Source organism: Acomys russatus, chromosome 5 (assembly GCF_903995435.1).
Source record: "Acomys russatus chromosome 5, mAcoRus1.1, whole genome shotgun sequence".
Classification (NCBI taxonomy): Eukaryota; Metazoa; Chordata; class Mammalia; order Rodentia; family Muridae; genus Acomys; species Acomys russatus.
Window position 1 is genome coordinate 32,238,359 of NC_067141.1, and position 72,089 is coordinate 32,310,447.

At 40.5% G+C, this 72,089-nt stretch overlaps 2 protein-coding genes and 1 pseudogene across 2 annotated transcripts; all 3 read right to left on the bottom strand.

Moving 5' to 3' along the window:
• Window positions 1–4,355: 4,355 nt before the first annotated feature.
• On the bottom strand, window positions 4,356–20,084 carry LOC127190022 (membrane-spanning 4-domains subfamily A member 13-like). The gene is made up of 5 exons (XM_051147071.1): window positions 20,032–20,084; window positions 16,697–16,847; window positions 12,308–12,364; window positions 8,148–8,264; window positions 4,356–4,467 (listed from the first exon to the last, which is right to left on the bottom strand). The coding sequence occupies exons 1-5, from the start codon at window positions 20,082–20,084 to the stop codon at window positions 4,357–4,359; spliced, it is 489 nt and encodes a 162-aa protein (XP_051003028.1). The 3' UTR covers window position 4,356.
• A 7,594-nt stretch (window positions 20,085–27,678) lies between these two features.
• On the bottom strand, window positions 27,679–53,350 carry Ms4a13 (membrane spanning 4-domains A13). Its single transcript, XM_051146908.1, has 6 exons — window positions 53,324–53,350; window positions 51,086–51,226; window positions 45,808–45,864; window positions 41,239–41,358; window positions 33,257–33,352; window positions 27,679–27,753 (listed from the first exon to the last, which is right to left on the bottom strand). The coding sequence occupies exons 2-6, from the start codon at window positions 51,212–51,214 to the stop codon at window positions 27,679–27,681; spliced, it is 477 nt and encodes a 158-aa protein (XP_051002865.1). The 5' UTR covers window positions 51,215–51,226; window positions 53,324–53,350.
• A 16,443-nt stretch (window positions 53,351–69,793) lies between these two features.
• Window positions 69,794–72,089, bottom strand: part of LOC127189809 (membrane-spanning 4-domains subfamily A member 12-like) — an 8,006-nt pseudogene continuing 5,710 nt past the window's right edge.

The following is a 72,089-nucleotide window of genomic DNA, read 5'->3' on the forward strand; positions in this document are numbered from 1 at the left end:
GAGCTTGGAACCCATAGACTTTGTTAGTAAATTGTGCAGATACTTTGGAATCAGTAGACGTGGAATAGTAGACGTTCTTTCATGGGTTGCCTATGTTTTTCTTGTATCATGTGATTATTCTCTTTGACATATATCCATATAAAATTTAAAACTAACTCCATAAAAACATGTCCATAAATAGTTATAGACACATTATTCACAACGGCTCATTTTAGTTCCTTTTTGTTTTCTATGGTAAAACACCCAGACAAAAAGTAACTTGCGGGGGAGGGGGAGGGTTTATTTTGGCTTACAATTCCAGAGGGATGGAATCCACTGTGGTGGGGAAGGCATGGCAGCAGGAGTTTGAGACTGGTCTGGAAGAGGCACAGAGAGAATAAAAAAATGTGGCCAGGTTGTAAAGCCTCTACATTCACCCCCAGTAATGTGCTCACCCTAGCAAGGCACAGGCTCCCAAAAAGTGCCACACTGGCAACCCTGCATTCAAACATGAGCCTATGGAGGACATTTCATATTCAAACCACAGCACAACTTCAGACGAAGACAACTGGATAAATAGCAGTTAGGTTCTGGGGATGCTCTTTTCTCTGTCTCCTCACAGGAGAGCTGGAGTGACAGATGCGTGTGCTTCCATTTCTAGCTTTATGTGGGTTCTGGGAGTTAAAACATGCTCACCCTTGTATGGCAAGGACTTTACCTACTGAGCCATATTCTCAGCTCACATCTCCCTATTTTTTAGATGGTTTTCCTTTTGTTCGAAAGACGACTCAAAGGCCTTCACATTCTTCTATCACCTCTCCCCAGGGTAGGTTCATTCATCATTTACTACTTTCTTGCTTGCTATGAATTAAGTGTTCTGTTGGCAAATGTCTGCATTTCTACATTATGAACTTCCGTTCCTTCCATGGGTTATGGCCTTTATTTCACCTATTATTACTTTATCCTCCATGTGTTCAAGCATTGTTCCTCACTCGGTATGTAGTTCTTGCTACATTTGTTTATTCACTTCGCCCCTCTCAGAGCTGTGGTTTCCAGTTCATGAGGAGCACAGAACAGATGCTAGTCATTGTTGTGTGAACTCCAGTTCTAAGAAATAAAAAAAGAAAAGAAACTCTTGCCACATAGGAAGATCAGAAGCAACACTCCTGGGTATCAGAATCTGAGAGTACTTAAGAGATCAAGAGAATACAGAGTACATTGTAGAAAAAAAAGCATGCAGCATCAAGTAGCCTGCAACAGAGCTATGGTGTTTTCCTTAAACAAATGCTCCCTCCCTCCCCCCCCCCTCTCTCTCTCTCTCTCTCTGTGCTTGCACATATGTGTGTATGTTATGTACACATATATATCAGATACCCTGCTGAAGAACGGATGTCCCAAAGAAATTATTCAAGGGGAGAAAACAAGGAAACCTACACGTCTGTTCTTGGAAGAAGGGATATACAGATATGCTGACATAGATGCCACAGACTATCCAGCCACATTTAAAATCGACTGATATATGATTAGCAACATAAGTGTATCTTAAGAGTGTACTACTGGGGAGAGAAAGGTATGTGCATATATGTTCTGCTCAAATTACATGCATGGCTGTAGTAAAATGCCACAGACCTTTTCTGAGGATATATATATATATATATATATATATATATATATATGTATATATATATATATATATATATATATATATATATATATATATATATGTATGTATGTATGTATGTATGTATGTATATCCTTTGCACCATGGATCAGTTGTTTATGAAGACAGGGAAATGGGAGCAAGATGTGGGGTTCAGAGAATGTAAGTGGAGGGAAGGGGTTTTGGCTTAGGTTTTAAGTGTCCTCCAATGATCCATATGCTAATTAACCTGTGGTGATTGTGAGGCAGGGACATCCTGGTTGTTGTCTTTTCCTCTCCCTTTCTCTTCTTCCTTCCTTCTTCCTGCTTTCCTCTATCTTTCTTCCTCCCTCCCCTATTTCTCCACTCCACTCCCTTTCCTCCTTCCTTGGCTTCTGTGAGCAAGCAGTCTTGCTCTGTGACGTTTTCCTCAGCATGGTGCTCTGTTTCACCACAAGCCCAAAAGGAATAGATGTATCCAAATGTGGACTGCAGTCTCTGAAACTGGGAGCCCAGACAAACTTTTCCTTTCTAGAAGCTGTTTATCTCAGGCATTTTGTCACATAAATGGAAAGATGACCAACACAAAAGGTCTTTACAGATGCAACATAATGCTGCTAGAAAGAAAATTTATCTTAAGTTTATAAAATTCAAGGCATAAATGAGTAAAAGAGAAAAACCGTGGGAAAAAAGACAAAACATTGCAGAAGATGGACTTTCTAGTAGAGGAGTTCTGTGGACATTCATTTATGTAGTCTCAGTCGCACAAAGCTATATCTAATGGCACTATACACTCCACACTATAGATAAATTACGGATCCTTTAACAATGGTTAGAAAGACGTTTAATGTTTACAGCTAGTCAGTTTCACTGATGAGGGGTGGATTATTTTCCTTTTCACCATGAAGTCGCTTAGAGTCAGCATTATCTCACCTTATCAACATTAGGTGCAGGGCCCCTGCTAGGAAATTGGTGTCCTTTCATGGAATTCTTGGGCATAGAAGAATTCTTTAACTCAGGATGGCCAGATTCAGCCCCAGACTAGTTTATGACAATGAAATAAATTTATGCTGAATTTCCCACATGGAAAAATAAACATATTCATTGCTATCAATTTTTAATAATGAAATGGAGGACAGTTAATACTAAGACAGACTTAATACAATTTCATTTTCCAAGATGTCTCTTCAGCAAAATGAAGTTCTTCACTCATCACCGAACTTTTCTCCTTGACTGAGGCCATGATACTTCTTTTAACATGTAGGAAATGAGTTGCTTTCTGCTGTGAACCTGAGGTAAGTTAGATGGTAGGAAATTGCTTATTAATGTGATTGACGATAAAGAACTGTACAGTTTTAGTAGCATTTTGAAAGAAATCTAAACAGAATAGTCTTTTTTTAATTGAGAGTCTTAAATAAATAAAATTAGAATTTTTTTCTTTTCCTTATTTGTGTTTCTCCTGGAACCCACTGTTATACATGCCAGCAAGGGCTTCATCTGAGATACAATTCCTAGACAAAACTATGGTTTAAAATAAAATATTTAAAAAATTTTCTCCTTTCCTTCTGCTATTTATTTCTTTTTAATTTGCCTGTCCTCTCTTTTCCTTTCCTATATATTCTGCTCCTCTCTATTTAGATTTTATTTGGTATGAGTAGAAAACCATTTCAATTTATGTTCTTTTTCTTGTCCCTTTGTTCAGAGAATTATGAATGCGTTTTGTGTTTAAGTAGAGCCATATGTACTTTAAAAAAGATTTACATATGTGCTTGAGTGTTTTGCTTGCATGTATATCTATGCACCATGCATATTCCAGGTGCCTGCAGAAGACAGAGGAGAGTTGTTGGCTTCCCTGGCACTTGAGTTATGGATGGTTTTGAGCCACTGTGTGCATCCTGGGAATCAAACCTGGGTCCTCTGCAAGAGCAACAGGTGCTCCTAACCACTAAGCCAGTCTTCAGGTCCAGACATATGTTTTTAAAGTTTATAGGTGTTAGGATTCTAGATGAATTTCAACTCCACATTTCAATACTTTAAGGAAAATATATCAAAAGGCAAGTAGTGATCCAGATGTAAGTACTCTCATTTCTCTGGAGTGACACACGCCACCCACATGTTAAAAGGAAACGACTTTTGCTGTACAATTGCAGAGGTGGCCTCTGAGGTGACCGAAAGTGGAAAAGCTGAGGAAAATTTTTATCTGATAATGTCTTCTATGTTCTTAATTTTTATAACATTCATTCCAGACAGAGATTACTTACGGAGTTCCATCTACAGATTAAGATGGTAAACTGAACAAGGTGTATTAATGGAGTAAAAGGCAAGTGATGAAGTGGAGGTGGTTTGTGCAGGTGGATGGTGGGAACTGGGGCCAATTAAGTAATGATGAATATGAAACCCAGGGTCTCTGTCACTGCACTTTATCCCACGCAACTTCTTTTTATATGCTTCCTATGGTTACCAAACTGAGAGACACACTGATGCTACCTAAGTCCTCCACTGCTGAGCCACATCCTCAGCCCTGCTCATTCCATCTAGGGAGATTTATTTAGCGTCAATTATACAGAGAACTGTTTAGTACAGAACAGTATTGCAAAAACTGTTTCTACCTACCTTTAGTCACAGTTTAGAAACGACACTACCGATGCCTAATGCTTTCAAAGTTATCTGAACAGGGTACACATCACAGAAGTCAGTAGCTTCTGATCACTGAAGGAGAAATGACAGACTCACTGTTTTTATTCTTCTGTGTGTCTTGCTCTATAGGTCCACTCAGTTACTATGGAGGCCACAAAAAGCTCCACGATAACAAACAGAAACAGATATTCCGTGAGCATTCTGCCACTTCTCTATATCCAAAAAGAAAACATACTCTTTACTTAATATTTTCCTTATCTTTGAAGGTTTCTAGGACCCTCTGGATCCTTCTATTTCCCCATTCTCCGTATATGCGCACAATGAAATATTATAATATATACTCCCGTTTCTCCCTCCAGCTTCTCTCGTCATCTCCGAATTTTCCCTCTCAACAGCATTCACGGCGTTCCTCCCCATCCTCCAGCTCTTACATTCTTTATAATTCTTCTGCAGGGTTTCTTGAACCTCAGTGGTGGTGAGGTTTGTACACATGTCAAATGGAGATAACATCTACAGAACAGGCTGTTCAAACACTGAACAATAGACATTCGTTTCTTAAAGCAGCCCATAGACTCTTCTCCAAAGTCTATCACGTATTAAGACAGAAAACAACTTTAAACAAATATAAGAAAATTGAAATATAATCCTGTATTCTATTTGACTACAACAGAATAAAGCTAGATATCAATAGAGATAAAAAAAATACAGGAAGGCTGGGTGGTTGTGGCTCTCGCTTTTAGTCCCACCCAGTGCTTGGGAGGCAGAGGCAGGTGGACATCTGTGAATTCAAGGCCAGCCTGGTTTACAGAGCAAGTTCCAGGGCAACCAGGACTTGTTACACAGAGAAACACTGCCTCATAAAACCCCAACCCCACCAAATCCAAACCAGACCAAAATCAAAACCAAAAATTATAGGAAGTGTATCAACTCATGGAGATTAAACCACATCCTGTTGAATACTTGGGTCTTTGAAGAAAAAAACTATGCCTATTGAATGAATTGAATGAAAATAAAAACAATACACCAAAATTGATGGAGCATGATAAAGGCACTCTGAGGAGGAAAGTTTACAGCACTTGGTACCTACATCAAAAACATTATCTCAAATTAACTATTCAATAGTGTACCTTAGAACCTTGCAAGAAATGAGAACAAAGAAAATTCTAAAACAGGAGATAGGAAGAAATAACCAAAACCAGGACTGAAATTAGGAAAATAAAACCAAACAAACACCAACACAAAGAATCAATAGAATTAACAGTTGGTTCTTAAAAACAAAATAAAAAAGATTGACAAACCCTTAGGCAAATTAAGCAAAGGAAAGGTGGAGAAGACCTAAGTTAATAGAATAGAAATGAAAAGAGGGACATTACAACAGTTTTCAACAAAACTCAGAAACCACAAAGACATGCCTTAAGAACCTGTTCTCCACAAGATTGGAAGACCTTAAGGAAATGGAGGAATGCCTAGATGCATTCAACATATCAAAATTAAACCAAAGAAATAGTGGAAACATCTCCACAACCAGAAACAAGATGGAAGAGGTAATAAAATGTGTCCTAGAAACTACCCATGGATTGACCTCAAATTCTATCAGAACTTCAAAGAAGAATTAGCACCAATACTACTCAAATTAGTTCTTTGGAATAACAAAGGAAGGAAGGTTTCTGCTTTTGTCAGCTTTTATTGTCAACTTGACACAACCTAGAGAGGCTTCCTAAGGGGAACCTTCAACTGAAGAATCACCTCAGTCAAACTGGCCTGTGGCCATGTCTATGAGGAACTGTTTTGATTAATGATTGATGCCACAGGGTCCAAACCACTGTGGATGCCATTCTCAGCAGGCAGGTGAGTGTAGGTTGTATAAGAAAGCTAGCATGGAGCAAGACAGAGAGCCTGAGAGGGAGCAAGCAAGCAAGCAGGATTCCCCAACAGCCTCTGTATCAGTTCCTGCCTGAGTTCCTTCCGGACCTTCTCTCAGTGATGGACTGTGACCTAGAAGTGTAAGTTGAAATAAGCCTTTCCCCCTCATAAACTGATTTTGTTAGAGTTTTATTACAGCAACAAAAAACAGACTATAACATTTTCTAAATCCTTTACATTTTAGCACTAAAAACTGGAGGATTTACCTTGTAGGAAAAAAAAAATAAAAAATATAAGCTGTTTATTATATCTCATACCCTCAACAGATGAACATTCATATGTATATTTGATCATATTACAATTAATAGTTACTGAGGATGGTGAATACATTTCTGCCAAAGTATGATGGGAGTCATTGTATTTTCTTCTTTGTTGTGGGTAGAACCAGCATATTTTCTTAGGAATGATGAGCCTCTGGAGATGAGAGAGTTGAGGCACATTTTCTTTTGAGGTGCAATTTAATAATCCTATTTAATGGGAAAGTATTTACAATGACAATTTCTCCTGCTATCTACTAAATATAGATACTAAAAGGGAACCCAGCATTTCCTATGTCAATATAATGGTCTCCTCATGTGTCACTGAATTGATTTTTGTTAAGGCTCTATTTAGTGTAGTGAGGAGACTCGGAATTTAGCCTTGATCAGCATAATTGCTCTTCAGACCCATGAGCTTGAGCAAGTAGCTAAACATTTTGAAGCTTACTTCTTTATTGAGTCAGAGATACACAGATATGTATCTATATCCATATTTGTTTATTGTAAAGTTTCTCTCAAAGAAACATAGAAATAAGAAAAATGTAACAATGAAATACAAACCAATATATACTTTGGAAGGAGTTGATTAACCATAACTCTTGCCAGGCGTGGTGGCACATGCCTTTAATACCAGCACACAGGAGGCAGAGGCAGATGGATTGCTGTGAGTTCGAGGCCAGCCTAGTCTACAAAATGAGTCTAGGAAAGCCAAGGCTATACAGAGAAACCCTGTCTTGAAAAACAAAGCAAAAATTAAAACAAAACAAACAAACAAACAAAAAACCATAACTCTTATGTGTTGAAGTAAGAAGACCTTTCTGAATTAGGTTTTCAAGTTAGAAACAGGCAACATCTAATGGTGTCAATTTAAAAAATGTGGTTTCTAGGTCTTGGTTAAAAGTACAGCTGTTTTGGCTTCTGGTCAAAGCCCTGATCAAAGAATGGAGGGACAGTATAGTACACAGATGAGGCTTCAATATCATGGCTCAAATTCCCACATAACTTGCTCAGCATCTCTTCCTTTTCTTTGTCCTCATCCTTTCTTTTCATACCAACAAACCTAAGTGGCTAAGTGTGCCTATGCTCATAGTCCCACCTGCATAGGACAAAAGATACACAAACGTAAACAGCCGAGAGCAACTCTGCATGGTCCCTCTAAAAGGCAGATGCAGAAATAAAAAAATGTCCACATGGCTTGTGCATGTGGAACTGAGTATATGAGCCTTCCAAATTATAGCACTTGCAATAACCAAGAGTCTATGGCCAAGAGTCCACATAAATGCCATTTCATTTGTGGAAGAGTAAAGTCTTACTCTAGCAAATTTGATCTATAAATAAATAGATAGATAGATAGATAGATAGATAGATAGATAGATATCCTGGGAAAACTGGTCTTAGAGATGTGGGTACCTAGGGAGAAACAAACTGTCAATCATGAATGTATTATAGCAACCAGGAGGAACCAGGATTAACTATAATGCTTCACCGATAAAATATCTGCATTAATATTTGTAAGACTTTAGATCACCCGAGGCTTTGGAATATAGCGTGTAGCTTGCATCACACTGATAGTAGGTACATATGCCTGAGAGTAAACTGATTAGAGGAATCTTGGCTGTTTGACTGATATTCGAATACTTTGATCCTCACTAAGGAACTGAAGGCATATTTCAAAAACCATGATGAAATTCTCTCAGAAATCTGGTACTTACATGTTGCCACAAGGAAGACTCTAACCCTGAAGTCAACATCAGCTCCAGTGTTATTAAAAACACACCAATTATCGTTGTAACGATGCTTAAAATGTTCAGTGTCATAGTCCAGATCAGCTGGAACAGATTAAAAAGTGTTGTCCAGTAATTGGAAACTATTTCATAGCCATTTCTGCTAAGTGTGTTCTTATAGAAGAACTATGGAAATTCTAATCTTTCTGGAATAGTGAGATCCCTAATGAGTTGTCAGAACTGCAGATTAGTAAGGCTCCTGGTAAGACCAAACAGTTTGGGGGGGGGAATAATAAAACTTTTGATATGACACGCATGTGTCTCTTTCTCTACTGGTAACTGAATGAATGAATGCCTAGTCTGTGCTGTGTTGGTAGATAGAGGGACAGAAAACAGGTGGTCTCTGCATTAGATATTTTTCAGCCTACTGAAGAAAGTGGAGTGCATAACAAATGTAAACGGGACATTAAAAATATAGCCATGATATGGACAAACTCACCGTGCCACACAGCTTTATATCACCAGAGAGCTAATATTCTAGGAGGCTGCTGTGGTTCTTGGACATCAGGAAGGCAAGATTTAGTTGTTTTTTTTTTTTTTTTTGGTGAATACAGGTGTTACCTAGTAAGATTTCCTGATGATGTAGGAAACCACACCCTATTGGAGGTCATTCTTCAGGCCACAGGCTTTTTTGGCTACACACTCCAGATAATGCATGCTAGGTAACATTGCTGAATAATTGTGCTTTATACACATGCCGGAGAGGTTATATATCATTTAATATTACTATCAAGAAGAATCTTTTTTTTTTTTTTTTACTTATTTCCTTGTCCATAATTCACAATAACTTCATTCTAGTTAATAAGGCCAGAAAACAGGTACGGCAGTTTAAATCACTGGATTCTGAAACCCATCTCAAAGAACAAAGCATCCTAATGGAAACTGTTATATGGTGTTCACTGATGTCAGTTCATTTACTATTTGGCAAAAAGTCTCCCTTACAGAAAGACAACCAATTAAAGATATGAAGAATTCTATCTCAAGTTGCCCAGGAAACTGTCTCCCTACAGGCTAGCTTTCCTAGTGCTGGATGGTGTCATTCTGTGTGCATTAATAGAGAGCAAAGATGTCAATAATCTTACCCAGCACTGGATTTTACATGGCATAATACCAACCTTTCGGGAAAATTATGCTCAGTGGTGCAACAGGAGTGTGACTGTTACAGGGGTGGCTGACTGTTTTCTGACTGGTTCTGAGACCTGTTCCATAGGATGGATTCCATGTCTGGTTTTGTAAACTTCATCAAAAGCTCATGGATGGGGACATTATAGGCCATAGAGGGGAATCTACTGCCTTTTTCCTTTTATTATATAGTCATGTTGTCAAGATGATTTCTAAACATTTATGTTTTATATTCCCCAAGTTGTGTTGATCTCAACCTTGGTCAGAGCAGCTTTTTGTAGTGAGTAATGGTTAATTCAGAGACTCATAAATGGTAAAAGTGCTGAGAATAAATGGGTTACTTCTACCAACCTGTTCCCAGTTAGGGCACATAGGAGATATGTTGGAAAAGAGGGAAGAAAAACTATAAGAGCTAGAGGATATGGGGGAAGAGGGAGGAGCGGTGTGACTGGGAGGACAGGAGGGAGGGGGATACAGCCTAGGTGTAAAGCAAATAAATAAATACATTAATAAAAAAACTTGTACCAAAACAAATCCCCTGCAGCGCTTAAAAAAAAAAAAAGTTAGAGGATAAGGAGAGAAGAGAAGCACTGTTTTCTGTATTTAGCATGTATAGTACATTTATGACCTTATGGCAGCTGGAGTTGCCTACATAGGACCTGGCACAAGATCAAGCCAGGCAGAATTCCAAAACTAAGGAAGACATCCAAAGGCTTTGCCTTAGCTGAGGAGCTGTTGGCAGTTGGTAGGTGCTGAGGGAGTGAGACTCACTTTTCTTTGGGGATGTGGCTTCTGGCAAGTTGCTCACACCCCTGTGGATGACTCCACACCCATGTACACCATTGGACTAATTGAAGTCAGAGTGGTCGTGGTGGTAATAATAATAATAATAATAATAATAATAATAATAATAATAATAATAACAACAACAACAACAACAACAACAACAACAACAACGACGACATGAAGGTGAAGGGAGATGGATTGAGAGAAGTGTCATAGGAGGAGTCAGAGGGAGGTAGTTGGGGGGAGTAGATATGATTAAAATAAGTTATATACATGTATGAAAATTTCAAAGTATAAATAAAAATATCACTACAAAAGGAAAGACAACAAAATTAAAACAATTCTTAGTTTATTTTTATACCCTAAAGGTCCAATATTCTTGTTTGGTTATTTGTAACTTAATGTATTTCAGTCCTTAAAGTTGAAACACTTGCTGAAACTTTAGTTATCTGGAAAAGCGATGGTTCAGGGATCATCATTTTTAGTCAAAAAAGAGTTTTTATAAGGAACTGTATTGTAAGGTCACTTGGAGAAGATGTTTTTTAAACATCAAGTTTTACTGGGAAAAGTTATCGGATTATGACAAACAAGAACCCTTGTTTGGCTTCTAGTCTGGTGGGGGGTAGTACAGAAATGCAATAGGCAAAGGTTTGGTAGTTTCTTTTAAAAAAAAGGATAAGCACTTATATACAAGAGGAACAAGAAACATATCTGTATCAAGTCCTATGAGTAAGTGTTCAGAGTAGCTTTATTTGAAAGGGCTCAGTACTGGTAACAATGTGAATTCCTGTAACACCTGAGTATACCAACAAACTACACAGACACCCAATTGATTTTTCTCCCATAGGCAATGTATGTTCTGGAACACTGATAAATTAGATTCCTAATTTATTCTACATCTTTTGTAGGCATTTTTTGGATACTGTAAAATGTCTTAGCATGTTTCTGACGTCTGTGGATGAAGCGCATATTCTGACTCTCCAGTCTTGCCGCTCCTTATATCTTTCCCCCCTTGAGTACTATATTACACAACACATCTGGTGTTATGTTAAATAAATTTGCTGGCATAGCACACAGGTATGCTGTTACTGACTGTTCTAGTTTGCTTTCTGTTGCTGTGATAAACACCACGACCAGAAGCAATTTAGAGAAAGAAAGAGTTTTTATCATCTTATAGTCCATGGCATAGGGGAGCCAAGACCAGAACTCAAGGATGAAACATTGAGTTAGGAACCATGGAGGAACACTGCATACTGACTTGCTCCCTCTGGCTTACTCAGCTAGCTTTCTTATACAGCCCAGACACACTTGCCTAGGTATGGTACCACCCACAGCAGGCTGGGTCCTTTTACAGCAATCAAGACAATGCATCACAAATGTGCATATGGTCCAAGCTGATGAAATTCTTCAACTGAGGTTTCCTCTTCCCCGATAACTCGAGGCTGTATCAAATTGACAATAAAACCTAACTAAGATAAAAACAAAACAAAACAAAACAAAAACCTCAAATGACAGCACATGCTGGTAAGGATGTAGGGAAAGGGGAACATTTCTTCTTTGCTGGGGGAGTGCAAACTTGTACAACCACTTTGGAAATCAATCTGGTGCTTTCTCAGAAAATTGGGAGTAATTCTACCTCAAGACTCAGCTATACCACTCGTGGGCATATACCTGAAAGATGCTCCACCATACAACAAGGACATTTGCTCAACTATGTTCATAGCAGTTTTATTTGTCATAGCCAGAATCTGGAAATAACCTAGATGTCCCTCAATTCAAGAATGGATAAAGAAACTGTAGAACATTTAAACAATGGAATATTACTCAGCTACTAAAAATAAGGAAATCCTGAAATTTGCAGGCAAATGGATGGAACTAGAAAAGATCAAGCTGAGTGAGGTAACCCAGACTCAGAAAGACATGTATGGTATATACTCACTCATAAGCAGATATTAACCACATAATACAGGATAACTACACTACAATATAGAGACTGATGCACCAACCATGACCATGCATGCTGTGGATCTTTCTTTGGATTAATGTTATGTTTCTCATACTTTAAATATCTCCCTTATTGCAATGGCTTCTATTCTCTCACTTTTTTGTTTGCTTGTTTTTATTAAAAATTCTTTCTTTGAAAATTTCATACTTTCACTGATCTCAGTCTTCTGACTTACCATACAATTTGAAGGCTTCCTCTGTAATGCTACTGAAAAAGTCCCTGATAGGCTGAACTGGAAGCAAAGAAAATATTTGTTAATACTCAGTCATTGTGGCTATACATAAATTTCAAGATAATTTTAGATTGCTCTAACATGAGGGAGGGGTATTATCTTAGTTTCTTAGTATGACTATAGAGAAAACAACCCAAGAAATAATTAAAGATTTATATTTATTGAAACAAAAGCTATGAAAATTCTAGCCACTGATGTTACAATTATAGTGGAAATGGAATTCAGGGGCACTTTGAAACAACTGTAGCATCTCACTTGCATAATTGTTTTGCATAAATGCTCATTGTATTTATTATCATGGCTGCAAATGTATCAAATAGCCCTTTTACAGTGTAGACTCTTATTGTGAAAGAATATTATGGGTAAGAAAATAGTTTAAATTTTATTTATAATGTATCAAATGCCTTTTAATAATGCAGACTATAGTTGCCTCATTCTTTCAGGTCCTCGGAACGCAGGTCCAGCAGACAAGATCTGCACAGGTTGGCTAAAAAAGTTGAAAAGTGGTGCTTAAACAGGGACCTGAACGAAAAGTTAGAAGAGGACACAAGGACCCCCTGTACAAGCTGAAAGTTGGAAAACCAGCACCATATACTGAGATGACATATCATTTCTTAAAAACGAGTGATGCCACAATGTCTAAAGCCCTGCTACAAGAATGTTGGTGTTTAATAACAGAATATAATTCTGGTTCCCTGAAAAGGGCACTTTACCAGAGTATGGGAACAACATGAAGAGAACATAGTGAAAGCCAACAGATAAGGAGAAAGTATTCCAATGCAATTCTGGGTGACTTAGGTATTGGTCCGTATCATGATACGGACAATAAACGGTAATGAGTCAAAAGATTAAAAAAAGGCCATGGCAGATTCTTTACATGAGAGTGAGCTAGATATAATGATGCACAAGAAAAAAAGTTTTTTTACAAGCTAGAAAGGGTTTTTTTTTTTTTTTCCAGTGCAAGGTTAGAAGGGATTGAATCGACAAAATTGAAAGTTTTCTTCAAGGCTGTCCAATACAAATAGCTAAAACACTGTGAATGTAACATTTATATAATTCCTGATTGTGTCATGGTTCTTCTTGCTATAGGTAGTTTATTGTATATATGTGTAATGTATATGTAAAAAATAAATGTATATGTAAAAATAAAAAAATGTTGAATAAAAAAGAAAGAAAGAAAGAAAAAAATGTTGGCTCTAGTGAAGGATGACTGCTCCTGGCCATCTGTCTCCCTGCCGGAAAGATCGTATCGTTCTCTACCTGAGACCTGTAATGATGATTAGAACACGTGTGAGAAGAGTGAAGACGATGAGCTGCCACTCCTGAGAGAAGTGCCTTGTTTGCTGGGCATGAGGACGCATGGCATAAGTTAGTTACCAGATTATGGAAAAAAGACAGAGGAATTTTCTAAATTTAGACAAGAGCTTGATGAACTATATCAAGATTTTTTCCCCCTCATGGTCCGTATCATGATACGAACAATAAACCGGTAATGAGTCAAAGGATTTAAAAAAGGCCGTGCGGATTCCTTTACAGGCAGTCAGTTTGTCTTAAGGTTGATAGAAAGGCAGAAATACTTATTTTAAGCAAGTGGAAAATAAGAAAGCTAATGTAGCATGCCAGACTGCCATTTGCCCCTTTTAAAAGAAAGGTGATACTAGTGATTTCACACACTTCTGTCCTGATATTGGGCCTTTGCGTCCTTGATGGTTAACTCTGGTTACAGGCCTCCAAGGGCAGGGAATGCTTTGACTACTGGCAGCCATTCAACATGGAAAAAGGATTGAATGATAACAAATAGCCCACACTTATGTCAAAACTTTGTTGCTACTGCTTTGAAAAGAGCTAAAGTACTGTTTCCTCTCTCTTTTAGTATACATTATATGAATGACATTCTGTTTTCTACAAGAATAATAAAATACTAAAAGGTTTGCTTACAAAAGTGAAAATTGGATTAATTCTTTAAATTTGTATTCTTCATTAAAAAAATAAAAGCTCAAATTCTTGTTAAATGATTTAACATTAGCCTCACCTATTTTATGCCCCTGTTAAAAAACTATTAAAACAACTAACAATGTTCTGACATACATCGCTAAGTCTTTTCAGGGATTTTTGCCAGTAGTTTGATATAACACACAGCACACATATTCCATATAACCCCAGGGTCAATCTTTCATGGAAGAAGCTAATGGAAAAAGTTATTTAAACATAAAGGAGGCGGAGCAGGGTGGTGTGATGACTGCACCTCACAATATGTTATCTTCTATTTCATATACTTAGAATATTTTTAAAAATCTGAGCAAGGATGGCCTTACTGCTGCAGAATGTTTTTGGGCCTTTCCAAAACAAGACAGGGGCACAGTTTGTTGGAGAGGGGTTATGTCTGGCCAGTTGAATGGCCCATCTCCAGTAATTCACTGAAGCCGAGGCTGTGCTTGTCTTTTTGGTCAGGGTGATGAAAAGCCAGGGTGGGTACTGATTTGACCTGTGGAAGGACTAGGAGGTTCCAAAGCATCTACGGAGGCCATGCCCGAAGAAAAGGAAGACAGTATAGCGACAGGGTCGTCATACCCAAAGAACAGTTCTCCTACCAAAAGTGACTCAGATGAAGAAATCAATGATTGAGGAAAAAGAATTGATGAAATCTCAGGGGGAAGGGTATGGCTGCAAAATAGCTGGTTTTTGCCATCTTGTCTCTGTTAAATGCATTTGTTGTTCCGAGACCCACTGGGCTTATGAACCTGATCCTCCTGTGCTTCACTTTGTTAACTGGGGAGAGAATAACATTCCTATTTATGTCAGTGACTCTGTGCTCCTGGGTGCCCCAATTGATAGTCATATTGTTCCCCAAGGAAAGTTGGTCACATGATGATTTAAGGATTAATGGCCAGGCCTTACATCATAAATATTAACTACTCAACAGTCAAAGTTAGATAAATTACCCTCCTCCAAAGCTCCTTTTTCTGTCTTACTGCAGACATTCACTGTTATGGGTATTCCTACACAGTTAAAAACAAATAATAGTCCTGATTTTACTAATGGGGATTTAAAGAAGTCCTGCTATGGATGGCAACACATCCTGCTATGGATGGCTAACACATCACTCAAATTCCTTATAAACCACAAGGTGTATAGAGCACACACATTTGTAGAACATACACATTTCATCCTTAAGAAAGACCTTTTAAAAAATAAGAATGGGGGAAACTATTCCCTCAGATACTTTTGCTATTACCTTATTTAAAGTTTAAAAATTTGCCACAGTGGGGCAACATATTACTTGAGCCACCAGAATTTTCAGGGTGCTCAGGCCATTGTCTTGTCCCATATCATCTAAAGGAATAGACCACTGCGTATCAGGATGAAAATTCCCAGACATTTTCTAAGCAGTTGTCTGGCATTTCAGGATGATGAAAGGCAGAAGGAATAGCAAAAGTCATGGGCCTTGAGTCCTGGCGACAAAGTGGCCTGCATCTAGTGTTGCACTCAGCATATGTATTTCTGTACTTCTCTTAGGATGTTCGTGGCTCCAAAGAAGAACAAACTCCCCCCAAAAAATTGATTGAAAGAGTAATGCATGATGAATGAAGCCTTGGGAGGGAGGCTCCAGGGAAAAAGGCAGAGGGCTGTTACCTCAGGTGCATTATGTTTCCTGTATTGCTCTTGGATGTGATTCTGTGCCTCCTGTGACAAATATTTACATTCAGTTTATAAGACATATTTATTCCTGTTGGATGTCAGAACATAGCTATAGAATTCAAATCTTGTCAGTGTTCCCTAAACCTGGATATGGCCTCTTGCCTTGCTTTTGTGCTTTCCCAACATAATCTATAGCACATGCCACACAATTGCATCTAAATTGGTCCACCCTGAGAAAGTTCTGGTAAGGGGATGCTTTGTTAATACTCAATATGTGCTTACTGACACTTATTTACATGTTTTTCTGAACTCAAACAACCTTCCTAGGGCCATTGCTTTCTTTGTTTTATTTGAATATAAAAGTCCATGGGAAACAAAGTACAGCTGTCTACAGCGCCAGACTGTATAGTCTGCCTATTTCTTTCAGGTCCTCAGATCCCAGGTCCAAGCAGACAAGATCTGTACAGGTGGGTTAAAAGTCAACAAATGTAGAGTATTATTATGAAAGAACATATCAGGTAATAAACTAAGGGTTTTAAAAACTTATTGCTATTATCCCTCTGGGTGGGTAGATGTAGGAATGTTTTCCTAGGGAACAGGGATTGGGCATTCTCTCTGGTATGATGTTTGGATCAAAATCCATGAAATGTAAGGAATACATTGGTAGTTACTATTAGAGATGAGGTCACTCACCACCAAAGAGGCCCAAAGTGAATATCCTGTAATTCCCATGAGGGGGACGTACCCACTTCTCAATCCAAATACAATACTTTGAGAAAAGAACAGGTATGTCCAGAAGTACCCCAGGCTCTGTACAATCAGACTAGTCATCAGCTGTATGGTCTGAAAGGAAAAGACACCACTCTTTGACACAGTTCCAGCTAACACCTAAAGAGGAACACACCTCAAGGCAAATCCGAGAATAAAGAAGAAAGGTGATGCGCTCCCCCGCCCCCGCCCGCCGCCCCCCGCTATGATAGAGACAGCTTGCAGAATTTTACAGTGAGGACGTTGACTGTAATATAATGTTCTGTGTATAATCCTAGGCCATTTTGTTATGTTTGATTAGCCACAGTCGAGGCACAGAACTATTCTGTTACTATAGAGACATCCCAAGTTCTACCATTTCTTGTAACTTTCCCACTAACACTGGTAGCTGCTGTGAGGACTCATCGGTTTCGCATGCTTGCATCATTTCAAGAGTGCTCAACAGAGGCCATGATTCCTAATACGCCTTCTGAGGCTGGCCTTTTCAGTGTAGTAGCATGGAGACTCAACAAGCTGTAGTATATTTGTGCGATTTATCCCTCTTTTTTATAGTGGTCCATGGTAACTGTGACTCTGCCTAGCTCAACCATTCACCTGATTAGCATTTGGAAATGAAGACTATGAGTAGTGGTAAATTGCTATGTAGACTAGTTTTCAGTTCTCCAGGATAAATGTCCAGGAATATTTTTTTTTCTGGGTTTAATAGTACATGAATTTTTGTTATCAAGGAGACTGCTGGAATACAACCCAGAGTATCAGTACCTTTTTTCATATTCTCACCATCAATGTTAAGAGGAGATCTCAGCATTTGGCTTGGCCACTGTTTTTAGTGCATGCAGAGTGTAAGGCCATACTCTCCTGTTCTTGTTCTTCAGTGCCTCAGGATGTCCTTCTGTATGCTTATTTGTCCCCCACCCCCACCCCCATCTATCCCATCCAGTGAAATGTCTCTATATTTTGTGTTGACTTTGGAAACAAGGCTTTTAATCATCTATTACAAAACCTGTTACTTGGTCTTGGCATCATGGTTACATTAACACTAGCCTTGTGTTAATTTTGTCAACTGGGAAGAGAGCCCCAAGAGGATTGTATAGATCAGGCTGGCCTGTGGGCATGTCTTGGGGGATGGTATAGATCAGGTTGGCCTGTGGGCATGTCTCGGGGGATGGTATAGATCAGGTTGGCCTGTGGGCATGTCTCGGGGGATGGTATAGATCAGGTTGGCCTGTGGGCATGTCTTGGGGGATGGTATAGATCAGGCTGGCCTGTGGGCATGTCTCGGGGGATGGTATAGATCAGGTTGGCCTGTGGGCATGTCTTGGGGGATGGTATAGATCAGGTTGGCCTGTGGGCATGTCTTGGGGGATGGTATAGATCAGGTTGGCCTGTGGGCATGTCTTGGGGGATGGTATAGATCAGGTTGGCCTGTGGGCATGTCTTGGGGGATTGTATAAATCAGGTTGGCCTGTGGACGTGTCTGGGGTGTTGTGTAGATCAGGGTGACCTATGGGCATGTCTCGGGGGATTGTTTACATTAGTCCATGTGGACAGCACTCAGCCCCCGATGGAGAAGAGTGGCAAAGTGAGTTTGAGTTAGTTAACACTCAGGCATTTACTTTCTTTCTGCTCGTCTTTGTGGGTGTGATTAGTCAAGTTCCTGCCTTGACTGTGACCTGGAATTTTTAGCTGAACAAACCCCATCTCCCTTGAAGGTGTTTTTTCAGGACATTTTATTACAGCACAGAGAGGAGGCGAGGCTAAGCCTCTTTCAGTTCTGCTGAGTGGAAAGCACTGCCTACTCAACTCCATGGGGAGATTCACCTTTTCTGGGACTTCTGTCCTTGGCAAAATGCTACAACCTGCTTCTGCCTGCTCTGAATCACTGTTGCTCATTATACCTTATTTTTCATTCTGACTAATTTTTTTTTTTTTAAGTACGGGAGCAATAGCTTTTTAAATATCCATCGAATTTCTCAAAAGGTTTAGAGTCTTACAAGGCTCATTATTTCTATTTATACTTGATCTCTATTTGTTTTCTTATGTGACACTGACCATTGAGTTCTTTTTATGAAAAAAAAAATCCAACTGATTGAATGGTGGTGGTTCACTTCTGCTATTGTCCTTGGTGGGCTGAGAAAGCAGCCTTAGTAGCTTGAGCCCCCCTGGGATACATATCCCCCTTCTCAAAACCACAAACCAACAGTTACTATCCCACAAATCCATTGGCTATATCTGTGGAGTCTTATTCTGGACTGTGTGGTCTGCTCTATTTGTCTGTGTTTTTCTTATTAAAAAAAAATAATCTTGATGACTGTAGGCAGACAGTGTTTTAAAAATCAACTCGTGTGATTTCTCCTATTTTAATTTAGCTGTTTTTGTTCCTTCTCTTTTCCATATAATCTTTGGTAATTCATAGCTATCTACAAGATATTACTAGGATTTTAATAGGAATTATGCCAACCCCATATCCCAACTTAGGGATAACTACCATTTTTACTGTGTTAAGATTTGTAATCCATAACTGTGTCTTTTTATTCATGTAACCTAATTTGAGTTTTTCATTAGCATTTAGTCATTTTTAAAATACAAGTTCTATATATGGTTTCTTCAATATATGTATTTTTCTTTAAGGGTTGCTATATTCATGTTCATTATTGTGTTATAGAAACACAGTTCATCTTATATCTTGTGACTGCTTAACTTATTTCTAGGTACACTGTACGTGTGTGTGTGTGTGTGTGTGTGTGTGTGTGTGTGTGTGTGTGTGTGTGTGTGTTTTGATTGTTTAGGACTTTTCTCACCTAATTTTTAATCCTTTGTGTTTAACTTTTAATCTGGCTCCATCATTCAGCAGTATGAGTGGATGATGCAAAAATCATACAGCCAAAGGGTGTAGTGGATGGGGTTGCCTGGGCAAACAGTAGTGAGTCTGTGAGATGATGTGGGCAGCACACCATCTCTGTAACCAGCCGTTTTCAAGAACTCTGTAGTCTGCAGATTCCTTTGGATGCACTGACAATTCGCTCACCTCATTTAGGGCATGATAAAAAGAAAAAAAAATTCTCTCTCAAATTCCAGACTCTGTATATATTTTGATGCCATGTCACCATCACAAGCTATTGTAACTGTTTTGCCTTCATTTGAAGAATTCATAGTGGATATAGAGGTGGCTCATGCCTCCTACCTCACGTGGTAAGGAGCGGCAACCCTTTCACTGTGTGACTTACTCAAAATACTCAAGTAGCATTTTGTTCTTACCCCCAAACAATCTCAGTTCCTGTTTTACCCACAGACGATTCTGTGGCATATCCATCAAGATGTGACAGAGGGATGTGAGGAAATGTTTCTCTCCTATGAAAAATGTGGAGAAAAACAATATAAATTAGATTAGTTAGTGATTATTATTATTCTCTTAGGTAAGAGTCCTAAGTGTGAGGGGAATCCAGTTCTACAGCTGACATCTGTTCTTTAAAAGATATTTGATTGCTCCTGGACGGATTCTTTTGCACCAGACTAGTAGTATCTTAAAAAATATTTTATTAATTTATTCATATTACATCTCAATTGTTATCCCATCCCTTGTATCCTCCCATTCCTCCCTCCCTCCCATTTTCCCCTTACTCCCCTCCCATATGGCTGTGACTGAGGGGACCTCCTCCCCCTGTATATGCTCATAGGGTATCAAATCTCTTCTTGGTAGCCTGCTATCCTTCTTCTGAGTGCCACCAGGGAATGTGGTCAAATATGGGGCACCAGAGTTCGTGTGAAAGTCAGACCCCACTCTCCACTCAACTGTGGAGAATGTCCTGTCCATTGGCTAGAACTGGGTAGGAGTTCAAAGTTTACTGCACATATTGTCCTTGGCTGGTGCCATAGTTTGAGCAGGACCCCCGGGCCCAGATCCACCTGTCATAATGTTATTCTTGTAGGTTTCTAGGACCCTCTGGATCCTTCTATTTCCCCATTCTCCCTTTCTTCTCTCACCTAAAGTCCCAATAGGATGTCCTCCCCTCTGTCCCAGTTTCCTGGTTAGTGAAGACTTTCATGGGACATGCCCCTTGGGCTAGTATGCAGGGATGAGTATGTACCATGTGACTCTTTCTGCTTCTGGGTTAACTCACTCATTATGATCATTCTAGTTCCATCCATTTGTCCACAAATTTCGGGAATTCCTTGTTTTTAATAGCTGAGTAGTATTCCATAGTGTAAATGTACCACAGTTTATTTATCCATTCTTCTACTGAGGGACACTTAGGCTGTTTCCAGGTTCTGGCTATTATGAATAAGGCCCCTATGAACATGGTTGAGCATATCAGACTAGTAGTATCTTGACAAAACTACTATTTTCCTCTCAGGAAGCTTTGCTTATTTATCACACTTGAGTTAGATTATGCCAAGTACTCAGCGACAGCTGCTCCAATCACATCATTGCCTCCAGCACCAGCTCATAAGCCCACATTGCTGCACTGGGAAGTTTAGAGCCTTGCTACATTTGATTTAGCCTATTACCTGTTATTGGTGTCATAGGAGTTCAAGTCTGTCTAGGGTGGGGGTAGGGTGTGTCTGACTAGAAGGATCTGTGTCACATGCCTACACTAGACCAGAGAAGGCTGGAAAACAGAGTTCTGTAGGCTTCTTAAGTTATCGAACAAGACAACCAGAGTCGAGTGTTCAGCAGGCAAGGCAAGGATAACTCTGTTTCTGTCACTGACAGCGAGGGTTAGGGTTCCTGTGTTCTATGGACCACATGACCCTCCTTCAGCTCCTATATTTAACACCCATAGAAACTGTTTTTATTCTAGCTGGTCTGAACAAAAATGGATATCTAAGATACTTAGTGGGGACACAGGGTAAACTCTTTCCCTGATGATCGGGCAGAGTTTGTGATTGAGAAGATGTAAAAGCTAGAAGTCATGACATTATTTGGTTCTATCTGTTCTAAATGACAGAACTGCAGCGGACAAAACTTTGGGTGTGAGAAGAAGGGCACCCAAAGAAAACCAGGGATAAAAAAAGAACAGAATTTATCACCTTGTGACCACCTTCAGTCTCTTAGTTCCATTTTTTTTTGCCGGGGGGGGGGGGGGGAAGTCTGGCGGCCTATATGCTATGTAAATACTCTTACATATATCAATTTTGCTAAAACAAATAAGAGATGGCTTATGGTTTTTTTTTCCAGCCAAAAGGCTAACACGTTTGTTTTGAGTGGCTTTCTAGTTAGATATGGACTTGACAATCTCCACCCCCATCTCCTGTACACTTGCCTCCCCAATCCCACTAATTTCTCTATGTCTCTAATGTCTGACCAATCTTTTCCCTTTTCTGTCAATCACTATATATAGTTATATCTAAAATTCAGGATATTGTCTTTAGATCGGTCCATTGACATTTGACAAGGAGAAAAAGCACAAAGGCATAGAAAGAAAAATTCGAGTTAAAAACTTACCTGTTACTAGGCGACTTTTAAAAAACGTAATAAACTCCTTCAAAGGCTCTTCTCAGCGACAAGAATCACCTGTAGGGTTGTTTTGGGGAGAAAAAAGAAGCTAGTATTGAATTAAAACTCACCAGGAAGTAGTGTCCACCGCCTGTTCTTAATGTGATCTGCTCAAGGGTCATGGAATCCCTACTCTGTTACAATCCCAAGGTTAGAAGGGGGCAATCCTGAAGGAGTTGTCGTTAGGTCCAGATCTTCCTGCTCTGGGATGCCTACAGGCAGCACCTGCCTCAGTGGCGCTGCCACCTCCATGTGTCCCTCATTACCTCTTGTGGATCCAACGCAGCACAGCTGCGGTTGTGTCCGGAGCAACCGCAAAGGGCGCCACGTGAGGAGGGCCACGCAGTCGCTAGTTCCGCCGACCCCCTGGAGGTTCTACCCAGCCTCCAGGTCCCACGAGATACACGTGGGGTTAGGGGATGGGGCCAGCAGGAGGGGCTCTAGTGCAGACACCCTTTGCTGACCAGTGGTAGGCACACTCTAGCTATTAATCTGCAGAATGTCCTAGCCCGACTATGTCTGATTCCCTGCTCCGCAGCTTTCCTGGCCAAGCAAATGCCTCCTGCTGTTTTCCAGTAAGTAGCTAGAAGCAAGTTTTTCTTTTGTGAGTCTTCTCAAAATGCAAATTCTGAACTCGACAAGGAAGAGTGCTGTTGGAACCCTAGATCTGGCAGGACGTGTCTTCTCCCATTCATACTTGCTCTGTGTACTTCCCATGTTCAGAAATTAGATTGCACAAGTCTGTCATCCACCCTGGGACAAGAAACTCCAATTAAACCGTCCAAAAGAAGACATACTGGCTGGAGGCAGACTTGTAGAGAAAGGATCCATAGAGGAAGATGAGAGGAGTTGAGGGGTGGTGGCGAAAGATGACTAAAGTTCATTATATAAACATATGAAACTGTCAAACAAACAAAAAAATTACCCATGGGAAAAAAAGGGTTAGTGACAGTCATGTTTATGAGGCCAAACGTCATTTATGATATGGGTCCCCACCCACTGAACATTTAGTGCAAGGGTGCTATATCTGGCACCTGGCGGAAGTGAGTAACTAAATGAAAGGTCATCCATTCCAACTTACTCAGATTATACTGGGTTTCAGAAGCAAAAGTGATTTGCTTGCCTGTTAACTAAAGGAGTGTTCCTCGCAGGCAATTTGTCGAGGCTTCCAGTATCAGGGATTTCATATACTGTCTAATTCATTGGATGACGATAAATATGAATGACGCTGTTTGCGTATTGGGAGTAAGAAATGGGGAAATACAAAATATCCCCCACCCCAGCCTTTACCTTGTGGGAAGTGTGAGATGAGAGATGAACCATGTTAATATTAGGAAGTCAAAGAGTCCAGCTTAGGAGGTAAGGGGCAGACGAAAAGATAAGGACAGCCCTGCAGACCCCTGAGCTCTAGGGAAAAAATGTAAAATGATGCCTACATTGCCGAGGATTGTGCATTTGGTTGCTGGATTTTGCAACATGCAGGTGACCGCTGTCATTGAAAAAGGTGGCCTCAGAGGACAGATGACAGTTAGGCTTGACCTAGAGTGGAGTCAAGGGAAACGGCAGGTGATACTTGAAGATAATATGTACTGACCTCTGGAGCTCTGGTTTTCAGAAAAGAAAGTCATGTGCAGAGAGAGTAGAGCAGGGGAGTTGTTTTAAGATGAAATGAGAAACTTGAGTAAGCGCTGGTGGGGCTGACTGCGAAGGGGTGCAAAGCCAAAGCCAGCTAGACACGGATGGGGCTGAAGGCTTCTGTGATCTGAGAATCCACGTTCTGTCATGCACAGACCCTGGTACGGCCTCAACTTGTTCATGGGACACTTCACCTTCTTGGCTCATCACTCAGCTTGCCTGGGGGGCACTCCTTTGCTAAAAGCTTGCTCAGTGTCTGGAAGCAGGAGCTCTTGGGTAATAGAATGTAGGGTACAGGTTCTGTGTAGTTTATGGAAGCTTCTAATTCTCCACAACTTAACAACTAGCTCTATATGGCTATGGGGTATTTGTCACATGTTAGCTTGAATTGACATCTGTTTACTTATTTATTTTTTAACATCTGTTTTAAGTGTGAAATGCACACACAATTCTGAAGACTCCACATGACTAAATGACTATAAAGCATGTTGCTAATAATTTTTACCTGCATCATGTAGATGCTTTTGATGTATTAAGTTAGACTGTGTTATCAAAATTAGACATATGTTTCTATTTACTCTCTTTAAATGGCTACAAGGACAATTAAAAAGTATACGTGTGACTTTTCTTACATTATCACTAGATAAAGCTGTCCTGTATCTTTCATGGTCTTGAAAATCACTCCCTTCTTTCAAGTTTTCTCACCTTCCAATGCTTTTCTTTGCCTCAATTTCTTCATTTTATCTTTTAAAATTATTTTTTATTCCCTCTTCTCTTTCTTCTCTCAAAACTCTTCTTTTTCTCTTTCAAATTCATGGCCTCTCTTTTCATGAATTGTTACATGTGCATATATATATGTACGTGTGTGTGTTCTTAAATATAACCTGGTTAGCATATACACTGTCTCTTGTTATACACTTATATACACTGTTGCAGCATATACACTGTTGCAGCATATACACTGTTGCAGCATATACACTGTTGCAGCATATACACTATTGCAGCATATACACTGTTGCAGCATATACACTGTTGCAGCATATACACTGTTACAGCATATACACTGTTGCAGCATATACACTGTTGCAGCATATACACTGTTGCAGCATATACACTGTTGCAGCATATACACTGTTACAGCATATACACTGTTGCAGCATGTACACTGTTGCAGCATATACACTGTTACAGTATATACACTGTTACAGCATATACACTGTTGCAGCATATACACTGTTGCAGCATATACACTGTTGCAGCATATACACTGTTACAGCATATACACTGTTGCAGCATATACACTGTTGCAGCATATACACTGTTGCAGCATATACACTGTTACAGCATATACACTGTTGCAGCATATACACTGTTGCAGCATATACACTGTTGCAGCATATACACTGTTGCAGCATATACACTGTTGCAGCATATACATTGTTACTTGTATGCATATTTTCACGGCTGAGCGTTCAGTATTAGACTGCCAATTGGTGTGCTCTTCCCTGAGGAAGATTATTTTTCTCCACTCTCAATATTCCTTAGTTGTCTGTAGTTCTTTGTATGGGGTTGAGGGCCCCTGGTCTTTCTTTTGTCTACTTTGACATGTCTGTTGTCACCATCCTTGTTCAGCTCCCTTTTGGGCAGTCACCTTGGTTGTGACTTTATGGGTGTGACTTCTGACATTATGAAGAGACAGAATCTCACAGAAAACTTCCTGATCCTCTGGTTCTTACAATCTTGTTGTTACCGTACCCACAATGTTCCCTGATCATTAGGTGTGGGAGTCGTTTTCTAGATGTATCCATTAGGACAGGGGCCTATAACTGCCTTTTGATCAGTTATAGTTTCTTTAATGGTCTCTTTTACATGTTTTTCTACATTTATATAAAATCACCATGAGATAAAATTGTCTCACCCCTCATCAGAAAAGCTTTGCAGTGGATGAGTGTTATTACAGAGAATGAGTGATTCAGAGATATATAACACACTCCCGTGCCCCCAAAGGAACATAGTGGAAGAGGGGTCAGAAACACTGTAAGAGCCAGAGGACCGGGATGATTCCTGGAGAACAGTGGTTTTTAGACACAACAGGAATGTTGCATCTGTGAATTCTCAGCATCTGTGGTGATCTGCATAAGACTCTCACAAGACCAAACCTGCCAACATTTCGGCATCATGACTGAAGAGCTCTCAAGGCTCCAAGCCTTGAGGAGGAGATGCAGGTTGCCAACATCTATTTGGGGACTGAGAATCAACTTTATTTAGGCATGAGCCACTGGAATTTGCTCAGGCTCTATTGGTCAGCTCTACACTCAGGTACCTCTGGATAGCACTAAATGAACTCAGTATGTTATACCGTTTTTAGAAAACAGAGGAATGAATTTGAGAGAAAGATGTACTGGAGGGAACTGTGGATAGCAAGGGGATAATGCGATCAAATTGGACTGTAGTGGTGTATGACAGTCTCAACTTTCATACTCTCTTCTTCCTCCTCATCTCCCTCCTCTTTTATCTCCTTTCCTCTTTTTTTCAACCTCCTCTTCACTTTCTTCCTCCTCTTGTTCCTTTTCCATCTTCTTCCTCTTCACCTTTCTTCTATTATTCCTTCATTTCCTCCTCTTCTTCAGAAGAGGAATAGCCATTCTAACTTTTCCATTTGAAATGTCCTCCTACCTGTTAAGGCCCCAAAGTCATAATCTCCTGTTTGGAGTTTTCACAAAATATCATTTTTTTTAATACCAGAAAGAACATCCTCTCTTTTGTTATATACCCCTTTTCCATATGACTTGTAATACACGAATCATTCACAGTTGTGATTTCCTAACCGCTAGTTCCTCTTCTAAAACAAGACCTATCACGAGGTGCCTTGTGGGTCTTTGGCAGTTCAGAGTTTAACACTTGCATTGTATACAGTAGACATTCAGAAATGCGATAAGGGCTGAAATTTGTAGAACCAAGAAATCTGAATTGATAGTTATGGAGAGCAACCAGTGTAATTCCTTGAGAAACAGGGGAGAAAACAAACAATCCATAGTGGGTGCAAAAACACCACTGCTCCTTAGCATCGCTTGCATTGCTGAGGACACTTTTCTGATGTCACGTTCCACATTAGAACAAGTAAACTGCATACAGCACAGCTTCCTGGGAAATGCTCCTCAGTGTAGGAAAGCAGTTTGCTTCGTGATGGGCATGAACATCAACTCAAATAATGAGAAGTAGAATGCAAGGGAACGGGAAGGGAAAAAGGCAGCAGAGACATGCAGGGCAGAGAGGAACTTTAATGAGGACAGGACAAGCCATGGGACAGTAAAGGCACTGAATTGTTGACACTTTGATTCTTGCTTTGTGGATGTACAAACTAGCTCGAGCAGAAGAATGCAGACTGTGGAATGTACTTTTCACCCACAGGGACAGAAACTATAGTTCTACTCTGAATTACGGATTGTGCTCCAAGTTTCATAGCCCACACTCTACAGGTTACTAGAGGGTTTTATGGTCAGTTGCAGATAATCTGCTGGGGAGAGCTGACAGTTCTTCAGAGAAGCTGTGTAGCAAGTGCTTTCCTGTGATAGTCCCCTACTTACTTACATAGGACAAGCTTTCCCCCCTGGAACCCAGAAGATATGTGAGCAGACACTCCTTAAATACCAAGAGGTGACTTTCAACCCATTGTGAATTTCCTTTTGCACAAAATGCATGGGTTATGCAGCAGCCTTGTTATACAGAAATATCCTTGGCACCTATACCAGGTGTCAGCAGCCATGAAAGTTGCTCATGTCTCCAGCTGTGAGAAGCTGCCCTCCACGTTTTCAGAAACAGACTCTAAATTTTCCTCTTGACTTCTTTTCTGGAAAGAAAAAGCAGTCACTTACAGCTGATGTCCAGTGTTTCATATCATGTGAATAATAGAGAGTTAAAAAGACTCCAGACCACAGTGGTACTTATAGGGTATGACCCCAAGCGCCATTTGTTCTCTTTCTGTTCTCATTCTCAATCCAATCTACCTTATTTTTAAGGCTCTACTGTATAACTTCTGATATAATTTCTGATATGTATTTTCCCGTGTGTGTGTTTTTTTTTTTTTTTGCCTACATGTGTGTTTGTGTACCACTTGCATGCCTCATGCCCAAGGAGGTCAGAAGAGGGTGGGACAGGAGTTACAAATCATTGTGAACTGCCTTGTGGGTGCTTGGAATTGAGTCTGAGCCTGGGTCCTCTGGAAAAGTAACTGGTGCTCTTAACTACCGAGTCAATTTCCTTCCTGATTTTTCTCTTGATTATTTATTTATTTATTTATTCACTTCACATCCTGGTCGTAGCCCCATCTTTCCTCTCCTCCCAGCCACACCCTTCTTTTCTCTCCCCATCTTCTTTTCCCCCCTCCCCTATTCCTCAGGAAAAGGGAGCCCCCACTCACCCACCCCAGCTCATCAAGTCCCATCAGGATTGAGCATATGCTCTTCCCCTGAGGCCTGGCAAGGCAGTCCTGTCAGGGTGACGTGATCATAAAGCAGGCATCAGAGTCCATGTCAGAGATAGCCCTATTCCCCTTACTAGAGGGCCCACATGAATCCTATGTTTCCCACTGGCTACATCTGTGTATGGGGCCTTGGTCCAGTCCATACATGGTCCTTAGTTGGTGCTTTAGTTTCCACAAACCCCTCTGGGCCCTGGTTAGTTGGTTCTTTTGGCTTTGTTTTTTAAGCTCATGGGCTGCTTGAACTCAACACAAATGCCATCACTCCCAGAATAATTTTAGCTTCATGTGATATTTCCCAATAACTGGTCATTATTTCCCTTTACAGTATTATTTTGACTTTTAGGTAATCAATTTTTTTTTTTCTTTTTAGTCTTTCCAGCTAAGCTTGCATCCATGAACACTACAGTTCTATTTTAGTTTTGTTTGGTTTGAAACTTCATATGAATAGAACTAAAAGGTATGTATTTGGGAGAGTCTGCACCTTAGTGGGACCATAAATATCACCACCTGTCTGGCACCAGCCTCAAGACACAGGCTACTATATAATTTATTTTTTTATTTAATTAATTTATTCAGATTACAACTCAATTATTATCCCATCACTTGTATTTTCCCGTTCCTCCCTCCCTCCCACTTTCACCCTATTCCCCTCTCCTAAGTCTAAGACTGAGGGGGCCCTCCTCCTCCACTTATATAATTTATTTTCTAAAATAGTAAAGGTGCTACCATACAAATTTATCAAAATACTTTGGGACTCTAGGAGCATAGAAGCATATGCAAATCATATAAGACCCAAGAACTTATTAAATACACCAGAGGATGAAAGAACATGGCACCTTACTGGTATCCAGTGTTTATATCACCTTACACTGTGATGATGAAGACCACCAACCTGAACTCTGACTTCCTGTGTATGTTCCAAGGGAAGGACAGAAGAGAATTTTTGATTGTCCCAGAAGCTTTGAGTTGTTGGTTTGGTCTCCATTTTTGATGTGGCCTTTTCAATTGTCATTTATTTGTTTACCTTTCACACTCATCTGGATCTGCTGTCCCCTTGTCTGTCCATTAATCTATCTAGACTTGGTGCTGTTCTCTTCCCCTATGGCTTCCTGGTGCGATACCTTGCTTCTGAAGTTTGACTCAGCTCTGAAGCTTGGCCTAACTCTGACCCTGAGTCCTGACTCTGTAGCAGCAGTGTCTTCTGTAGACTTCTAACAGGGCCAGTTATCTAACCCTATGGAGATACTGGGTTTCTTTGAAATTCCAGGAACTCTGTTGTAGCCATTCTATAATGTGTGTGTGTGTATTATTTACAATATGATATGTAATGTATGATCTGAGAATTAATATTAGTAGTTAAGATTAGATCTAGTGAACCTGTATTTGCCTTGGTGGGATGCCAGGAAGCTGAGACTACTTGGGAAATTGCTGTTAATGAAATCACCATTCTTTGTGAAATTATTGCTATTCAATAAATTCTGACATTGTGGACAGATACGAGCATATTTATCTACATTTCTGATATAGCATGCTTACACTTAAACCTCAGAATTCAACTTCCTTTTATATAAATTCTCTTTTTGTCCAGGCATCTTATTTAATGAGTCATTGTTGTCACTCTTTATACATATGCCCTCCAGCTTTTTGAAGTCTATATTGACACATCCGTATCCACTGGAAACAGTGAGAGTCGTGAAGCCAGCACAGCTGTTTGACACAGTCCCAGCAAAGCTGAGCCAAATGCTGCAATTGCTGTCATACTGCCTCTTACTTTTGGTTTTGATCTCTGTGTGTCACATTCTTGAGGGGCTTTCTGCATTATGATTTATTTTATGTCTTTTCTCAAGAAAACTATGTCTGAATTTCTTTAAGATAGTCTTAAACATACTACCCCTTCTGCTTTTAGGAAAATAACCTTATTTTGCCTTGTTTGGAAGTCTTTGTTATGCCCTGGGGATTGTGATAAGCACAAAGATGCTGGAAATTTCTTTATGAGGCCATGACTCCAGAATTGTCTTGTATACCTACCAAGGTATTATCAATCTCAAATCATTTTAGACTACATAAGTATTTATGGCATATGGCATTCTATTCTTCAGGAAAGTGAAACATTAAACAGAGAAAAATATCTGAGCCAGTCTAGATGAGTTCTCAAGCATAGTGGTTGAGGTACACTTTGTGAATTAGCCTAGCTTAAAAGTTTCAAAGCTCTCCTAGGCTGACTTGTTCTATTCGTTTGTTTTCTCTTTGATTTTTAGTTAAAAGACCTCACTGTAAATGAGTGTGAGCCAGTCTCCTTAGGATTGGCAAATTCTTATGTTTCTTTTATATTAACTTTATTTGAGCATTTTTTGTTTGTTATTTTGGTTTTTCCAAGTCAGGGCTTTGCTGTGTGTATTCCTGGCTGTCCTGGACTTACTTTGTAGACCAGGCTGGCCTCGAACTCACAGGGATCCATGTGCCTCTGCCTCCAGAGTGCTGGGATTAAAGGCATGCACCACCACGCCTGGTTCTTTATATTAACTTTATATCACTTCTATATGTTATCAAAGGCAGTTTTAGGCACACTAACTTTGTTACTAAGTTTTTATTTTCCAGGGGCAATATACTGTAGACTACTTATAGGGGAAAACCTTTAATCTGATCCACTGCCATATCTATTGTTTTTTGAGTTTGTCTAGGGGGAGCTGTGCCAAGAGAACTCTAATGCTACTCAACTTTTTTTTGGGGCTTTTCACAATCTTCATGGCCAGATAAAGTTATCTCTTTGAGAAGAGAAATAATTTTCTGGGGAAAAGACATTTATGAATCATAATGTAAAAAGACCCTCATGAATAAACATGTAGAGATTAGAAACCCAAAGTGAGAGACAGCTTGCTGGCAAAAGCAGCATTTGGCTCAGCTTTGCTGGACTGTGTCAAACAGTTGTGCTGGCATCATGGCTCTAGCCATCTTTCACCACCATCCTCAATCATGGTTGCACTAGTGGGGATCTGTCAACTTCTGGAGCTGGCTCCCCAGCACTGCCACTTTCTCTTTCAAGCATCGCCTTCATTTTCTCCACCAAGACTACAGCTCTTGAGTGTTCAAGTGTTGTCTTAGCCATTGTTCTATTGCTCGTGAAGAGACACCATGACCACAACAACTCTTACAAAGGAAAGCATTTAATTGGAGCTGGCTTACAGGTTCAGAGGTTTAGTCTGTTATTCATCATGGTGGGAAACATGGTGACATGCAGGCAGACATGGTGGTGGAAAAGGAGCCAAGAGTTTTACATCTGGATAAGAAGGCAGCAGGAAGAGAGTGGATCTGGGCCTCAGTTGAGCATCTGAAACATCAAAGCTCATTCCCAGTGACACACTTCTTTCAACAATGCCACACCTACTCCAACAAGGCCACACCGCTCCCTATGAGCCTATGGGGGTCATTTTCATCCAAACAACCTCACAGGTAGTTTTTGTTCCTCGTATTTCTATTGTTGTTTGAAACTGGGCATCTTAGATACTTGTTAGATACTTTAGATAAATATTAGCTAATTTAAATCAGTGGTTCCCAACCTTCCTAATACAGTTCCTCATGTTGTGGTGACCCCAATCATAAAATTATTCTTGTTCCTACTTCATAACTGTAATTTTGTTACTAGTATGAGTTGTACTGTAAATATCTGAGTTTTCCTTTGGTCTTAGGTGACCCCTGTAGAGGGGTCGTTGGACAGATTATAAAAATGCCATTTGACTGGGCTGTAGTCTAGTGTGACTAGTGTGTACAAAAGACTTTAGGACACAGAACTGTCTGAGGGAAGACCACATAAAGGCACTGAAAGGCAAGGAGAGGGCTTTAGAGAAAACTAATTCTCCAGCACTTTGGTCTTGAACTTCTAAACTATAATTGCAAGAAAGTAAATTTTCTTGTTTAAGCTACATAATCTATGGTTCTTCGCTGTGGTAGAACTAGAAATATAAGACATGCCCTCAGTCACTAAAGTCTTCTTAGTGTATTTTAGAAATGTTTGTAAAGTTTGGGTCATTTATACTCTAGATTTCTCCTTATTTTTGGAGGTTTTTGAGCCAAGGTGGGTAGCTCAGTAGGACTGCCTCTTGTTTCCTTAATGCATGCAGAACTGTCAACATGTTTATATTTTGTTTTCTCAGACACAAGGATGAGGCTTTCAGCATAGTGCATAGTAGTGGCTATCTTCTTTAAATGTCTCTGTTGGGTGTCTGTCAATTTTTTGTCTCCACAGTCATATGGTCCCCTATGATCTTACCTGGACTGAGTGCCTTGGTCTTAGCTGCCTCTTTGTACCAAACTCTCTGCTGTTTCAGTAACGCCCACCCTAAGGAAACTTTCTATATCATGCCTTGAGCAAAATCAGCCCCCCAAAGCAGTAAGGCTGCTGACGCTCCAAGTCTTACCAATTACTTTACAATTTATAATTTACTTTATACTGTGGTTTGAGGTTCTGGATTGTATAAAGGGAAGCAAGCATCCTGAGCATCTGCATTCACCTCTCTCTGCTTCCTAACTGTGGATGCAGTGTGTGTTCTCTAGGTGTGTGTGTGTGTGTGTATGTGTGTGTGTGTGAGTGTGATTAATTTGAATATGTGGAGATAATGAGAACAATATTAAAGAAAGAATCAATCACCTTTTCTGTGTTAAATAAGTTTTTAATTTTTAATTTTACAATTTCATATATTACTCTTGTCATTTTGTTTTATACCCATATTTTATAGCAAAAGAAAACAAAAGGTAAAGCAAACATTACACAGTACATTGTTATTAGTTCCAGACAGTAGTAGAATGCCACATATCTCCTTAATTTTGCTTACTAGAAACCAAAAGCCCTTGAATTGGTAGAGAAAGCTCTTACCAAATTTGAACAGCCAGAGATCGAGTATGTGAGGGCGATCCCGAATTCCAGGGGGTAGGAGACCAGCAAAATACGGGACACTTCCCTCCCCAGCTTCTGAAACCAGAAAACAGGGAGAGATGATATGTCATTATCTTTAGTGTGTGCCCACCCAAGAGGACCCTAGAGTAAAATTAAAAGAGAAGGACATAACAGCAGGTGGCTTTCTTTTCCTGTTTGATCTCCCCGAGCATTTTCAGGTGTTTGTTTTCAGCTTCATTTGTCATACTTTTATTCTCCCCAGTGCATTGTCTGTGGCTTCTGCACTTCATTTTCTTCACTTTGCTTTTCTGTCATACTTATAGCAACGTTTTAGTCTCATGAATGTATTCACTACCTAAACTTTTCAGTGAATCTGGTTATTTATGGTTATTGTGGTTATTATTATTATGCTGCTGCTGCTGCCGACAATGATGATGATGATGGGGATGGTGGTGGATGTGATGTGTGTGTGTGTGTGTGTGTGTGTGTGTGTGTGTGTATACATTCATGCCATAATGCTTATCTGGAGGTCCAAGAGTTGGCTTCTTTCCTTACACTATGGGTTCCAGGACTGAATTTAGATCATCAGGTTTGGGAAGAAAGGCCAGTTTTGTTTTTTTTTTATTTTGTTTTTAATCTGCTTAGCCCTCTAGTTGGCCTAGTTAAAATGTTATTAGTTTTTGTTCTATTTTCTTGTGTGTGTGTGTATTTTGTAAATGCATGTATGTATGCAAATGTGCACATGTGTGGCTGTATGTGTACATTGTGTGTGTGTTTGTAGAAACTCCTCTGAGACTGATGTTTGAAACCATCTCTAATGATTTTTCCACCTTATTTAGCAAGGCAGAGCCTCTCAATCAATCCCAGAACCCTCTGGTGTGGCTGGTCTTGCTATCCAATTTGCTGTTGAGATTCCCTGTCTGCTTTCCCAGGCTGGAATTACAGGTGGGCTGCTAGGCCCAGCTAGCATTTATGTGTATTCTAGGGATCTGAAATCTTGTATGCATACTTGGACGTTAAGCACTTTAATATTCAAGCTAGCTCCCCAGCCCCTAGGCCTATGTTGCCTCTCAGAGGATGATGGTAAGCCTCTGTTGCTGAAGATATTAACACATTTAAGTACATAGGACTCAGGTTGTTTAAGGTAGGATAACCTGAAAGCCTCTTTCTTGTAGTTTAGTTTTCATAGCACCACAAGTCCTGTGTTAGATGCCATGTGAGGGATTTTTCTGTCCAGCTGTGATAACTATGAACAACATTGATGACCAGCACTGCAAGATATCCTTAAAGGGGCAATAGTGGCACTTATAGGCTGGCTGTAACCAATAGCTGCCTGATTGGTCTTAAGACCTACTCAACAGGAGGAAAATCATGCCTGCTACCTGAAACTTAGCCAACTTCCCCAGGGCTAGAGAGATCATAGATCTTACAAGAAAACCCACTACCACTAGATGGAGAATCCAGCCCAGATGAAGAACATTAGCAAGTATTTGGGATTGTGGATATATGTAACAGTAATAACCAAAGAAAAAGGCTATCCATTTGAGAGAAAGTGGGGGGGGGGGGCTTCAACAGCTGGATAGAGAAAAAAAGGAGGACTTGATGCAATCCTATTTTAATTAAAATATTTGAAAAGATTTGTTTTTATTTATATGTATGTTCGTGTATGCACACATGTTCATGCCTGCTGAGGCCAAAAGAGCACCTCAGATCCCTTGATGCTGAAGGGGAGCCCATAATACCCTGGTTGTGAGCCACCTAACACAGCTCCTAGGAATCAAACAAGACATGCGCAAAAGCAGAAAGTGCTCTTAATCGCCGAGCTATCTCTCTAGCTGTGGTAATTTCCCCGCCTCTTGAGACAGAGTTTTATGGAGCCCAAGCTGGCCTCGAACTTTCTGTGTATCCCAGGATGACCTGGAACTCATGATCTTACTGCCTCACTTACCAGAGTGCTTTGGTGTGTCAGGCAGGCACCAACATTTTTTTCTTTTCTGGTGTTAATATTTGTGATTATGAATTTTTTCTTTTCTGGTATAGATATTGGCCTTTCTGGTGATATTGGCTTTATTGAATTCAGCTCAGATCTATCAGCTGGGAGACAGCTGCTGTTTCTTCTGCTCAGTTATGTTTCCAAGATGTCCGGCAGCTAGTGGCATCAGCTTTCTCAGGGCCTCCGTTTCTCGTCTCATCATTCTTTATCACTGAGCACCCCATAAAGCCTGGGTTTTCCCGTACTCTGAGGTTTTCGATGATCTGATTCCACCCACTGCAGTCTTCAATGCATTCTTCAACTGTGCTGTTTCTCCCAGCTTGCCTGCACTGTTAGATACCATTTCCTACTAACCTCACCTATCATCAACTGCAACATCCTGTCCAGGACCTAGGTTATGTCATCTTCTTTGGGACACCTCCTAAGCCATCCAGTGTTATTGTCATCCCTTCCACAGTGAGCTGAGCACAGAGCAGTGTAATATTGATGACATGTAGTTACTGTCTGTCTGTCTGTCTGTCTATCTATCTATCTAATCTATCATCTATTTTCCTACCTACCTACCTTTCTATTACCTATCTATGTATCTGTGTGTTAATACAGATTTATCTATGTATATTTTTATCCTGTATATATGCATATATCTATATCTTATCTATGTATTATGTATCTATGTATCTATATATTATCTATGTATTAATGTGTATCTATTATCTATCTATATATTATATGCATGTTATGTATCTATTATCTATCTACCTACTTATGTATGTATCTATGTTACTGTCACCCATTCTTCTACCACTCAAACATTTTATTTATTTATTATAATTTCTTCATATTATATTCTGATTGTTATCCTCTCACTTGTATTTTCCTGTGCCCGCCCTTCTCCCTCTTCCACCCTATCCGCTTACCCTAGGCCTCTGACCAGGAGGCCTCCTCCCCTATCATCTGACCATAGCCTATCAGGTCTCATCTGGCTAGCCTGTATTTCCTTCCTCTGTGTGCCCACAGGGCCTCCCACCAAGGGGAAGTGATTAAATCACGGGCAGCAGAGTTAAGGTCAGAGGCAGTCCCCATTCCCCCCAACAACCTTGGAGAATGAGTTGCCCATTGGCTATATCTGAACAGGGAGGGTGTCTGAGTTCTCTGCATACATTGTCCTTGGCTGGTGAATCAGGTTGTGTAGTGCCCCTCCCCCCACCCGGACCCAGATCTGCAGGCCCTGATGGTCTCCCTGTGGGGCTCCTGAACTCTCTGGGTCCTTCCATGCCCATACTCTTTCATCCAACTCTCAGCACTCCACCCAAATCCTGGCTTCAAGTCTCAGTATGTGTCCTGATTCCACCCCCCCGCCCCATGGTGGAGTCTCTCAGAAAACATCAATGTTGAGCTAATATCCAATTATAAGTGCCATGTGTGTCTTCTGTGTCTGGGTTACCTCACTCAGGATGATCCTTTCTAGTTCCATCCATTTGCTTGCAAATTTCAAGATGTCCTTGTTTTTAATAGCTTAGTAGTATTCCGTTGTGTAAATGTACCACAGTTTCTTTATTCATTCTTTGGTTGAGGGACATCTAGGTGGTTTCCAGACTCTGTCTATTACAAATAAAGCTGCTATGAACATAACTGAGCAAATGTCCTTGTTTTATTGTGGAACATCTTTTGGGTATACGCCCAGGAGTGGTATAGCTACGTCTTGATGTAGCACTATTGTCCATTTTCTGAGAAAGTGCCAGATTGATTTCCAAAGTGGTTGTGCAAGTTTGCACTCCCACCAGCAATGGAGAAGTGCTTTTGAATCACTTCCCCGTGGCTAGGCTGCCTTGCCAGGCCACAAGGGAAGAGAATGTGCTCAGTCCTAATGTGACTTGATGAGCTGAAGTGGGTGGGCAGAGGGATTCCCCTTTACTGAGGAATATGGGAGTGGGATGGGGGAAGAGGAAGGAAGGATGGGACTGGAAGGAGAGGAGGGAGAGGGGCAGCTCTCTTTTGTCACAAGACTCAAGTTAAGACAGACATTGGTTGTCCATTTTCACAAGTTCTTTGCCACCATTGTCTCTGCAGATCTTGAAGGCATGTCAGGTTGTAGTTTGAAGGTTTTGTGGCTGGATTGGTGGCCAGGTTTCTCTTTTTATAACCTGCAGAGTACCCACCTTCCTGCACCAAATAGACTACAGTGTAGGGGTGAAGGCTCCATGCAGGTACCAGCTCCACCTCTCTATGTTCGGCGAGCTGTGTGGATGTTGGTTTCTGGCAATGGTGTCCCTGCTGTCAGTTGTTGGAGAGAGACCCTCTGTTCTAGTATCCACCTGGGCGGTTTAGGGATCTCTATGGGACCACTTCAGCTAATGCAGCCCTTCTTCCCACCACTGGAAGCCTCTCCTGGCTACGGAAAGATGGCTAGTTCAGACTCCATATCCTCCATTACTAGGACTCCTCACTAGGGTCATCCTCATAAGATTCCAGAAAGCTTCCACTGCACTAGGTTTCTGCATGGCCCCCTGGATGCCCCCCAATTCCAGCTGTCTCTCCACACACTCTCTCTCCATTCCTTTCCCAACCTGATCCCTCTAACTCTCATCCCCACTCTCCTCCAGTCCACCCAAGGAATCTATTCTATTTTCCCTTCCCAGAGAGGTCCATGTATCCTCTCTAGAGCCCTACTCTTTACCCAGCCTCTCTGGGTCTGATTATCATGTACTTAACTGTTAATATCCACGTATAAGTGAATACGTACCATATTTGTCTTTCTGGGTCTGGGTTACATCACGCAGGTTGATTTTTTTCTGGTTGTATTCATTTGCCTGCAAATTTCATGATTTTTAAAAATAGCTGAATAACACTCTATTTTGTAAATGTACTACATTTTCTTTATCCATTCTTTAGTTGAGGAACATCTAGGTTTTTTTTTCCAGTTAATGGGTCTTCTGAATAAAGCCACAATGAACATACTTGAGCAAGTGTCCTTGTGGTCGGATGGAGGGTCCTTTGGGTTTATGCCCAAGAATGGTATAGTTGGGTTTTGAGGTAGATTAGCTGTCAATTTTCCAAGGAACTGCCATACTGATTTCCATAGTGGCTGTACAATTTTACACTCCCACCATCAGTGAAGGAGTGTTTCCCCTTCTCTGTTGGGGGATGGTCTGTTGTATTTTGATGTTAATTACTGCTTTCTGTCTGTGATCCATCTTTTGCTTAATAAAAAGCCATCTCACTTGGGCAGGGCAGAGGAGATAGGTGGGGCTAGGAGAGAGAGGAATTCTGGGAAGAAGAAGGACTGCCACAAGAAAGAGAGAGACCTGAAGTGAAGAGAGAAAGGCCGCCATGGGTTAGCTGGAGGAGAAGCACATGGCCCATGGTGTAGATGGAGAATCCAGCCCAGATGAAGAACATTAGCAAGTATTTGGGATTATGGATGGGAGGTAGCTTGATAGAAGTTATTGGAAGCAGATGGCATGGGATCGAGGCAGGAATCCCATGCCTGCCACACTATGGGAGATAGTTTAGAAGATTGATAGCTGCCCTGCCCCAGGTTACCTAAGGCTATTTTAAAATATAACAAGTGTCTATGTCTTGATTGATCACTAGCCAAGCCTACAGATAGTACAAGTAATACAGATAAATTTTAAAAACAATACTTCTCCATATCCTCACAAGCATGAGCTGTCACTTGTCTTATTGAACTTAACCATTCTGATGAGTGTAAGATGGAATCTCAAAGTAGTTTGATCTGCATTTCCTTGATAGCTAAGGATGCTGAATATTTCCTTAAGTGTTTCTCTTTACTGAAAATTTGAGTTTCCTTTACTGAAAATTCTCTATTTAGATCTGTACTCCATTTTAAAATTGGATTATTTGGTTTGTTAATGTCTGGTTTCATGAGATCTGTATCTCTTTTAGGTATTAGACATCTATCAGATGTGGAGTTAGTAAAAAGCTTCCCCCATTCAGTAGGCTGTCTCCCTGTCATACTGATGTTGTCCTTTGCCTTACAAAAGGTTTTCAATTTCATGAGGTCTCACTGTTGATCTTAGTGGCTGAACTATCAATGTTCTGTTCAGACAGTTGTCTCCTGTGCCAATGCATTCTGGTTATTATTCTCCACTTTTTCTTTTATTAGATTTATTGTATCCAGTTTTACTGGACTTCAGTTTTGTGCAGGGTGATAAATATGGATCTATTTGAATTCTTCTTCATCCAGTTTTACCAGCATTATTTGGTAAGGATGCTTTCCCTCCCCTCTCCCAGTTTGTATTTCTTGTTTCTTTATAAAAAATCAGGTGTCCATAGATGTGTGGATTTATGTCTGGGTCTTTTTCAGTTTGATTCCATTGATCACCATGTCTGTTTTTATGCCAATACCGTGCAGCTTTGCAGCAGAGCTTTAGGTCAGGGATGGTGGTACCTCCAGCAGCAGGTCTTCTGTTTTTCAGGATTTTTTTTTTTCTGAGACAGGGTTTCTCTGTGTTGCCCTGGCTGTCCTAGACTCACTCTGTAGACCAGGCTGGCCTCGAACTCACAGCAATCCGCCTGCCTCTGCTTCCCGAGTGCTGGGATTAAAGGCGTGTGCCACCGCGCCTGGCTATTTTTCAGGATTGTTTTAGCTATCCTGGGTGCTTTGTTTTCCTATGTGAAGTTAAGAATTGTTCTTTTAAGGTCTGTAAAGAATTGTGTTGATATTGAATTGCATTGAATCTGTAGATTCCCTTTGATAAGATGGTTATTTTTACTAAGTTAATCTTACTGATCTATGAGCATGGGAGATCTTTCCTTCTGATGAGTCTGAATTCTAAGCCAATAAAACCCAAGCAAATCTCTTGTGTTATCAACAAGGTTATTCACATTTATGGTAGTATGATGTATCACATGTCTGGGGTACAAAGAAACAAGATTGATGGACACTTAGCAGTGAGACACGAAAGCAAAATCCACATAAGATGCAAAAGCATGCCATTATGAGATATCTATGTGAGGTCAGAGATGACTAGGTATTTATGGTTTAAACACATGTGGCAACAGCAGAGCCCCTTTCCTGGTTTGGTGAAAGGCTTAGTGGTCCAGGAACGTACTCTTTTTGCACTAGGATGGAGGATGGCTTAGTCAGTAGAGTACTTGCAGGCAGGACAGAAAAAGTGAGCTCAATTTCCAGAACCCGAGAAAGAGAGGTGGGGCAAGAGCAGGTGCAGGGGGGAAAGCTAGGGTGTACACTTTGTGTTGGGGGTGACAGAGACAGGTAAATCCACATGGCTCACTAGTCAGCTAGTCTAGCCTGCTTGTGGAATTTCAGGCAGTGGCCCTGTCTCAAAATTAAAAATGGACAGTGCCTGAGAAAAGACACCTGAAGTTATTCTCTGGCCTTCACATATATGCATGCAACATGCATGCACACACACACATACAGAGGCACACAGCTCAGGAATCATCTTGGAAGAGGGGGCAATGAGCTTGTTAGCAGCCATGGCTCACAGAGGTCCAGCATTGTCTTTGTGTCTTCTGGACAAGCCAGGGCCACAGGACTCACAAATTCACAGCACCTGTGTTTTCTTCTAGCAGATGCCAGTCGCACACAAGGTCAAATGAATCAACATTCTACCATGGAAAAGATTGGGGTGAGGCAGCTCAGGAGTCTCTATCCCTAACTAAGGGACTACTTTACAGTCAACAATTCTAGGCAAGGAGAATTAGTTTTCTTTAGGGACATAGCCCTAGGTAGCTTAAACATACTCCAGTGGACAGACTGACACCTGTGAATATAAGGGCAGCCCAAAATAGGCTCCACTGGTTATTGAAATAAATGAAACAGAAAAGTGAAACTGGGAACAGGAGATGAGAATGGATCTGAATGGAGTTGGGAGAAAATGGATGGTGAATATGATCAAACAATATTGTGTGAAATTTTCAAAGCATAAAATATCATTTCAAACATAAGTAGAAAGATGTTTCTGTAGACTCAGTTACTTACTGCTTGTCCATAATTCCTATATGACACAGTACGGAAGCGAACCAATTCCACTATTGTCAGGCTTGCTGCAAAGACCGTAACAATTATGCAGAGTATGTTCAGGGACAGGGCGCAGAGAAGCTGAAAAGAGACATGGAGTGACCATACAACATCAGAATAAGCATTTCGGATGTTTTTGTGTGTTCCTTTATTTGTCATTTTTAACTAGAAAAAAAATGAGTTAAAACTTCTTTATAGTTTGTGAAGCTCTCAAAGTGTGCTTATGCTTGCCATTTTTCTGGTTTACATGAAATCTTATTAATTTAGAGGAGACATGAATTCATTATCACATTCTGCCAAATTTTGAATTCCATCAATTCTCAAACCTTTATGTTTTATAATCTTGTGAGTCAGCTGTAAGAAAGACTGAGATGTTTGACTGAAAGATTTAAAAAATAAAGAAAACTGATAAGAAATGGTGACTCTGTAGAAATAAAGTCTAATAACAGTTGATATGTTTGAATCCTGGGTTTTTAAATCCTGGGCCAACAGCACACAACAAGAACATTTGCTCAACCATATTCATAATAGCCAGAACCTGGAAACAGCCTAAGTGTTCCTCAGTAGAAGAATGGATAAATAAACTGTGGTACATTTACACTATGGAATACTACTCAGCTATTAAAAACAAGGAATTCCCGAAATTTGTGGACAAATGGATTGAACTAGAAATGATCATAATGAATAAGTTAACCCAGAAGCAGAAAGACTCAAATGGTATATACTCACTTATATCTGGACACTAGCCCAAGGGGCATGTCCCATGACAGTCTTCACTTACCAGGAAGGTGGGTCAGAGGGGAGGACATCCTATTGGGTCTCTAGGTGAGAGAAGCATGGGAAAATGGGGAAATAGAAGGATCCAGAGGGTCCTAGGAACCTATAAGAAGAACATTAGGATGGGTAGATCTGGGCCCAGGTGTCTGGCACAAACTATGGCACCAGCCAAGGACAGTATGTGCAGTAAACTTCAAACCCCTACCCAGATCTAGCCAATGGACAGGACGCTCTTCACAGTTGAGTGGAGAGTGGGGTCTGACTTTCACAAGAACTCTGGTGCCCCATATTTGACCATGTTCCCTGGATGGGGAGGCCTGGTGGCACTCAGAGAAAGGATAGCAGGCTCCCAAGAAGAGACTTGATACCCTATGAGTATATACAGGGGGAGGAGGTCCCCCTCAGTCACAGTTTTAGGGAAGGGGAGTAGGGGGGAAATGGGAGGGAGGGAGGAATGGGTGGATACAAGGGATGGGATAACAATTGAGATGTAATATGAATAAATAAAATATATTAAAAAATAAATCCTGGGCCAACGTATCAACATCTTTGGACAGACATCAGAATTATTTTTAAAGGAGTTTGAGATTTTATTTATTTTTTGTTTATAGGTGCTTTGTCTGGATTCTTGTCAGTGTATCACATGTGCGTAGTGCTCATGGATGACAGAAGAGGATATCAGATGCCCTTGGACTTGAGTTGCAGATGGCTGTGAGCCACCATGTTGGTACTAGAGATTGAACATGAATCCTCTGTAAGAGCAGCAATATTCTTAATTCCTGAGCCATATGTCCATCCCTAGATTCTTACGTATAAAAATTTAAAATTAGCACATTCAGCCCTATAGAAGATACTAGAAGGAAGACTTCAACCCAAGGAGGCCAACTATACCCAGGAAAACACAGGAAAGAGATAACTTCACTTTAGCAAAACAAAACTAGACAAGCACACAAACACATTACTACAACCAACATCAAAATAAAAGGACCTAACAGTTACTGGTCATTAATCTCTCTCAACATCAATGGTTTCAACTCTCCAATTAAAAGACACAAACTAACAGAATGGATGTGTAAATAAGACCCAGCCTTCTGCTGCATACAAGAAACACACCTCAAACACAAGGATAGGCATTACCTGACAGTAAAGGGCTGGAAGGAGGTCTTTGAAGTAAACAGACACAAGAAGAAAACTGGAGTAGCCATTCTAATATCTAATAAAATAGACTTTCAACCAAAATTAATCAAAAGAGACGAGGAAAGACATTTCATACTCATCAAAGGAAATTTCAAAAGATGACATTGCAGTTCTGAACATCTATGCCCTAAATACAAGGGCACCCACATTTGTAAAAGAAACATTAATAAAGCTTAAACCATACTTCAATCCCACACATTAATAGTGGGAAACTTCAACACTCTCTTCTCATCAAAGGATATATCAATGAAACAGAAGCTAAACCATGAAATAATGACACTAAGAGATGTCATGAATCGAATGGACCTATAGAAACCTACAGAACTTTTTACCCAAACACAAATGATTATACCTTTTTTCTAAGTACCTCATGGATCCTTCTCCAAAATTGACCATATAGTAGGTCACAAAGCAAGCCTCAACAGATACAAGAAGATTGAAATAATCCCTTGTATTCTATCAGAACACCACAGACTAAAGCTGAACCTCAACAAAAACAGAAGTAACAAAAGGCCTAAATCTATCAAGAAAATTGTCCATTTAGATTTTCAAATTTTGTGGCATATAGGCTTTTGAAGTAAGACCTAATGATTCTTTGCATTTGTTAGGTGTCTTTTGTTATCGCTCCCTTTTAGTTTATAATTTTGTTGATTTGGATAGTGTCTCTCTATCTTTTAGTTAGTTTTGTTAAGGATTTGTCTATCTTGTTTTTCTCAAAGAACCAGCTCTTAGTTTCATTGATTCTTTGAATTGTTCTCTTTGTTTTTAATTTATTGATTTCAGCTCTGAGTTTGATTATTGCCAGCCAACTATTCCTCTTGGGTGTGTCTGTTTCTTTTTTTTTCCCCTAGGGCTTCCAGGTGTGCCATTAAGTTGCTTGTATGACATGTTTTCAATCTCTCTATGAAGACATTTAGCACTATGAACTTTCCTCTTAGCATGTCCCACAAATTTGGGTATGTTGTACCTTCATTTTCATTGAATTTTAGGAAGTTGCTAAAGAACATTTTCTCAACTATATTCATAGTAGTTTTATTCATAATAGCCAGAATCTAGAAACAACCTAGATGTCCCTCAACCAAAGAATGGATAAAGAAACTACAGTACATTTACACAATGGTAACTATTGGTATACTATTGGTATACTATTAAAAACAAAGACATCTTGAAATTTGCAGGCAAATGGATGGAATTAGAAAGAATCATCCTGAGTGAGGTAACCCAGACCCAAAAGACACGTTTGGCATATACTGACTTTTAAGTGGATATTAGCCCAACATAGATGTCTTCTGAGACTCTACCCATCGGAGGATTGGGACAGATACTGGGACTCACAGACAGACTCTGGGCAGAGTGCTGAGAGTAGTATGGAAGAGTGGGGGGAATGGAAGAACCCAGAGGGGGCCAGGAGTCCAACAGGGAGACTATCAAGGTCAGTAGATCTGGACACAGAGGAGCCTGAACAGCCTGATGCACTAACCAAGGACAATGCATGCAGAGAACCTAGGACCTCCCTTTTAAGATATAGCCAATGGACAGCTCATCTTCCATGGATGCATGGGGGTGGGGCAGGGAGGGGGGAGAGGGGCGACTGCCTTTGATATGAACTCTGCTACCTGCAATTTGATCACTTCCCCTTGGCAGGCATACAGAGGAAGGGGATGCATGTTATCCAGATGAGACTTGATAGGCTGTGGTCAGATGGTGGGTGAGGAGGCCTCCCCCCTCTGTCAGAGGTCTAAGGGAGGGTAATAAGGTGGAAGAAGGAGGGAGGGTGAGAATTGGAAGATAAGAGTGAGAGGATAACAATAGGGATATAATGTGAATAAATTATAATAAATTTTAATTAGATCAATTGATTTCTAAGCTATCTTTTAGGTCTAAAATTTTAATGTTTTTTATTCCATCTACACCATGGAAAGATTTTTTTTTCTTGGAAAATTCTCTACTTTGAAACAAAGTACAACCGTTTTCCCAGGTGGATAGACCAGAAAATGAAGTATTAAAGTACAGTAATGTTCACATGGAAGAAAGGCTTTAGATTCTGTAAATAATATTCAATCACACTATTCATAAGGGTAGAAATCCAAACAAAATTGTTATTTAAATTTAGATATTTTATCAGGTAGTCATCATGATTGTTAGCTAGTGTACCTGGTCTACATTAAGTAATCTGCTCTCAGGTTGTTATTTTTTCCGCTCATTTACTTTATAGGAGTGGGAGATTCCTTTATTGTTTGTTAAGAGATGATTTTTCCTTTATTCTAAAGACGTGTGTGTGTGTGTGTGTGTGTGTGTGTGTGTGTGTGTGTGTGTGTGTGTGCATGTGAGTGCATTTGCCTTAAGAAGCCAGAAAAAGGAGACAGATCTCTTGGAGTTACTGGAAGTTGTGAGCCAATGTGGGCCCTGAGAACTGAATTCTAGTCTTTTGTAAGAGCAGCAAGTGCTTTTAATTGCTGAGCCATCTCTCTGGCCCCAACACTATCTTTTCACTCAAATCTCTTTTTCTGTTTTGTGAAAATGCGTACTAGAGGCATCCCAAGCTTTTCAACTTACCATATATCTACTTTGATGGTTTGCTGCTCTTACTGTGGAGGCTCCTGAAATGATAAACTAGACACAAGCATATATTGGTAAATACTCATTGATAATGCTCAGCAATTTAAACATGCTTTAAAACAACTCTATCTCCCAGGCCAATAATTTTCAGAATTATAATAGTAACAAAAAAGTAGAAGGGGTTGAGATGAGATTCCATTATGATGTAATGATGTTTTCAAATGGTGACAGGTAGTGAAAGTCACAAGAGGGTCACAACAGGCATAAGCAGAGGACACTGGGGAGGGTTTAGGTTGTGGTACATGATGATGGCTTCTTAAGCCTTCCTAAACCCAGGACCAAGTTTGGTGATATGATACCTTTTATATAACTCATTTAGGTGTTATTCCAACTTCTCTTGTTCCTGGTAAAAACCAAGGACTATAATGACTGTGAATACATCCAGGTATGGAAAAAGTGGCCCATAAATTCATTAGACACCATGACTGTACAAAATAACCTCATTATTGAGAGGCCAGAGTCACCATGAAAGCCACAGGATGCCCATGGTTTTGCTTTGCTTATTTCTATATTTATGCATGCATGCATGTCTGGTATATGTGTGTAGTTTATGCACATGAGTGTGCACGTGCATACATCTAATTATACACATATATAAGTCTCATCAGGCATCTTTCTCCTCACCTTATTGCCTTGAGAAAGAGTTTCTCAGTGAACTGGAGGTTTGCTGTTTCAGCTGGGCTAGCTGACCACTGAGTGTTTGGAATTTGGTTGTCCCTACCCCTCACTGCTGTTGTTACTGCTATGTGTAGCCCTGCCTGGCTTTTATGTGGATTCTGAGGATTTGAACCTAGTCTTTATGATTGCATGTAGAGAAAGCACTCTATTCACTGAGTAATCTTCCCAGCCACCTTGCCTTTTATAAAAATTATTTTAGAAGGCATTCCATTATGTCCTTTCAGGATTCTATTTTCTAAGCAGTACAAAGCACTTCTGTGTTAATTAAAAGCAGGCTCCACAACTTCCACGAAGTAGTCTCTGTCTTTTTTATTTTTAAGTTTTACTTATTTTTATTTATGTGTAGAAATGTGTATGCATTCATTTCCTGTAGCGGTCAGAAGTGAGCATAACACACCCTGGAACTGAAGTTGCAAACCTTTGTCCTTTGCAACAACAGGAAGTCAGTCTTCTAAGCCACCAAATCATCTCTCCAGCCCCTCTCTTTTCTGTTTTAGTGATTTTAGTGAAAAGTAGCAGTCATGTTCCGTACTTTAAAAAAATCACATTAAGAGTTGCATATGTTGATCATATTCTTTCCCCTTCCCAAGTTATCCATCCAAGTTGATGTTCTTTTTTCCCCTCAAAACAAACAAGCCAGCAAACAAACAATAACGCCACCCCCAAACAAAGAGGCAAGCAAAGCAAAACAGAATAAAACACCCAACCAAAAGCACCACAGTGAGAGCACACAAAACCCCATGGAGTCTGTTTGGTGTTGTTTGGCTGTTCTTGAGCTTGAGGCCTGCCCAGGAGTGTGATTGACACTCCAAATAATTGCTGTGCTCTACTGAAGAGAATCGAAGTCCTTTTTCCTAGTGGGCGTCACCTACAAACTGCTCCTTGGCTGGGATGAGACTTAGTGTGCACTTTCCCTTTCCCCTGCTCAGATTTTTGACTGGTTTGAGCTTACGTAGGTTGCGTACATGCCGTCATAGTCTCTGTGCTTTTTCAGTCACTACATGCATGTGATGCACAGACATGTAGGCAAAACTCAAATACACAGGAAATAAATTAAAAACCATTTATAAAAATATAAAAATTTACATTATTATCTTAAAATATTTTATTTCTTCTTTGAAAGTTTATACGTGAATAGAGTGTATCTTTTTTTTTTTTTTTTTTTTTTTTACATAGAGATTTTGTTTTTATTGATGATATCCTCCCTATCCTCCTAAATCTCATCCACCTCCTCATCCATCCTCTTTTCATTGTTTCCTTTCTACTCTTTTGTTGCATATACTCTACTGTCTTCTTCTTTTGTATTCAATTTCTTGACTCTCTTTTAAAACACTTTTTCCCTTAACTTCATTTTCTTTTTTTTTTTTTTTTTATTAATTTATTCTTGTTACATCTCAATGTTTATCCCATCCCTTGTATCCTCCCATTCCTCCCCCCCCCATTTTCCCATTATTCCCCTCCCCTATGACTGTTCCTGAGGGGGATTACGTCCCCCTATATATTCTCATAGGGTATCTTATAAAAATTTTTGTTGGAGTGTTTTGGACAAAGTCTTTCAAAGTTTATTATCTAAATGACAAGTTTTACATTGATTACATTTTTAAGATTTAGATGATTTACTGAAAGCGTTAGTTGTGCTGTGCGCTTGTGTGCGTGTGCGTGTGTGCATGTAGGCCAGAGGTTAACTTGGGTATGCTTCCTCAGGAGCAGTGAATTTCTTTTTTTTGGAGAAAGATTTCTTAGTGGGATCTAGGATTCCTAATTAGATTTGACTGGCTGATTGGTGAGTGCCAGGATTCTGTCTCTGCCTTGGCAGAGCTGAGACCACAAGTGCACATCATGCTTGGCGTGTTAAGGGTGCTGGGGTTGAACTCAGCTTTTCCTGCTTGGGCTGCTACCACTATGCTCACCAAGATGCCTCTTTCATTGCCCCCTGAAATGATTTTATAGCATGCAATGGAACACAAAGGGACATAAATCACTTCCCTGAGCTTTGTCTACAAGGTCTGCTTTTTCTTATCTTTTCTATTTTCTTCTTTCTTCCATGTGCTTTTTACTTATGCGCCAAATGCACCATTTCTTATTGATGAGGCAGTGGATTGCTTATTACCAAGGCTTGTTTGGGTTTTGTCCTTGGGCACTCTGACTCAGCTTACAGATAAAGGCAGATGCCCCAGAGGGCACTATATCTTCTAGTGACCACTCAGCCTCTTCTGAAACAGCCAGGAGACCATCTTTGTTAAAGGAAAGTAGTTTTTTTCCCCCCTCCCAATTGTCTATTTTCACCTCTTTTTTTCTAGATTTGAGACAAGTGTTTCATATTCTACCATCCACCATCCCTGTGCTTGAAGTCTCCCATTGACTGCTTAGTCGTTAACCCTTTTCTAGATGATTTTAATTTTTGACCTTCTGAGATCTCTCCTAAATCACGTACTCTTTAGTGATTTATGTGTCTGCACCATTCTACTTACCCTGTGTATGTGCTTCTTGGCATTTTTCCCTTGAATCCTTTATAAAAATTACTTGATATACATATTAATTCTCCTGTCTTTGTTGGTCCTTTTAAATCTCAATGTTATGTATTCACCACTACTTGCTGTCATTTTTCTAGAGGATGCTCTCTGGCCTTAAGCTCTAGCAATGTTTTTTTCACCCTATACATTCTCTCAGACCTTCTGCTCCCTACTGTATTCTTTCATCACCAGCATCAGTCATTACAAACACCCCCCTAGGAGGAAATCCCCCTCAGGAACAGTCATAGGGGAGGGGAATAAGGAGAAAATGGGAGGGAGGGAAGAATGGGAGGATACAAGGGATGGGATAACCATTGAAATGTAACAAGAATAAATTAATAAAAAATTTTAAAAAATTCACCAATGCTCTAAATGTAAGATATGAAACTTTGAAATTTCCAGAAGAAAATGTGAACCACTTGAGAATATAAGATTGGCAAGAGTATTTTTTTTAGCTGTACCTTCAAATCAGGGCAATCAAAAGCAAAAGTAGACAAATGATATCTCATCAACATTTTGAATGTTTCATTGTAGAGAAGTAATAAATGTTTGAAATAGGAAAAACAAACAAACACCCCTCTATATCCATTCTCAACTCTGGTGTCACACCCCCCCCCCCCCCCGATTTAAAATAAAAATTGAGTCTTTTAACCAAAATCCTGATGAAATGTAGTTTTACTCCTGCTTCACATCTGCATCCACGCAGGTGAACAGGGATTGAGTAAAGACTTATCTCACTATTCAGTCACGTTCTGAAACCTCAAGTCCTTAAAGCTGTATAAGGATCAAATCATTTTTCCATAGGCCAGATATACTCCCTCACTTTTCCCAAATGGCCATTCCACACTCTCTCATCCCCTTAAATAGCTGCTTCACATGCCTACTCTCGCTTTCAGCTCATGTCTTTTTTTCCTGGTACATTGAGATACTTGTAGCTTTTGTAGGAAATCTTCCACAAGCTTCCCAAATCCAATGACGATGTCCCCCACCCCCTTTGTTATCTCGCCTTAACACCATGTACATTAATGGTTATAATTCTTTGCATTTATATTCTATGCACTGTGAGATGCTCAGGAACATCCTTAGCTTTTGCTCTTTAGATGTAAAAATGCAGAGCATCGCCAGATGCAACGATATCTTTTCTAGGGAGTGAAATTAATACTAACTGGAGAACATGCCCATAGATATTTGTTCACTAAAATCCATTATTTCTTGGCAACATAAATATGTGATTGGTATGATATCACTTATTTTTTTATTCTGACACACACACACACACACACACACACACACAGACACACACACACCAGCAAAAGACATGATAGAAAAAAAAGGACATAAAGTTGGAAAGAAGATGTGTTGGAGGCAGAGTTGGAGGGAAGGGGTCAGGTATATATGATAAAAATGCGTTGCACACATGTATGGAACTATCAAAAAGTAAATGAAAAAAATAAATATAAAAATTACTCAACTCTTTCATTTTCCTAAACCAAACCTAGCAAGGATTTCATGTCATCATTTTACTGAAACTACTTGTCATGTTTATGAATGGTTTCTGGGAGTCAGTTTTCAACCTTTATTTTACTGACAAGTTGACAGGAGGATAGGGCTGATTTTCCTTTATGTCTTGTGATATATTTTTCCCTTGACTTGTAGGGATCCCCACACTCAGAGTTTTCCTTCTTCCCTGTGGCTGTCTAGAAATTACACTGGAGCGCAGATAACAGCAAAACTGAAAACTAACCGTGCTAATGGATGTGGTGGTAAAAAAGTTAGGGATATAGTCCACATTGTGGTCGTCATCCTCTGTCGTGTCTACGTTTCTTGGCTAGCACTTGTAGATTAAAGGTGCTCAATACACATTTATTGAAAAAGGAAATTAGATTTTTGAATAAGTCAGTAAATGACAGTTAGTTATACTAGTCTTCTGAAAACCTTGTTTAGAAACTGGCCCCTACCATCTACTATCCGAATCAATATTATATACTGCATTATTAGGATCAACACAAATATATTATACTCACAGCAAATCCCCATAAAGCAGTTCCCATTTTGTAAGTTAAAGGTTCATAAGTCCCAAATACTCCTTTAATTTGTCCCATGTACAACAGCAACAGGAAATACCACATGAGTACATGATAGATGCCAATCATAATCTGGATAACCTGTGAGAAGGGAGAGCTGTTAGTACTGAAATGATGTAATAGAAAACACAGTTTCAGTAAACTCGAGAAGCAGTTAACGTCTTTACAGAAGATGAATGTAACTGGTCCTGCACTAACTATGGAGTTCTCATTGGTTGTACCAGACACAGGACCTGTCCAGGAAGGACAAGCCAAGACTTTGGGAAGGGCCCTGCTGGTGTATGAGGGACAAGCTGAAGTTTTCTTATTGAAAAGTGATTCTTAATTCAGAGCTTGCCTTTGGGTTTTAGGCGAGCTCATTCATACTATCAAACTCAACAACCAACCAACCAATGAACCAGACTGCAGCCGACAGCAGTATGCATGTGAATCTGGGAGAGCAGATTAAGATATTTCACTCTATTCCCAGAGTGATCTGTCACTATAGAGAGAAGAATTCTCGTGAGACAACTTGGACAGCCAGTCTGCATGGCCTAAAAATTCAGAGGAAAACTTGAAACCCATAAAAGAGTTTTCTCCTTGCTGGTTACAAAAGCATGTGATTTTCCTAACTTCTTGGTGTTTGTTAATAGAACAAGGTAAGCTTTAATCTCATGGGTTTATAATTGAACAGAACTGTATATTTCTCCTACGGTACAGACATGAGTACAGTAATTAAAAGAGATCAATGATAGACCACTTTTTTTTTTCTTTTCTTTTTCTTTCTTTCTTTCTTTCTTTTTTTTTTTTTTGGTTTTGTTTTGTTCTTTGAGACAGGGTTTCTCTGTGTAGCCTTGGCTGTCCTGGACTTGCTTTGTAGACCAAGCTGGCTTCAAAGTCACAGAGATCTGCCTGACTCTGCAATAGACCTCTTTTAAACTAACAAACACACACATACTTTTATGTTTGGTAATTTATTCAGATTGCTGGATCTCCTTGGGTGTGGCGATTCGGTTGATACGCTCATGCCTTAGCACATATTTGTGTGTGAAGGGCTGGGAGATGAGACAAAAGCTATAGATGAATAAAACCTTCATGTTTCTTAAAAGAAGCTTTTGCATCTTAGTTATTCAAACACATTCCTTTCTAGGTACAAGGTCACCCTTAAACCACCATTATTTAAAGCATTGAATTTTAGTCAATCAGAACTAAGTCTTACTGCTGTGCTTGGAGTGTGGGGTGCTTTTCATAGAATTACATGTTCAACCCCTGTCTGGGTGTGGGGTACCTTTCACAGAATCACATGTTGAGACCTTGTCTGGGTGTGGGGTACCTTTCACAGAATCACATGTTGAGACCTTGTCTGGGTGTGGGGTACCTTTCACAGAATCACATGTTGAGACCTTGTCTGGGTGTGGGGTACCTTTCACAGAATCACATGTTGAGACCTTGTCTGGGTGTGGGGTACCTTTCACAGAATCACATGTTGAGAACTTGTATGAATGTGGGGTGCCTTTCACAGAGTCACATGTTAAACCCTTGTGTGAGTGTGGGGTGCCTTTTTACAGAATCACATGTTGGGCCCTCATCCCTGGCTGGTCCTGATGTTTGGGAAGGTTGTTGAATTTTTTCTAATTACTATTATTAATTTGTTTATTTATTCACTTTACATCCTGATCATAGCCCTCTCCCTCCTCTCCTCCCAGTGTCACAGTCACTCCCTCTTCCATCCCCCCCCCATCCACCCCAGTTCATCAGGACTAAGTGCATCCCCTTCCTCTGTGGCCAGGTGGAAAAGTACCACCAGGGGGACGTGATCAAAAAACAGAGTCCATGTCAGAGACCGCATCCCCAACTCCACAGGAAGCCTGGGCTGCCCACTTGTTACTGTGTTGGGGTCCTAGTTGTTGAATCTTTAAGAGGTGGAGCCTTGCTGGAGAAAGTTATTAGAGGTGGGCATTGGTGCTTTGTAGCCAGGCCCCGTTTCCTGCTTACTCTCTGATTCCTGAATACAGATGCAACGTGGCCAGCAAGTCCAAAGCCTCCTTTTCCCACAGTTGTGCCTCTCCTGTCCACTGCCATATCCTCCTAGCCAGGATGGACTCCATCCCTTCAGTAAGGACTTGCCAAACAAACCCCTTTCTATTCAGATAGGTTGAGGGAGCTTTTTCCTCAGTAACAAGAAAGCATGACACTCACCCCTAAAACCAGAATATTTGCTGTAGATATTTTTGACTCTCCACATCCCATACTTTCAGAATTTCCTCTGGTTGATTTTTGTTTCTAATCGTCGTTGATATCTTTATTATCAGACTTCTACAGAAGAACACAAAACACATATGCACGCTCTTTCTCAGAGAAAACTCACAATCTGATTCTTAGTTTTGACAACTTTCCCAAACTCCGATGCCACAGCATTTTTCTTTCTATACTTTTACTTCTCACAGCCCTTAGTGCACATTTATCTGTTCTGAATGACAACCTGCTAAGTTAAAAAGACTCTTTCTATGACTAGGAAATGGTAATATATTGCACATGTTATCTCTTGCTACTTAATAGAATTTCTAGATGATAAAGAATAAAGTTCAACTACAGAATAGAATTAAAGAATTTCAATAAGGCCCCAATGGTTTTTCACTTTCACAATCAACTTAATGCCAATCATATTCTGCAATTTCTTCCTTTAAATTTTATTTGAGAATTTCATATGTGATATAGTATATTTCAAATTTTCTATCTTTTCTTCCCATTTACCCCTCTTGTATCCTTCATACCCTCTTGAATTCATAACCTCTTCTTCTATAATTATTGGTGATATGTATATATGGACATAAAAGTTAATAACAAAGGTAATGACATATGCCTGATCATACAGTGATTTTTTCCTCAATCTTTTCTGAAAGAAGACAGTTTTGACAAAATGATAGTGCAACTTCAAGTCTAATGACTTGGTTATTTTAATGGATCTTTAGTTTCTAAAATTTATCTTCTTGGTGTCTATTAATACAACAGGGGAGAAAGTATGTTCCTGAAGTTCCTGAAAATTGTGTGCTTTCAGACACTGTCTCTGAGAAGCAATCAAGAGTTGAGACTTGCAGGCAGCCAAGTTCAATTTCTCTATTGTGACTAGATAGCCACAGAATCACAGAACTTGTGTAGGGAAATGATGAGGTGTTATATCAAGAACACTGTTAATCACCGCTCTCAGACAACAGAAACAGAAATCATTTTGTGTGTATGGATAAAGTTATGCACATTTGTAGCACACCACTGGAAGCACCGTGTGGTAAGCTGGGGAGTAAAATATCTGGTGTCTCTGCAATCCCTATGAGGTTCACAGTAAAGTCATCCAAGTGAAAAACTCATAAAACTGCTCATCAGAGAAAAAATATGTGCGCGTGTGCTTAAGGTGCTCAGTTTAACTGTTAGAAGAAAAGTGTATATTCATGGAATAACTGGTCAGGATTATTTCTTTAAAAATAGAACCAACTATATATGGCGACTCTGCAACCCAATTAAGGACCCTAATTTTGTAAAAATTAGATGGAGAATGGAGATGTGCCCATCCTCTCTCCCCTCCTTAGCTCCCTTTCTCTAGACTCCGTGTCCATTTTGACACTTAGCAAAGGTAAAGCAGCACACCGTTTACCTCACATTTTATGTGCCCCAAGTCCCAAGGATCCAGCTTCACTCTATCAGGCCCAGGCCCAGGCTGAAGAGACAGATGATGGTGGGTGGTTCTCTCAGTGCTAAACGTGGCTGCATAGCCATCAGAGGCAGCAAGCACAGAGTCTAGCGCCAAGCTGGTTGTCAAGTTCCTCAGGCCACCCGGGTTGTCAAGGGCAACAGCCCTCCCTCAGGGCAAGGGATGAGAACTAGTGCGCAGACTCACTGGGGCCCGAAGGCCGTGAGTTGGGCCAACCCCTCAACCACCTTTTGGAGTTTCTAGGAAGGCTTCCGGGACATGGATCCAACATTGCCTCTTCAGGGTACCTCTTCCACCGTAGAAAAGTCGCAAAAACCTGATCCTTTGCCACACACTTCAGAAGGTTTCAACTTGTTAAAAGGCAAGTATCTGAGTTAATAGTTCACTCTCCTCTCTACCCTCCTCCAAATATAAATGGCTAAAGAAATTAATGAAGCAATTGTTTAGGAAATGGCCAAAGTGACTGTTTTCCAGCCCCTAGAGAGGTTTTACATTGCAGAGGCTTTGTATTTGATTCGGGCAGTAGTTCGGTGCTTGTGAAGAGAAACCTAAAGAAGTATAGATAGCTGTGAAAGATAAGGAGTCAGATCCTGGAGGGCAGATGGGGAGAGCTGGAGGGAAACCAGAGTTCTCTGGTGAGCACAGGGCACCCTGCGGAGCACTGAGGACTTCCTGAGGGCTTAGAGACCTGAGGCAGTAGATAGTCCTTTGGCTACCCCATTCTGTGAACGTTCATTTATTCCCAGAAGATTTAACTAGGGGTTTTGGAAAAATTAAAATTCTGGCTCACATTGCAAATATTTAGTGGATGATAAATAAGTCCTTTTAGCTTATAAATATTTTTTTCTAAATATCTCTAACACTCCTAAACCTTAACAACTCAGAAGAGTCAATGAGCAGGCTTTAAAGCTACTGAGATATTTTCCATGCTTTTTATAGCATAAAAAATGGACTAGAAATTGAGTGACTTTGTTTTTTAACCTCATAGCTAACTTTCCTACACTGAAACTCTGAAGATCCTTGAAATAAGAGGAAATAAAACGTCGAGATTCTCTTGCTATTTGAATTATGAGTTGGTTGGTATATCATTAAGTTATTAGTTTTATTGTTTTTATTTCAGTGTGTGTGTATGTATGCATGTGTGTCAGAGGTGTGTGTTGTGTTTAGGGGTTTACTCCTTTCACCATGGGGGAGCCAACTTAGGCTTGGTGACAAGTGCCTTTATCTGCTGAGCATCTTATAGGTCCTGGTTTGGTTTAATCCTTGAGTGATATTGTATATCAGTGTTCTCACAGGAACATTTGTGCTCCTTTGTGTTTTGTATATGACGTTGAAAAATATCACCCACACTGTGATTTAGAAAGAGCAACAAGGTTGAATGCAACCTCAACTGTAGAGGTACGAATTTGGTAGAATTCCCAAGTAGAGCCAGTTTTGCCAAGATGGACCCTTCTTGTCATGTACTGCCAAGATTGGTGTCTTTTTTTCCTTTCATCTAAAGCATAACCAACACTCGCTGGAAGTTAATGTGGATTTGATCATTTTGTTACATGGGCCAAAATATGTATTCAGTGTCAGTACAGGCAGGAATAATGGAGCTAAATAAACAGAAACAGTAAGTATTCCTTGATGCCTGTAAATTCCTGTGGCCACTACACAGGCAAATAACATTGGTTTTTCTCCACTTATCACCTCAATTTGAGAATTTCTAATTCATGTCTTTTTAATTTTTATCATTTGACTTTGCAAAGTTTTGTGTCCTTCAATGGTGAGGAGCCGAGCAGTCATAGTCTGACCAGCAGTATGACTTGCTTGTAACCTTTGCCACCTAAAACATTTATTCAAGTAGGTCACATTTTTAATCTATCTTGAATTGGTTCCCAGGATACAAAAGACACTAAGAGAGAATATACTGGAACCTCCATGCCTTCTATAGTATCCTTTATATCAGTGTGTGTGTGTGTGTGTGTGTGTGTGTGTGTGCGCGCGTGTGTGATTATCAGGGTCCTGTTGAGTGTCAGCCCTGATAAAGTTAAATTATGATTCGTTTCACAGATACTCAAGAAAAACAGGTATTTTTGCCTGTGTAAAACTGGGGGTTTATCATTAAGATAGCAGGGGCAAACCTATCTAGATTAGGATTGTGCCATGTGAGTGCAGTGCTCACAGATGCCAGAAGAGGGTGTCTGATCCACCGAAACTGGTTATGGACAGTTGTGAGCCACCATGTAGGTGCTGGGAATCCAACCTCTCTGTAAGAGCAGCAAGTGCTCTTAATCTCTGAGCTAACTCTTCAGCCCCACCTGGCTTCATTATTTAAAAAACAGTTTATTGAGTTCCACCAGGTCAGTCATGCTCCAGGCACACTCTTTTGCTACCACACTTGTTCCTAGGTAATCACTACGCCTACAATTTAACTTCATATTTCACCACTTCTCTGTTTCCTCCAATTATTCAACAGCACTTCAGAACGTGAGATGGACTTCTAAGCTGAGTATCGCTTCATGTGCCCATCCAGTGCTCAGTGCTACCCACAGCTAGTTTATATTTCTAATTTTACAGACGAGAAAGCTAAGTTGGAGAGTAATACAGCAAAGTACACACAGGCAGAACTGGTGCGGAGAACCATCCCTGGACCGTGTGATTTCTCAATAGTGTTCTTTATACATCCCATGACTGCCACAAGCCAAAGTTTTTCTTAGGGATGGCTTGGAGGAAACAAGGACCGAAGAGAGTGAGTTCTGGAACTCCATTTAGGTTGCTGGAGTAAGACTCTCAGCTCCAGTGCCTACAAACTAGATGATTGGGGAGAAGACCCTTAACTTTCTCAAATCTCTTATCTTCAAACGTGGGGAAAAAACCCCAATGATGCCTGCATCACAAGAATGCAAAAAAAAAAAAAAAAAAAAAAGCCAAAATAAAATGAACAGCATGCAGCAGTCAACATATTGCGCTAAGACTGTAGATGTCAAAAGGGGGGAAAAAATAATTTGTAAACCAGTAGTTAGCATTTCATTACAGAATGGTATTTAAATGGTGTAGAAACTGCAAGAAAACTCAACACTTTTAATACACACGCATACACATATATAAATATATTTTAAACACACATCTATATGTACATTTTATATAGTGGCATTTGGCCATAAAGTAGTAGTGCAATATATTTTTAAGGCAACTAAATGAACAAATGAATACTTTCTTAAAGTATGCCAGAATTAAAGTAGTAGCAATTATGTAACTTCTATGTTGAGACATATTTCTGTTTAGTCAACTTCTCAGGTATCAGCTCACAGGCATACATTTAGAAAGTTTAGACCCATTTAAATGCTTAACCATATTTTATTGTTTAATATGTTTATGTAATATTTATTTAATATTGCTTTTATATAATACTACATAAAATATAACTTCTATTGTTTATTTAAAAAATTACTTGTATGTTTAACATCCACCTGATTTTATGTTCCATTGGCAGCATAACATGTATGTAGCATAAGCTTCCAATGATGGGGAACCATGTTTGTTTTTCTCAAGCACAAGAAACACTGCCCTCTAGAGTAGGAGCTCAATAAATACTCTCACGGCGAATGGGTGGCTGTGGCTCCTATTCACATAGAACTGTGTATGAGAAGTTTGTGTCTCCACCATTGTTTAATTTGATGGACTAGTTAGCCTTGTTTACCCTACTTTGAAAAACAGCAAATGCAAATCTTAGGTGTTTGAGACGCAATTTTACTAGCATCTTTTGATGATCCGGTACAAAGAGAAATTGGTAAGTTGAGGATTGTGAGGCTATTTCGACATCGTAAGGCACTAGTTCTCAACTTTCCTAATGATGTGACCTTTAATATAATTTGTCATGTTGGGACCTTCAACCATAAAATTATTTTTGTGGCTACTTCATAACTGTAATTTTTTTTCTACAGTCATGAATCATAATATAAATATCTGTGTTTTCTTAAGACCTCTGTGATAGGGGAATTTGACCCCTAGGGTTAAATTTGACCCACAGATTGAGAACCAATGTTCTAAGGTATTTGGGCTGGAGATTCTCAGGAGTGAGTGATTCACAGGTGATGATAGCTTTCAGGAACCAAATGTTGGAAACACTGACATCATGTTGTGCAGTGTAACTGCCCCAAAGGAGGGTGAACTAGGCCTTCCAAAGTTACTGCAACTCTGCTGTAGAGAAACAAGCTTTGCCCACTTACTTGTTTTCTATCTATAAATCTTTGATTGTTTTTGAATAAAGAAAAGTAAATGTTCAAATACCACTTGTGTACAAATTAACTCTCCCTTGGAATAATGTATATTACTTCCCAGATGCAAAATTTCTCATAAACTTCTTCCATGACTGTGGGGCAGGAGAGCTGTGGGATTGGAGGAACCCAGCCTGGAGCAAGAGTGGGGTTAAGGCATGTCCAAAGCCCAGAGTTTGGCAGGAGGAGGATCACTGTCCCCCTACCCCACACCTGTGTGTCTTGAAGCCCCAACTGTTGCCCCACTCCCTCCCAGGTCATGTAGCTGGTAGCCAGATTAAATTTCTTTTCCTTTTATAAGGTCCAGAAGCATCTGGAACTCTTCCTTATGCAAATGAGGCATCCACAGTGCCTTGGCTTGGGCCCAAAGGTCCTACCCACCTCCCAAGGGTTTAAGTAGCCTTTGTTTCCCCAATTAAACAAGCTGTCTCACTGAAGCTGTCACCTGAGAGTCTGCTCTCATCTGTGCTCACTGCCACCTGAGGTCTCTTTTGGTCCTGGCTGTTCTGCCTTACTTCCCCCTCAGGATTTGGCTTTGGTCTCAGGCAGATCACACAGGAGATGGAGCCTGAATGACACATGGCATTTATTTCTCTGATCTATCTATCTATCTATCTATCTATCTATCTATCTATCTATCATCTGTCCACCCCATATATCTATATTTATACCTATCTAATCTAATCTATGTGTCTATACATAATTATATTTATATGTCTGTTGATCTGTCTATTTACTGATGTTTTACATTTTAAAACTTCGAATACAGATAAGCCTCATCTATATTCAAACTATTTCCCTCTAGCATTATCGTATTTGCTCTTCAACTTTTGTTTGCCACATGTCTTAAGACAAGGTCACACACCTCTCCACCAAAGTTCTGTCATCTTAAAGCCATATTATAATGGACCCCACCTTGCTGGGTGGCTGTACCGAGCTCACTGACATAGATATGTGTTCAAAATGTGACCAACGCATATAGAGAGCTATTATCATTGTTACCACAAGTAAAGAAAGGAAAGATATAAAATATATAATATGCTTATTATTAAAGTCAATCTTGCTAAAACTTTTGTTATTTGAAGGAAGTACTACTTTACTAGTTATTTTATATGTCTAGGCATACAATATATGATCCCTTCCCCTATTCCTCAGCAAAAGGCAGCCCCCCTACCAACTCAACCCAGCACATCAGGACTGAGTGCACCTTCTCACCCTGTGGCCTGGAGAGGCAGCCTGGCCAGGAGGAAGTGATTGAAAAGCAGGCAACAGAGTCCTTGTCAGAGACAGCCCCTGTTCCCCTTACTAGGGGACCCACACAAAAAACCAAACTGCCGATTGGCTACATCTGTGTGGGGGACCTAGGACCAGTCCATGCATGGTCCCTGGCTGGCGCTTCAGTCTCCACAAGTTCCCCTGGGCCCTGGTTAGTTGGCTCTGTTGGTCTTCTTGTGGTGCTCCCATGCTTAAGGGTCCTTCTTGTGGTGCTCCCATGCTCAAGGGTCCTTCTTGTGGTGCTCCCATGCTCAAGGGTCCTCCTATCATCCCTCCCTTCCCTAAGTCTCCAACCAGTGCCTGGCCCAACCTGAGACCCACACCATGGGAGAGAGCCAACCTCTGACACTATTAATGATACTCTGCTATGCATACAGATGGGAGCCTAACAAAGCTGCCCTCTGAGAGGCTCCACCCAGCAGTGGATCAAAACAGATGCTGAGATTCACAGCCAAAAATAGGGTGAAGCATGAGAACTTTCCCTTCTTAGTTACTTCTTTTATGATGTTGTATTTTTCTATCTGCTCATTCCATATGTATGTGTTTTCATATGTATGTGTTTTTTCCCTAAGCTGATTTAAAAACAATAAAACTTCAAAAACTTGGCCATTTTCAAGGAACACCATCTCATTTGCTCCTCACAGAGTTCACCTCTTAATCCTTATCCAGCTCAGATCCCACACTCCACTACTTGAGTAATATTTTTGACAGCCCCTTAAGGAACAGTTTCTTGTTCCTTGGTTATTGTATATTTATTATAAAATTTGGTGGTATTTTTTGACATATTAGCACTTAAGTACAATGGTATTCTGGCTACTCAACCCTCATCCTCCCTTGGCTCCTTCCCACCTTCATCAACCCTACCTCCTTCCCACATGTCCCTTTCCATATCTATGTGTTTCTGTTTTGTTCTGAGACCCAGTGAGTCTTTAAACCAGGGGCACCTGCCTGACCATGGGCTTGGAACTCTCCATTGGAGCCTGGTATGCTTACCAGTATTTACTCAACTGACGGCAGTGACTCTCCATTTCCAAAAATTCTTAAGTGGTCACTAGTCCAGTGGATATGGAGGAGGCTACGGAGCATTGAGTCCCTCCCCCATCCATGGCTGGCTGTTGATAGGCCTATTCTTACAGAGGGGTATAAATGCCTTGCTTCTGGCTGAGTCCTCTGCTATTTTATCATTCTATATAAAGAATCTTTTATTAGTAGATGGCATCAAATAGAAACTTTTTCGGTACCCACATCTTACTACCCAAGCCCAGCTGTTTGAAATGCAAATCTGTGCACTCATCTCTCAAAAACACCCTCAGTGGTGGAGCCTGGCAATCTTCTCTTTATATGCCAATTTATTCTTTACTTTCATGACTTTTAAACCTTACTTAACCTAAGTTCAATAATCTGGTTCTATCCCTGCCCTCAATCTTGGGACTGACTTCACATTTCTGACAAGGATGACAGAAGCCATCTTGTGGGAAGCCTCCTTGATGCTACTTCCCATGGCTATCTTCAGCAACTGAATTTTACTCTTCCATTCTGCTGTGCATCTAGAGAAGCCACCGTTGTGGTCGTTCACCACCTCTGACCCTATATTCTTTCTGCCTCCTCTCCCACAATGGTCCCTGAACCTTTGGAGGAGGGGATGTGGTACATATGTTCCATTTATGGCTGAACATTCTGCACTCCCTTGTTCTCTGCACCTTAACTGGTTGTGGGTCTCCATGCTAGTCACCATTTACTGCAAACAGAAGCTTCTCTTAAGAGATGTCTTCATCTATGACCTACTGGCAATTACCAGCTGATGGTAGAGGAAGAGTCAGTTTTCTGTAAGAGCGTAGCCCCTGATAAGTCGCTAACACTCCAGAAGATGACCACACTTACAGGGATATTTGGGCAGCACAAGTTGGCTTTGATAGAAACCAAAGTGCACCAAATAAGGTGAGAAGGGAAGGAGGCATGGATCTGGGAAGAGCAGGGGTGGGGGGGGATTATGAATATAGTCAAAACACACTATGACATTCTCAAAAAATTAATTTTAAGCACACACATGCACACGAGACTGCCTATGTTCATGGCTTAGCCATGTCCTCCGGAGCTTTTGGCCTGAAAATACAAACTGTCATAAATCCCATCACTCTTACCTGGAGTATTGCTACAGACTTTTAAATATGCCAACACCCCTCCCACTCCAAAAACAAAAACCCCAAGCCAAAACCAAACCAAACCAAACCAACTCACCATGCTTGTCCTTCTGCTGTCCTACTGGAAATTACTTTAATGTATATGAAAATATTTTGCAAATAGAAAACTTTAGTAGATCTACAATAGGCATGGTGTTTGATACTGTTGAAACAGACTGAGGGACCAACTCTCCCTAAGGCTATTTGGATAAGAGCTAAGCACTGTTAAGGGTGTTAGAGACAGGTCCTTGTAAACAACTGCCAACACACACTTTTTTGAGACCTCACTGCCTTCCAGCTGGTCTGACAAAGGGTCTGTCAGTCTCTTCCTTTATGTTCAGCTGCCTCTCAGTCAAACAGTCCCTCTTCTGGTGATGAGTGGCCTGTGTGCTAGGGACTCCTATTGCACTTGAATGCTCTAATGACACTTTGAGTACACACTGCTCCACCTGCAAGGAACATTGCATTGAAGCCATGACCCCTGTCTCTCTGGCTCTGGTCATAAAGAAGACATCACTCAAGGAAAGCCATTGTGCTCTCTAAGGTAATCCTGATCGACCTGCATTCCCTGCAGCTGTTCTTGCCTAGGCAGGATGGGAGGACTTAATTGATGCCTCCTCAGAAAGCTTGTGATTGGTTCTCATCTAACTACTGTGAGTGAAAGTAGAAGCTGGGTAGTGATTGGTGGAAATTGCATTGCTTCATTTGCATGTCACACGACACTCTTGGCTATGTAACTGAGATATCTGGTTCACTTTTCAAGTCAGGCCACAGGTACCTTCTTGTGTTGTACCTTTGTTTTGTAACAGTAGACTCTATCAAACAGTTTCTCTTGGAGGTGATCTTTTCTTGTCCACTTGTGATCTTTACTACCATGGGTAGAGCATGCTGAGTTTGTAACTCAAAGAGGAGAGGACGTAGTAGAGAAAATAGTTCTCTAGTGACCAAAGGCAGAAACAGAAGGGCACTGAGACAGCCTAGGTGACACAGAGTGTTGGAGGAAAGCAAAAATAATTAGGAAGCCAAGACTATGGAAGGTAGAAGGCTGTGAAAAGTTAAAAGTTGTGAAAGATTGTGGACATTAGTTACTGGAAGAGGTCCAGGGAAGCAGCAAGCCATAAAAGGCCAAGGTTCTGATCTCCAATGCCCAAGAGCTATAATGATAGCTGCTATTAGGAGCCTCAGGATCTGAAAGCCGAAACACTGGTTGTTAGCCCATTAGTGCCAACACTGTTGTAAGCCACTGATTGCTGGTCACTGCATGTGGGGCTGCTGACAGTGGAGATCCGGAACTGTAAGCCCCTGACTTGAGCACCAGGTACTATAAGTCTGTTCCCTTGACACCACAATCCTCTACTTTTCAGGACTAAGAGCTGCAAGTCTCTGGGTCAATTAATCCAGTCTATGGCCCCTTAGTACTAGAAGACCCAGGATTTCCTGTGCTGAAGAAGCCACTCTTTGCTTTTCCATGGCTTCCATCTGCACAAAGGAAAGGAAGATTTGGGTACATCAATATTAAGTGAGGTGACCAAACTCAAAAATACAGGAACCGCATATTTATTCTCTCTCACATGCAGATCTTAGCCTGTGATATACAAATGTGTACTCCCACAACACAGATGTACATGTGGGTAAAGCGTGCAAACTTGAGACCAAGAAAGGAGAGAAATAAGTGATGAGGAAAAATGGGCAAAGGGTGCCGGAGTCCAGCTCCGGATGAGGGTCGGACCCTGAAGAAGGGTGTATGTAAGAGCGACGAGGGAAGGAAGAATCAGACGCAGGACACCATTCAATTCTTTTGATGAGAGATGGGACAGAGAGGAAGCCTTGATGGCTTTACCTACTCTGACAACTTATGTCTCTTGTAAGCTTTATTTATACACAAAATCATTTCCTTAAAAACTTTAATCATTGATTACACAGCTTGAAATCTTTTTGGTTACATAAGTATATAGGAACAAAGAAAACAAAGTAAGCAAACAGCAAATTTCCCGAGAACTAAAAATTAACTTTTAGGATAAAATCTAAAAACTTTCTTCCTTATGATTGGTATCATAAGGCCTTCTGGTTACAAAAAGTATTAAACAAAGCAACTGTATTTGATTTTTGTTTTGAGTTGGCATATGATTAATAGATCAAAGATTAATCCCTCAACCTGGTACCCTAAACTTGTCTTCCTGAGCCTTAATTAATCCTTTCTTTTCCTTATTTTAGCTATCTTTTAAAAATATTATGTGGTCCTTTTTTTTTTTTTTTTTTTTTTTTTTTTTTTTTTTTTTTAACTTAAAAGCAGCTGGCCCCTTTGTCTTTTCAGAACATCAGGAAAGTCCTGGCCTGTCACGTTTACTCAGAAGGGCAGGCAGTTCACTGAGACACCATGCCTGTCTCTGTGACTTTGTCTTGAACTTCTGTATCAACACAACTTCTATCTTTACTATAGTTTTGTAAAGAATAGAAAACTATTAGAACTTTAGGACTGTTTCCAATGTCTTCTTTTAACCTCATCAAAGACCTTTACTTCAATGCAATTTCTATCTTTATTATAATCCTGTGAAGGAAACTTAGAATTTTAAAACTGTTTTCTTTTGCTTCTAGGTAGGCACCAAGGTCTGTTGATAATGGCATGGTCAGGATCTCTTTTCTTTCTAAACTAGTTCCTTGTTTTCAAAGCTGAGCATGAAGACCTAACGATTTTGATTATAGGTTGTCAGCCTTCAAAGTTCCCCTAAAAGTTTCTTCTTTATTAATTCTTCTGAAATCCTCTAAATCATTTACCAGAGTTGTTTGTTGATACTTTAATAATTAATTTGAAATCATATATTACTTTGCCAATAAATCTGAATAAGTTTTATGAATGACTCAATTTTCTGCATAACAGTATTTTCCCAGGGAATCATCAATGACTTTATTAGTTTTTATTAGTATCAGCTTTTACTAATGTTCAATTCTAGCCTTTGGTGAGAAGCCTCTAACAGGAACCTCTGTAGTCAGGATCAATCTGAGGCATCCAGGCACTGGAACGTTGTCAAGCAGGCCTTAAGGACACCTGGTAGTTGGGGCACTGGAACTTTGTCAAGCAGTTCCCTCAGGGTGTATGGCAGAGGTGCTTAGTTGTCAGGCACTGGAACTTTGTCAAGCAGTGCCCCCAGATTTCTTGGCCTCGCCAAAAGGGACTGAAGGGCTCACAAGCAGGAGTAAAGGGTGGTAGGAGGGGGATGTGAGGGAGAAAGTGACTCTATTAAAACACACTTTGTCCAAAAATGCTATAGTGAGAGATTGTTTCATTGCAGGCTTCCTGGTATTGTGGCTCTTACAATCTTACCACCCCATCTTCCACCTTGTTCCCCTAGCCATAGAGGCAGGAGCTGTGATAAAGGCGTATCCACTGGGGTTGGGAACACCCAGGAGCCACTGATCTCTGTGTTGTGTCCAGGCGTGATTTTTCTGTGATGCCCTCCACTTTCTGTAAAGACAAGCTTCTTGGGTCAGAGATGAGAGCTGCACTTACTGGTATAAGTTTAAGATTTAAAATGAAATTAGGAATGATGCTGGCCTTGTAAAGCGATGGCAGTCAATTGTCTTCTAAGAGGCATGACCTCACCAGTCCTGAGAAGTTGGCTGCGCTTCTAGTACGAGGCGTGACTTTCCTCTTGTTGAGTGGCCCAGAGTCCAGCTAGACAGCCACTGGTCACCACCAGTAGGTCAGGGCCACTTAACTTCACCTTTATGGATATTTGCCATGCTGATCATTGTGGTTCAGAATTGTCACAGTTGGGTAGGACTATTAAATAGCAGCTTGTGCAGTGTTTTCTGGTACCATGGCTACATGAACAAGACTGGACGAGTGGCAGTATCAATTGGCATGCTAATATGGAAGGGGAAGTCTTATGAGGTCCTACTTCTAGACAAAGAATTACAGGGAGCCAATGACTGCTTAGAGAGGGAGAGTTCACTTTTCCCATGGATGACGGTGTAATTGGCTGGCCGTACAAAGTGGTCAGCCTGAAACCATATACACACAAACAACCAAATCAGACTAAACAGCTTGTATTGATATATTTGTGCATACATATGTAAGCAATACATATACATCATATATGTAACACAAAAGAGGCTATCAATGTGAGAGTTGGGGGACATGGGAAAAGTTGGAGGGAGGGGACATGGGAGGGGGCTGTCGGGAGGGAAGGGAAAGCTATGTAATTACATCTTAAACATGTATTAAAGACAATTCCCCAATTCCATAGTGATATCTAATACCTTGTATAGTAATTTATAAAATAAAAAGCATTAATAAAAATATATAAATGCCAGTCAGGTGGTTTGTGACACTATTGATGCGTAAGATAATGTGGTCCCTAACAAGCACCACTGGACCTGTAGTTTCTGAACAGAACATGGAATGGCTCATGAATTCTAGTGATTAGACACTGTAAAAACCTCCACTTGACAAAGAGCCGCCAAGCTGGCAGGGCCGATCATGCACTATGTCTGATCATCAGGACTGAGCTGAGGGACTGGGTTGGGAGCTACAGAGCACCAGAGCTGGAGTATCCTGGGTGAGAGGGGTCCACACTGTGTGGAGTACAGGTGGGTCTGACCTTTGGCCATCCAGCTGGTCCATGGAGGAGTCCTTGGATCCCTGTGTTCCCGGGGCCCAAAGTCTGGATGGCTGCCTGCAAGCTGCATATGTGCTCTACATCTTGGAATTTGTGTCTCAGACTGAACTGTGGGCTGCAGGGCACCAGCGTCTGGGTTGGTCTGCCAGGCCAGGGGAGACCGCAAGGTGTGGAGCATGGGTGGATCTGACTTCAGGTCACCGGGCCACTCCATGGAGAGTTCCCATGTCCAAGGAGGGGTCCCCAAACCTTAGACTTCATGAAACTGAAAAGCTTCTGTAAGGCAAAGGACACTGTCAACAGAACAAAACAACAGGTTACAGATTGGGAAAAGATTTTCACCAACCTATATCCAACAAGGGGCTGATATCCAAAATATATAATGAACTCAAGAAATTAAACACCCCACTTCCCCTTGATGGGGAGGCCTGCTGGCATGCAAAGAAAGAATAAGCAGGCTACCAAGATGAGACTTGATAGCCTATGGTCATATAGTGGGGGAGAGGTCCCCCTCTGTCATAGACCTAGGGGAGGGGAATAAAGTGAAAGCAGGAGGGAGGGAGGGAAGGACAGGAGGATACAAGTGATGGGATAACAATTGAGATGTAATCTGAATAAATTAATAAAATAAAATTTAAAAAGAAATTAAACACCACCAAACCAAATAACCCAATTAAATATGGGGGTACAGTGATAAACAGGGAATTCTCAACAGAAGAATATTGAAAAGCTGAGAAACACTTAAAGAAATGCTCAACATCCTTAGTCATCAGGAAAATGTAAAATGCAAATCAAAATAACTCTGAGATTCCATCTTACACCTATCTGAATGGCTAAGATAAAAAAACCTCAAGGGACAGCAAGGAACACAGGCTGGCGAGGATGTGGAGAAAGGGGAACACTCTTCCATTGCTGATCGGAGTGTAAACTTGGACAACTACTTTGGAAATCAATCAGGAGCTTTCTCAGAAAAATTGGAATAGTGCTACCTCAGGACCCAGCTATACCACTCCTGGGAATATACCCGAAAGATCCTCCATCATACCACAAGGACATTTGCTCAACAATGTCCATAGCAGCCTTATTCATAATAGCCAGAACATGGAAACAACCTAGATGTCCCTCAGCCGAAGAATGGATAAAGAAACTGTGGTACATTTATACAACGGAATACTACTCAGCTATTAAAAACAAGGAAATCTTAAAATCTGCAGGCAAATGGGTGGAACTAGAAATGATCATCCTGAGTGAGGTAACCCAGACCCAGAAAGACAGCCATGGTATATACTCACTTATAGTCCAACATAGATGTCTTCTGAGAGACTCCATCGAGCAGAGTATTGGGACAGATGCTGGGACTCACTGCTGGACTCCCAGTGGAGTGCAGAGAAGGATATGGAAGAATGGGGGAATGGAAGGACCCAAAGGTTCGGGAGCCCCACAAGGAGACTATCAAGGCTGGCAGATCTGACCAAGGGGGCCTGCATAAACTGTTGCACCAATGAAGGACAATGCACGCAGTGAACCTAGACCCCCTGTTCATATCTAGCCGATGGACAGCTCATTCTCTAAGGTGGTGGGCAAGCAGGAACTGCCTCTGACACGAACTCTGGTGCCCCCTATTCAATCACTTCTCTTTTGTGGCGAGGCCCGGTGGCACACAGAGGAAGAGGAAGCAGGCTATCTGGATGAGACCTGATATGCTGTGGCCATATGATGGAGGAGGAGGAGGTTCCCTACTGTCAGAGATCTGGGGGAAGGGAGTAGGGCAGAAGAGGGAGGGAGAGTGGAAAGGGGAAGGTACAAAGGGCGTAATCTGAATAAATTATAATAAAAATTTAAAAATCACAAAGAATCAATAAAAAGTTAAGAAAAAACCCCAACCCAACCCAACCCAAAACAAAACAAAAACCCCTCCACTCAAGAAATATCAGCCTTGCCAGCGCCTGCCAGCTCGACTTCAGTCAACTAATAGCAGACCACAACGAATGCAAAGAGCAAGAGGCCTATGTCCCCCTCGACATTTTATTGTGGAAAAGATATTGTCAATCGAAGGCTTCTAACGCTCATAGTGTTGCAGAGTCAGATCTCAGCCCACTGTCCTTCCTGTTTGCCAGGGGCAGTGATGGGAATCGGGAAGAAGCACCAGGTGAAGACCTAGTGACTGATAGCAATGAGCCCTCGAACGAATTCCCAACACAGGCGCTAAATAGATTTGCAGGCACCATGGGCAGCAAAACAACAGCTGCATAGGAACTTTTTTTTTGAGGGAAGGTTTACTCCATGAAATTGTACCAGTGACTCGTCATGCCTGTTACTGCCCAGGAGCATAAGGTGTCATGCGGGAGGACCTGGGGAAGACTCCTGCATCAAGGGGTTGGCTTCATACACAGTTGGAGCAACCAAAAACAGACTAGAAAGGGCAAGAAGAAAGCCAAGCAGAATTGTTAGCACAACCCATTCATTCACTTCTTTCTGTCCCAGCAGGGTGGTGGGAGAGCTCAGTGGTCAGCCCACAGTGGGGTTTGACAGACACATGAGCCTGCACTTCTCCAGCATGTACCAGATTTTTTTTTTGAAACAAAGAAGACACTCATCTTACCCTGTTGCCATGGAGGATGGTTTGGTTAGCAAAGTGGCCTGTGGCCCACGCTATGCTGAATTCCAACAAGAAAGCACCTGTAATTCTTCTCCCAGTAAGCTGAAAGCAGAAATGCATAGAACGTTAGGCTGAGCGAGAGGGTCTCCTGTGGATTTCAGAAACGTCCTGATTCATGGAAAATGCTGTCTAGCTTATGTTCAATGCACTCTGTGAGTGACATTTTTTTTTATAACAGCAAGGAGACTGTTGCCATGAAGGAAAATAAAAGCTTATTTTTCTGATATTCCTAAATAGTCTATTTGCTGAAAGAAAAAATTTTAAAGAAAAATGAAACAAAATTTGTATATCTCCAAAATAAGCATTGATGACAACAGAGAAATAATCAGGAGTCGATGGTACACAAACAGACAAGCTTTCTCTCTGTTTTCATTCTAAAAAAGTCACTTATAACTTGGCGACCTTATTTATGCAGAATTTCAAAATGCTGAAAAAGAAATTTCGAGTATATTTTGGAGCTGCCAAGACCTATCCATTGTTCCTGTGATGGCCACAGGGTGGTCTTTTTGACTTCATCTCTCTGCAAATGTAATTTTCTCACTTTGTGTCTTAGCAATCACGTTCCTAGGACTAGGGCTGGAAACAGAGAGGATTTCCTCAACAGAGCTGCTGAATACTTAAACAGGAGACAACAAAGTGAGAGTGACAACTCACAGTGAGAGAACAGTCATGCAGTCGACGGCAGGATACTTACCACCATTGATGTTCAGATTGCACAGAAACAGAACCACTCCAACAAAGGCAAAGACAGCGCTAACAGTGTTTATCACCAGGGTGCTTTTCATCTAATGGAGGCAATAAGAACAGTAAATTATGTAGAAGACAGGCGAATTTAAAGGGATGGTATTCTATCCAATTTAATGATTCTTAATCTTTGGCATCTTGTTTTAGTTTTTTAAAAATTAATTAATTATTTATTTACTTTTAATTTATATGTATTTGTGCATGTATGTCTGTGTGAGGTTGTCAGATCTTGTCAGACAGTTGTGAGTTGCCATGTGGGTGCTGGGAATTGAACCTACGTCCTCTAGAAAAGCATTCTGATGCTCTTAACCACTGAGTCATCTCTCCAGCCCCATCTCATTTTAGTTTTAATTGTGCTGAGGATTGAACTCAAGGTCCGATGCACCCTAGGCTAGTACTGTACCACTGACCTATATCCCCAGCATGAGACAATATTTGAAGTTGATACAATGTCTTTCTTCTGTCCTTCTGAGTAGTTGTGACAATTACTCTGTATCCTAGGTGTCAGTTTCCCCTAAGAAGCTGTAGACATTGTAACTGGTAGGAATATAATAAACATATAAATATAATTCGAAGCAGAAGTTCACCTGTCACATTTATGTAGCAGCTTTGTTTACAGTAACAGCTCTACTATACAGCTGGACGATGTGCAGAGTGGGAGTGACTTTGGAACACTCAGTCCTACATGGGCTATCTTCACCAAGCTCTTCTCAAGGCTCAGGAATCTATGGGGAAGATTTTATTTGTCCTTCCTTCCTTCCTCCCTCTTTTCCTTCCTCCCTCCCTCCCTCCTTCTTTCCCCTGAGAAAGAACACAAAGTTGGGTGGGAAGGTAGGTTGTGAAGATCTGGGAGGAGTTGGAGGAAGGGAGAGAATATACTCAAAATAAATTGTATGAAAAAAATTTAAAGTAAAAAAAAAAACCCACTCTGTAAAAACAAACAAGATTTTTTTTTTGAGATTCATTTAATTTTATTTTTATCTGGATCTTTTGCTTGCATGCACTTCTGTGTACCATGAGCATGCAGTGCCCAAAGAAGGCAGAGGAGAGCTCTGGATCCCCTGGAAGAGAGATCACGAGTCACTGTGTTAGTGCTGGGAATGAAACCCAGGTCCCTTAGAAGAGCACTCAAGTCAGCGCTCTTAACTGCTGAGCTCTCTCCAGCTGCAAGAACAAAATGTCATTATTCTGTGATAGGGACTTTGTTATATATTCAAAATGATGTCACTTTTAACTCTTACAGTCACCACACATGAGATGGTCCTAGTATCCGACCGTATGCATTCCTCCCCAGCTGTACCACTCCTAAGACAGAATCTCTTCTTACGCAACCTCTGAAGGGCTGGATCCATACAGAGAAGGATGCTCGATTTGATTTTGGATTACAGTAGATGCGTCTAATCAGAGCTAGGCTGAGTTTAACTCTAGCACGATCTGCTATTTTATCTGGAGAGCACGGAAAATACGATTCCGTGCTCCCATCTCCCCCTTCTTTGTTCTTGTACATAACCCCATATAGT

What these genes read in the sequence shown, in the direction of transcription:
- LOC127190022 (XM_051147071.1), bottom strand. Translation starts at nt 20,084, where the DNA reads ATGGATATGCCACAGAATCGTCTGTGGGTAAAACAGGAACTGAGATTG. An exon ending in CAGGAACTGAGATTGTTTGG is followed by an intron (nt 16,848 to 20,031) that starts GGGTAAGAACAA and finishes CTTTTCCTTTCA; the next exon opens with GACCATACAGCTGATGACTA. An exon ending in AGTCTTCCTTGTGGCAACAT is followed by an intron (nt 4,468 to 8,147) that starts GTAAGTACCAGA and finishes TTTTGGATATAG; the next exon opens with AGAAGTGGCAGAATGCTCAC.
- Ms4a13 (XM_051146908.1), bottom strand. Translation starts at nt 51,214, where the DNA reads ATGATTGGCATCTATCATGTACTCATGTGGTATTTCCTGTTGCTGTTG. An exon ending in ATAGGAATTATGGACAAGCA is followed by an intron (nt 33,353 to 41,238) that starts GTAAGTAACTGA and finishes TTCTGGTTTCAG; the next exon opens with AAGCTGGGGAGGGAAGTGTC. An exon ending in TCTCTGGCTGTTCAAATTTG is followed by an intron (nt 27,754 to 33,256) that starts GTAAGAGCTTTC and finishes TTTTCTTTCCAG; the next exon opens with AAAAGAAGTCAAGAGGAAAA.